Consider the following 72,089-nt stretch of genomic DNA (forward strand, 5'->3'; position numbering starts at 1 on the left):
CATTCATATAAGTCAACGGGGACAGATGAAAATTTGTGCCCCTACGGGGACTCGAACCCAGGATATCCTGCTTACATGGCAGACGCTCTATCCATCTGAGCCACCAAGGATACAGAGGACAATGCGATTGCAGGGACGCCTCCCGTGAGACCCACATTCCCAACTTATTGTCCCGTACTATATTCATAGCGCCCTTGCCCATTATACTCATTTCCTTAAGAGTTCGGACACTGTTTGTGCATGGTCAAATGGCCGGTGAGCCTTAACTATATATATATATATATATATATATATATATATATATATATATGAAGATGGTATCTGTTCTCCTAAAGAACAGATACCATCTTCATATATATATTACCGAATTTATGAAGGGATACATAGTATAAAACTTCTCTGTGCTGTTACCTTCAGAGACTTCGTACGAGGTGAGACATTTGGCTACTGTAAGAGAGTTCGAAAGTGAGGAGGCGTCCCGTGACAGTGGTAGATCGTAGCACTCCATCATGTGTAAGTGGGCTGCTTCTGCGTTGGCAACGCCGTGTAGCGCTTTGCATTGGATCTCTGACTGCGCTTTCTTTGTAAGAGACTCTGTGGCTGGTCGGACTCGTTGTTGGAAGTTAATCGCCATTACTGTTGGGCAGTTGGAAGTTAGTTGCCAGCAGTGATGGATGTACTGATGGGCAGCTGGAGGTGAACAGCAGTGATGGATGTTAGATGTGAGAAGTTAGCATTGATGGAGGGTAGAGGTCTGAATTGCTAGCGTAGGCTAACGATCTGTTCATGTTCGACTTGGAGATTGAATATTATTCATGATTAAATACCTTTGTACTAGATGTCAGTGACGATGTTATTCGTGTGTGAACTGGATGTCACATTATTAAGATAAAAAATACATTATTTGGTTTGCATCAAAATCTTTCCTTTGCTAACCACATGCCTATTAGTAGTTAGTGGCTTTAGTAGTTAGAATCTTTTATTTAGTTGGCAGTACTGACGCTCGCTGTATTGCAGTAGTTCCCGTAATGAGGATTTTTGTGAGGTAAGTGCTTAATGAAATTTATATGTTATTGTTAAGATTTCCTTTTAGTCAGGGCCATTCTTTTGAATTAATTTTATGAAGTCAGGTTGTAATTTTTTCGAGCAGTCAGATTGCGTTGCGCTAGAATATTGTGCGTCAGTGTTGATATCATAAGAAAAAGTAAAGAGAAAGTAGGCTCAGTTCTTTCAGTTTTACTCAGCTGTTTTAGAATCAGATAACGTAGAAATTTCATCTTCTCAGTCGTTCTGCAATTCAAGTACAGACACTCTCATTTAAATAAAGAAATTTCAGATGAACCAAAAATGCGTTTTATATTTTAGTCCTGTGATGCAGGACGTGACAGATAAGGAAATGTATTTTTCTACTTGATAAAAGAATACTTTGAGGGAATATAGCCTATGCCATAGTCCTGTACAGGGTTTTCACAATAAGTACACACTTTAGCGATGTGAAAGCGGATGTATTGTCTAATTTCTTCTACCTTCGAAAATAGCTCGTATAGGCGGGAGATCAGTCCGGAACCGCGCGACCGCTACGGTCGCAGGTTCGAATCCTGCCTCGGGCATGGATGTGTGAGGTGTCCTTAGGTTAGTTAGGTTTAATTAGTTCTAAGTTCTAGGGCACTGATAACCTCAGATGTTAAGTCCCATAGTGCTCAGAGCCATTTGAATATAGGCGGGAGGAATCTACATTTCGCGTGAGAAATTCGGTGTGTATGATCAACATCATTGCCTCGAATTGGGTAAAGTAGATTTTTCTATACTGATGGGGCTATGTCGGGATGGAATTGTTTAGAACTAGTGTATATGTCCAAGCTGCAACTGCTTGTCTCGCTGTGCACCGTGGCTGTCTGCAAGGGCGGTCACACGGAGTTGGCTATCGTAAGTAATGGATTAGCTCAGCCTTTGACGTGTACAAAGAATGCGCCTACCTGTCTGATGTTGCCTGTAGCAGCGAGGGCTGGCGAAGTGACCAGTGCGCTGGGTGAGCGCAGCAGAAGCGGACGTGTGTGTGTGTTACGTGAGAGAAGATACAAAATGATGGACATTTGCACTGGAGCTATTGATGACATCCGAGTGCCTACTACTCCAATCACCCCCAGATGCCCTCCGTCCACGACTGCGACTGCGTACGCGGCGGTAATTTTCACTGATCTCTTTACGCGGCGATGGCAGTGTTCATGGGAGAGGGCACGCTGCGTGTGGACCTCGGGGCAGAAGCCCGTGGGGTGTAGGAGTGTTCTCCGACATCTAGTCATGACAACTACTGCTGAGGACTGGATCGTGGTTTAAGTGTGTCGTATTTAGTGCTTCTCATTACATTGCAGTGGGCTGTGTCCTGCAGTGATACTTGATGTTTCCAGAACTAGATAAAACTTCCTGGCAGATTAAAACTGTGTGGCCGGAGGGAGACTCGAATTCGGGACCTTTGCCTTTCGCGGGAAAGTGCTCATTCTGGAAACATCCCCCCAGGCTGTGGCTAAGCCATGTCTCCGCACTATCCTTTCTTTCAGGAGTGCTAGTTCTGCTTGTTTCGCAGGCGAGCTTCTGTAAAGTTTGGAAGGTAGAAGGCGAGGAACTGGTAGAAGTAAATCTGTGAGGACGGGGCGTGAGTTGTGCTTGGGTAGCTCAGTTGGTAGAACACTTTCTCAAGGAAGACAAAGGGAACGAGTTCGAGTAGCGGTCCGGCACACAGTTTTAATCAGCCAGGAACTTTCATAGCTGATGTTGTTTCTATCCCATCATGCAGTAGGCCTTCCTCCTTCGAAACCTAGAGGAGAGAACCAGTTTACGAATTCCGCAGTACTTTTAAAAACCCAATCACGACGTCAAATTCACGACTTATCAAGTCATTGTTTCCGATAGTTGTATTGTGTGCACGCATCCGTTCGGATCTATCTCCCGGCCGCTGCGGACGGGGTATGCTGTATACCAGCGGTTCCCAACAAAATTTTCTCGAGGACCCCCTCATCGAGCATGATTGGTACCTTGTCATATCACAGGATCGAGTACCTAAATAAGCCAAATTAAGAGCCTTTTTATACGTTTTCTAATTTTGGTACTTAGAAAAAACATTGACATGTTGATTACTGAAAAAATATTGGGCTTAGAACTTTTTTCGATTTAGCTCTAGGAAGACGCTAGACGCAGAAGTTAGCGTTCGCTAAAGCTCTGCTCATGCAGGAAGCGGCCAAAACTGAAAATCTGTTATCATACGAAATATGTTTAATATATTTTTTATTCTAATAGCACCTCTGGCATAGCTCGCGGACCCCTGGGGGTCCGTGGACCACCTGTTGGGTACCACTGAGTGTAGACGGTGAATGGCGCATGCCTCGCAATCGCTAGCGTGTGTAATTGGTAGGATTTGTTTTTTTTTTTTTCAGCAGATATGTTTAGTGGAACCTTTTGGTGGAGGAGAGCACCTGTGCTTTCAAACACTGGTGCGTGCAAGACCTCGGATATTTTTAGTGCTACGATCTATTTGGGGTGGAAATTTCATTACTTGATTTGCATAATGATTGTGTCTAACACTCAGACGTTGAAAATGTCTCTCATTATGAAGAAGGATCATCGTAAGGTGGAGGTGCGTGTTTAAAGCGATCTATTTGACTGCTGTCGTTAAACAATTAATTTGAAAGGGTAGTGCAAATGGCTTATTTCACAATATTTTTTAAATCAAAATTGCATCAGCTTTCCCTTTGTCTCCACTGTTAGGCAACAGGAGTAGAGTATTCTGAGGAGAGATGCAAACCTCCGTCTGCATGTTTCTGGACGTTGGCCCACACAAACAATCAGGGAGAGGCCTCTAGAGAAAGACGGAGATATGAAGTGAGTCTGGAATTGCCCGAACAACAGAATGCCGAAACTTCAAGCTTTGTTTGGGGGCCACGAGATCAAAGGAGGCCGGTATGTGGTCCGTGGTCGGTGGTATTTAGTAACGTAATCTGTAATCAGAACATTGGGTGGTTTTGACCTTAGCTGCGGTGCCTGGCGATACACACACACATAGGAGACTCTAGACGACCGCTAGCATACCGCACTTCATTACATTCATGATATGTGGGCCCCTTTTGCAGGGTTTAACTGTCTGTGCAATACGTATGTATGTTTCTCGATCTGTACAAAATTGTTTGTCTATTAAATTCTAGTAATTTGTCAATCTGAAGAAAGTGACGATGGGTTTCGAAATATGTCATGAACTTTTACATATGTAATTGTTCTAACTTTCCAATCTGTTCATAGATGTCAGTGTGCTTCGAAAAGTGATGAAAATAAACACTAGAGCCTTAACATCCTTGACTCCAGCAGCAAATACAAACTAAGCCTACTCAGCGTTTCCAAACGCGATCGGAATAACAAAGCGCCACAGTTGTTTAAATATTCCATACTGCGATTGATTTACTGAATAATTCTTTAAATAAACTATATCCCATACATCATGTTGTATCCTGTAAATTGTTATTCCATACAGTGCAGTCAATTTCCTGGCAAACTCTTCAACTAAATAAATAAAATATATTCAATTGTATCACATAAACTGCTTAAATAAACAATATTCCACACATTGTCTACATTGTTTAAACAATATTCCATACACTGCAACCGATTTCCTGACAAATTCTTTAATTAAACAAATTAAACATATTCTATACACTGCCTTGAATCCCACAAATTATTCAAATAAACAATGTTCCACAATTTGTTTAAAGTGTTTAAACAATATTCCATACACTGCAATCGATTTCCCTCCAAATGATCCATCAACGGAGTCTTTTTCCCACCAATTGCTGGGAGGGGCAGGGCATGGGGAGGGCTGGAGGGTTTCCCAGAGGCTGGATTTAGTTAATTGATCGATTTAATTAATAATTCAATAAAATTGATATTAAAAGTGTGCTTGTATTGGTGAGGGGCGTTCCCTGAGGGATGGGGGTGGAAGAGGTGGAGGGGGAGGAGAAGATGGGGGAGGGGTGGGGGAACAAAAGTTTGGGAGAACAATAGGTTGGATGAATAATAGGGTAAGTACCTGTCAATCAAGAGGAAGGATTATCTCCAGGGGGTCATAAGCTGTCCAAAGAAAGGTCATAATCCATTTAGCAGAAAAATAGGTTAAAGACCTGTCAATCAAAAGAGAACAATACATTTGCCCCTGAATGTAGGCCTATACTTGTCCCTGAAGTAGGCAATCTGCACTAACAAAATGCACCAGAACATAGTTTGCCCTACTACAGGACAATAAACAATAAAAAGACGTAAACGATAATTGTTTACGACGAAATACAGTGTTGCAGAGACCGGTTGAACGAAAAATTTGACATCGTTTTGATCTGGTCTGTCAAGTTGGGAAACTGTCTCAAATTGACCTACAAAAACCACATAAGGTACAGCGCCCGCACGTCGCGCGAAATTTTCAGTGATCTCTCACTATCTTTGCGCAAGCTACTAGTCCTAGAAAAAAAAATGAATTGCACATTTTTCGTAGGAAATTTAATGCAGTTTAATTTTGTACTGCGATACGGTTTCGCTAGAGGCCATTGCTTTCAAGTTATTAAAGAAATTGCACCCACACCCAGCACTTACCTGTCAGTGGTTAGGATTTTCAGTATGTTGTTCGTGAAACTCCGTGCTACCACTGTACAAAAGTTTATACATTTGATTTTTTTTAATACACGGAGTGGGGTATATCGCCGTCGGCTTATGCAGCCATTTCGTTACCATTATTAAGTTAAGCTTTCCCTTAAAGGTATCGAAAGAGAAAAGAATTTCGTAAACGCTATGCAAAAGCTAATAGTTTTAAATTTAACCCTTACAAGCGGAGCAGTTTCAATGTAACAAGTCCAGACAAAACAAAACGATTACATTATTTATTTTATGCTTTTAAATTTCACAAGACTATGAGGTAAATTTTTCATAAACGTCAGTTTTACAATTTGTAAGTGCACAACCAAGCGATGGCGTAATACTGTGATAGCACAGAAAATGAAGACCAGAAAAGATTGACAAGGGAAATAGTTCATGTAGTTGCAGATCTTTCTTACAGTTGTAAGAAAGAATGCCTTGAACAACATACTAAAAACCCTGACCAGTTATAATGTATCACGGCTGTTGCGAAAAACTACGACTATTTTTTTTTTTTGTGGTAATGAGTCATTGCTCGCGAGGGTAATGAATCTAAGATACTAAAATTTGTTTGAACACAGCGCGCCGCAACCATATAGCGAGTGAGGAAATTACGATTACGACAGCATCAGACTACGTGGATCTGATGTTTACTCCATGCGTGAAGGAGGAGAAGAAAGGACAAATATGAATCTTCGGAGGTCGAAGATTGGACTTGGACGAAAGTAGACGCATTAGGGGAGAGATTAAATCTTGCAGAGAGCTTGTTGAGCTGCTACTGGCAAAATGTTGTCTCATTCGGAAAGTTACGAATTATTAACTCAGATTATATTGTCAGCGTTAGTGCTTTTATTTGTTTATAGTTTCGAAGTATAGAGCGACAATTATGAAAAATACGCCGTGTCAGTTTTCATTTAATGGAACCCATGCACTTTTTAGTGGTATAATTCGTAAGTTGTAAGGATGCATGTTGTCTGGATGCTAGTAAAGAACTTTCATCACACGACACAATGCGCTGTTTTACTGGATCCATCAAATCAACCCTATGCCACTGGTTACCTGTACTGATCACATCCCTCCACCTCACTTAAGGGGGAAACAAGCTCTACTGAGCGAGGCCAAGAAAAGTCTCTGCATCACCCTCTCTACCACTGCACCAGAAATTCTGTCGTCTGCCACAGCAACGATTGCGATCAAGAAGACCACCAAGTGTTACTGCAGGACAACTCATCGCGGATGGTTTTGATCTAAATGAAAGCTCGAAGCATGAATGGTCAGCAAAAACATTGGGAATAAGAGCCCATCGTCTTGATCCCACAAAGAAGCCAAAAGGTTTTGATCTACCGGGGAACCTTTGGTGCCGCCTCAACAGGTTAAGGACTGGACATGGTTGTTGTAGGTACTTCAGGTACAAATGGGGCTGGGTCAGTTCACCAGTGTGTAAATCTAATCAACAAGAGCAGACAATTGAACATTTAGTCCAACGCTGTCCACTTCATTCATACCCTGGAATTCCTGATGACTTGTTCACTCTCACACCCAGCTTAATTAACTGGTTGAAAAACTAGGGCTTTAAGGTTTAATCTTGTCTAATATCATATGTATATTGTATGAAATCATTTGCCTTATATCAACTATATATTGTATAAAATCACCACACGATTAAATAAATAAATCACACGGTCCTGTTCTAATTTGGAGAACAGTTGTTGTTGGTTGGTTGATCTGGAGGAAGGGGACCAAACACCGAGCTCATCGTTTCCATCGAATTAGGGTGGATTCGGGATGGAGCAGGAAGGAAGCCGGCCGCGCCATTTCAAAGGAACCATTCCAAAATTTGCCTGAAGCGATTTAGTGCAATCACGGAAAAACTAAATCAGAATGGCCAGACGGTGGTTTGAACCGTCGTCCTCCCGATTGCCAGTCCACTGTGCTAACCACTGCGCCACTCAGCTCAGTCGTTTTTTTTCCATTTTTCGTTTTTATATAAATCACTACTTTATCAGACGACTATAATTATCCATAGTCCATCGAAATATTCATCATTGCACAAGGATGATTCTATGCGGCGTGCGAACATAAGAAATACTCGTAATTTCAGAGATAATTCTAGATAAGCCGCTGCATCATCGTAACTAAGATGATATTAGACGCCGCCAAGGAGACCAACAATGAAAATATTCTGATTACCTTGAGTTAGTTAACTGTCACTTATGAGCAACATTTACACTATACACACTGGGGAAAACAGTTAATCACACAAATTCTTAGAAACAGTTGACTAGCTCTCAATTGCCGGATTGTGAGAGATCGTTATGTTTACGGTAGAGGGTATGTGTGGGGATGGGGGTATGTTTGAAAGTCACTTTTGTGCGTTTTTCTAGAATAACTTGAAAACTGTGCCCTCTAGTGAAAACGTCCCCCCGGTACAAAATCGAACTGCACTTATGCTCATAAATTAAGGATAATGCTGGTACATGGTGAAACAACGTTCTGGTGGGCGGTTGCAGGTTTAAATCACCTCGGGGTATGACCATGTGATGCATTTGACCTGACGCTGACAGCAGTCTACATACGCAGAAGAGTATTGGTGTATGTCAGAGTACGGTGCAGCGAGTAAGTGTGCAGACGTTTTCAGACGTGCTAATGGTGACTGTGCGTTGAAAATGGTTCACAGAACACATATTGATGACGTTATGAGGGGTAGAATACTAGGGCGACTGGAGGCTGGTTAAACACAGCAGGTTGTAGCACGGATCCTCCGTCTGCCACAAAGTGTGATCTCAAGATTATGGCAACGATTCCAGCAGACAGGAAACGTGCCCAGGCGCTACAGTACGGGACGTCCACAGTGTACAACACCACAAGACGACCGATATCTCACCATCGGTGCACGCAGACGGCCACGGAGTAGTGCAAGTAGCCTTGCTCGAGACCTTACCGCAGTCACTGGAACTTATCTCCAGACACACAGCCTACAGACGACTGAACAGACATGGTTTATTCGCCCGGAGACCTGCAAGGTGCGTTCCACTGACCCCTGGTCACAGGAGAGCCCGCCCCCTCCTTCACATGCCTTCCGCATTCCTCATGCCAGACCCTCTTGTCACCGCCAACCACGACCCGCAAACATCGGTCGGCAGCCTCCTCGGGCAATCAACACCCGAACGCACCAAGCTGCATATTGTACATGCAAATGTCCAGTCTCTGCCAGCTCACTTCGACGAGTTCAAATATATATTTCAAACTGCTGATGTACACGTAATACTTTTGTCAGAGACTTGGCTCAAACCAAGTATTCCTACAACTTCCGTAAACCTAGATGGCTATATCTTTCTCAGGCACGACAGATGCAACAGACGAGGGGGCGGAATAGGGGCGTACATACGCTCTGATTTGTCACCTACAGTACTACACACATCCGACAACAATGTAGATAAACAAGTGGAATATACACTCCTGGAAATGGAAAAAAGAACACATTGACACCGGTGTGTCAGACCCACCATACTTGCTCCGGACACTGCGAGAGGGCTGTACAAGCAATGATCACACGCACGGCACAGCGGACACACCAGGAACCGCGGTGTTGGCCGCCGAATGGCGCTAGCTGCGCACCATTTGTGCACCGCCGCCGTCAGTGTCAGCCAGTTTGCCGTGGCATACGGAGCTCCATCGCAGTCTTTAACACTGGTAGCATGCCGCGACAGCGTGGACGTGAACCGTATGTGCAGTTGACGGACTTTGAGCGAGGGCGTATAGTGGGCATGCGGGAGGCCGGGTGGACATACCGCCGAATTGCTCAACACGTGGGGCGTGAGGTCTCCACAGTACATCGATGTTGTCGCCAGTGGTCGGCGGAAGGTGCACGTGCCCGTCGACCTGGGACCGAACCGCAGCGACGCACGGATGCACGCCAAGACCGTCGGATCCTACGCAGTGCCGTAGGGGACCGCACCGCCACTTCCCAGCAAATTAGGGACACTGTTGCTCCTGGGGTATCGGCGAGAACCATTCGCAACCGTCTCCATGAAGCTGGGCTACGGTCCCGCACACCGTTAGGCCGTCTTCCGCTCACGCCCCAACATCGTGCAGCCCGCCTTCAGTGGTGTCGCGACAGGCGTGAATGGAGGGACGAATGGAGACGTGTCGTCTTCAGCGATGAGAGTCGCTTCTGCCTTGGTGCCAATGATGGTCGTATGCGTGTTTGGCGCCGTGCAGGTGAGCGCCACAATCAGGACTGCATACGACCGAGGCACACAGGGCCAACACCCGGCATCATGGTGTGGGGAGCGATCTCCTACATTGGCCGTACACCACTGGTGATCGTCGAGGGGACACTGAATAGTGCACGGTACATCCAAACCGTCATCGAACCCATCGTTCTACCATTCCTAGACCGGCAAGGGAACTTGCTGTTCCAACAGGACAATGCACGTCCGCATGTATCCCGTGCCACCCAACGTGCTCTAGAAGGTGTAAGTCAACTACCCTGGCCAGCAAGATCTCCGGATCTGTCCCCCATTGAGCATGTTTGGGACTGGATGAAGCGTCGTCTCACGCGGTCTGCACGTCCAGCACGAACGCTGGTCCAACTGAGGCGCCAGGTGGAAATGGCATGGCAAGCCGTTCCACAGGACTACATCCAGCATCTCTACGATCGTCTCCATGGGAGAATAGCAGCCTGCATTGCTGCGAAAGGTGGATATACACTGTACTAGTGCCGACATTGTGCATGCTCTGTTGCCTGTGTCTATGTGCCTGTGGTTCTGTCAGTGTGATCATGTGATGTATCTGACCCCAGGAATGTGTCAATAAAGTTTCCCCTTCCTGGGACAATGAATTCACGGTGTTCTTATTTCAATTTCCAGGAGTGTATGTTCATAGAGATCAAATCACTTAACAGAAAGTGCTTAATATGTGTCCTTTACAAACCTCCTAAAGTAGGTGGGTTCGCCTGCTTCGAAACTGCCCTCTCTAGTCTCGAACCGTCATATGAACATGTAATTATAGCTGGTGACACCAACATTAATTTTCTGTGCAATAGTCCTTCCACTGGGAAATTTAAGAGGATGCTTTCTTCCTCAAATATGACGCTACTTCAGCTGGCACCTACTCATCACACGACTACCAGTCACACTTTCATAGATATATTCGCAACGAAATCCCCGAACAGAATAATCCGCACCTCTCAAATATCTGCGCCTGGCATGTCTGCCCATGACATCATTTCCATGACGTATTCACTAGAATGCCCTAGAAAGAAACAAAAACTGTCCACATACCGAGACCTCAAACGCATAAATTTGCCTGAACTCGAAACTGAGGCACAAGAAATAGTTTGGGGGATGACCTCTACTCCCCTCATGGACATAAACGACAAACTCCACGATTTCACTAACAAAGTTACTCAACTATATGACAAATATGCTCCAATAAAGACCAGAAAAGCAAAAAGGCAACCTGCACCTTGGCTGACTGATGAACTAAAACAGCTAATGAATCGCAGAGATGCTGCACATCGAGCATACAAGATACACCCTACACCTGAAAATCACGCTGTATACAAGCAGAAACGAAACAAAGTCAGTCAAGCGGTGAGAAACGCTAAGCTCAGACATGCCCGTACATTAGCTGACAATAGATGTAGACCAGCTATCCTGTGGAAAAATCTCCGTAGTCTCGGTTTAGGCAAAATAAAAGTTGCAGAAAATCCCATGGTCCCAGCTGAAGAACTAAACCGATTCTTCACATTACCTGCAACCAAAATTGATCCGCAAAAAAAACAGAGAATCATTGATTACTTCATTGGGATGAATGACTGTAGCAAAGAAAAATTCTATCTACAGCACGTCACTTGCAGTACTGTCAAGAAAGCCATAATGCGGATTAGATCAGCATCTACTGGACATGATGGTATCACTATCCAGATGGTAAAACTTATTATTGACCAACTACTGCCCTCTATAACAGACATTTTCAACGATTCATTAATCACAAGTGTTTTCCCTGAGGCCTGGAAACTGGAACAAATTAAGCCACTGCCTAAAAAGGACATCGCCACAGCAGCCTCTGACTACCGCCCCATCTGCCTTCTTCCTGCACTATCAAAGGCCTTAGAATTTATAGTTCATGACCAGCTCACCAACTACCTAACTACTAACAACCTATTAGACGAATACCAATCAGGTTTCCGTAAACATCGAAGCACAACATCCGCTCTGATAAAGGTGACAGATGACCTGAAACTTGCCATGGACAGACAAGAAGCGATTATCATTTGCTTCTTAGATTTCAGCAAAGCATTTGATACTGTCGACTTCGACATCTTACTAGCCAAACTTAGCGGTCTAAATTTCTCACCAAGCGCAGTGCAATGGTTTCGCTCATACATGACGTCTCGTCAGCAACGCGTCCTGTCTGGGGATATAAAATCACAATGGCGGCAGGTAGTGTCAGGCGTTCCCCAAGGCTCAGTATTAGTTCCTATACTCTTCTCTCTTTATGTCAATGATGTGTCATCGGTCCTGACCTATTGCAAATACCATATGTATGCTGATGACCTTCAGTTGTATCTAAGTGCGAAACCAAGCAATCTCAAGAAAGCTATTGAAAATTTCAATACTGACCTCGACGCACTGTCAAAATGGGCACAGGACATAGGTCTAAAACTAAACCCATCTAAAACCCAAGCGGTACTTGTTGGTGACTCTAAGCTCATTAGCCCAAAACATCGGGAATCCGTACCACCTCTTATCCTAAATGGAACAATTATTAACTTCTCGCCCTCAGCAAAGAGTTTGGGAGTAATAATAGATGAAAATCTAAATTGGACAGAGCACGTAACTGCAGTGTGCAAAAAAGCATCAGCATCCCTTCATGTCCTACAAAAATATAAAAAGCTCTTCCCTTTCGATCTGAAAAAGAAATTAGTACAAACGCTTATACTCCCAATCATTGACTACAGCGATATTATCCTACAAGGCCTCTCTCAGGAAAATTCCCGACGTCTAGAACTGGTCACGAATGCCTGCGTCCGATATATCTGTGACGTTCGACTTTTTGATCACATTTCACCAGCATATGCAAAATTGTCCTGGCTGCGTGCAGACAAACGCAGAGATTTCCATACACTCTGTCTCATCTACTGCCTTATAAATGTACACTGTCCCTCATATCTCTCCTCGTCCCTAACACTCATGTCGGAACAACATGACAGAAACACACGTTCCCATCATAATAAAATCCTCTCCGTTCCACTGCATCGCTCAGTCACCTTCTCCAAGTCCTTTACAGTAGCGGGAACCCGACTCTGGAATAACCTCCCTCGTTATGTTAGAGAACTTAAAAACATGACCGGCTTCAAAAAACAGTTAATGACGTATCTGCTTAAGCAACAGTAATGCCTTCCTCTGTACATGAGTGCACTTCACCTCATTACTTCCCTCTCTCCCCCTCCTTAAACCTCCCTTACCCAAAACTCGCTATACTAGTAAACATCTACTTTACACACCAAAATATTAATGTACATCTGCACAAACCTTCATTACTATTGCCAATCTTTCTCATGTTTGTCATTATTATTTGATTTTTTTTACTGTTATTATTATTGCTTTCACCATAATCTGTATGTATAGCACCTGATGTAAAAATACTGCCAGCATTTACTTTATTAGGTCTTAGTCATGTTTATCATTATTATTTGATTTTTTGTTTTACTGTTATTATTATTGCTTTTATCATAATCTGTATGTATAGCAACTGTTGTAAAAATACTTCCGCATTTACTTTATTAGGTCTTAGTCACTAGTCTTTATTCATATTGTCACTAGAGTAAGCTAATTTTCTCATGTAAACTATGTTCATGATGTTACTCTGATGTGTGAAATGCTGCATGTGTGGAACACTAGTCCGACGTAAGAGAGGGCCTGATGGCCCTAATCTGATCAGGTTAAATAAATAAATAAATAAATAAATAAAAAATAAAGCCCGGTGTCAAGAACACAGTACATGGTCATTGGAACAGTGCTCCCAGGTTATGTTCACGGACGAGTCCAGGTATAGTCTCGCCGGGTTTTCATCTGGCGTGAACCAGGAACCAGATACCAACCCCTTAATGTCTTTGAAAGGGACCTGTATGGAGGTCGTGGTTTGATGGTGTGGGGTGGGATTATGACTGGTACGTAGATCCCTGCATGTCTTTGACAGAGGAACTGTAACAGGTCAGGTGTATCGGGACATCATTTTGCACTGATATGTCCGCCTTTTTACAGGTGCAGTGGGTCCCACCTTCCTCCTGATGGATGATAACGCACGGCCCCACCGAGCTGCCATCATGGAGGAGTGGCTTGAAACAGAAGATATCATGCCAATGGAGTGGCCTGCCTGTTCTCCAGGCATAAATCTCATCGAGCAAGTCTGGGATGCTCTCGATCGACGTATCGCTGCAAGTCTTCAAACCCCTACGACACTTCAGGAGCTTCGACAGGCACTAGTGCAAGAATGGGAGTCTATACTCCAGCAGCTGCTCGACCACCTGATCCAGAGTATGCCAACCCATTGTGCGGCCTGTGTACGTGTGCATCGTGATCATATCCCATATTGACGTCGGGGTACATGCGCAGTAAACAGTGGCGTTTTGTAGCACATGTGTTTCGGGACGGTTTTCTCAATTTATCACCAATAACGTAGACTTACAGTTCAGTGTCGCGGCCGCGCGGGATTAGCCGAGCGGTCTGGGGGGGGTTCAGTCATGGACTGTGCGGCTGATCCCGGCGGAGGTTCGAGTCCTCCCTCGGGCATGGGTGTGTGTGTTTGTCCTTAGGATAACTTAGGTTAAGTAGTGTGTAAGCTTAGGGACTGATGACCTTAGCAATTAAGTCCCATAAGATTTCACACAGATTTGAACTTTTTTTTTCTGTGTCGTGTGTGTTCCTATATGCCTATGCTACAAGCGCCAGTTTTGTGTAGTGCCACGTTGTGTGGAACCACATTCTGCAATTATCCTTAATTTATATGAGTGTACATTAAATATCAAACAAAATGTCCTATTCTTCTCTGGGGTTAATAGTTTGGGCGATGAGAGCGAGAGAATATTGAAAATCTCGCGCTACGCACATGCGCTGTAGCTAAACTGGTTTTAGGAGATAGTTTGAGGTAGTTCCTCGACTTGATAGACAACAAGTGTCGTACATCAAATTGTTCGTCCCGAGCTCCACTGTGATACGTTATAAACAGTTGACGTTTACACCGTGTAACTTCATGCTGGCGGGTTGTGGTACAAAAGTCTGACTACGGTGGAGAGCGGATTAGCGCGTCAGTCACGGAGCGGTGGTCTGCGGTGTGGCGAGCATGTGCACTTTCTCTGGCGCCAGCCCACGCCGCTCCGCGAGACGTATGAGTGTGCGCGGCCGTGACGTCACGCCGGCCTGTCCAGCCAGCCCTGGGCCGCCCCCGAGTCAATGCGCCCACTTGCGCCGCTCCCACGCCCCATTAGTGCAGCCCAAGCGTCCAATTACTGGCGCTCCGGCAGTCACAGCTGCGTCCGGCCCACGCCACTTCAGGCCGCATAACAACACCGCCGATTGCGGGACAGCTCGACAGTAAAAGCTCTCGTATGCTGCTAACGACCACGAGACCGAGAGTTGCACAGCTGCCTCAGCTGCAAGTATTCTGGCCGTTGTAGTTTGTCTGGCACGTTTCCTAATGACCCAGTCTTCAAAGCCAATAGCTAGTGGCACCCCTCGAATTGGAAAGGGAAACAAGTTCGTCTAAGTTTGGGTAGCTAGAGACGGAATACTGGCCCAAGGAGAGCGAAGGGGCGTTGTAATACAACACCTTTGACTACGGAGGTTATCAACCAAAGCACACACATAATTATTATTGGCTAAAATAGTTTCCACTCTTAAGTCAGTCCGAATAAAACGTGTAGCCTCTCAGCCGATAGCAGTGTCAGAAAACTACAGGAGATACATCTTCCTAAGCGTAAATCAAAATAACAAGGTGGTTGAGTATGGAAGGGAGCGATGTTGTCGGTTCACTATTATCCGCCTGCGCAATATGGCTGCGGTAGCAACTGATTGCACTGAAGGGAGTATGCTAGGAGCGGAAGCTTGCGGCCGGCGTATAGCACGTTCATCTACATCTATATACATAGTCCGCAATCCGCCATACGGTGCGTGGCGGAGGGTACCTCGTACCACAACTAGCATCTTCTCTCCCTGTTCCGCATCCAAACTGAACGAGGGAAAAATGACTACCTACATGCCTCTCTACGATCCCTAATCTCTCTTATCTTTGTGGTCTTTCTGCGAAATATAAGTTGGCGGCAGTAAACTTGTACTGCAGTCAGCCTCAAATGCTGGTTCTCTAAATTTCCTCAACAGTGATTCACGAAAAGAAAGCCTCCTTTCCTCCAGAGACTCCCTCCCGAGTTCCTGAAGCATTCCCGTAACACTCGCATGATGATCAAACCTACAAGTAACAAATCTAGCAGCCCGCCTCTGAATTGCTTCCATGTCCTCCCTCAATCCGACCTGATAGGGATCCCAAACGCTCGAGCGGTACTCAAGTAGAATAGGTCGTATAAGTGTTTTACAAGCGGTCTCCGTTACAGATGAACCACATTGAAACGTCCCCTTAGAAAACTTAACTAAATTATGTATTACTGTGCTGATAAACCCCTTACGTCATTTGATTTTCAAACAGCTGAGCAAAACTGAACGTGTACAGACATTTCTCTCTTTTCTTATTCAGATCATCACTAAACTGACATACAATATTTTTAGCGCAACGCAATCTGGCTTGCAATAATCCCTACAAAAGAATGGCCCTGACTAGAATAACCTATACCTTTCATGAATCACTTACCTCACAAAAATCTTCGTTACTCGAACTACTGCAATACAGCGAGCGCCAATACTGCCTGCTAAATAAAAGATCCTAATACTGAAGGCACTAACTACTGATAGGCAAATGAAAGATTTTGATAGAGAACAAACAATGTATTGACCTTAATAGTGTTCAAAAGTCATTTTATATATATATATATATATATATATATATATATATATATATATATATATATATATATATCAGTTAATGACATCCAGTCGTTAATGACATCCAGTTTTACAAATTTACTGTCTCTGATGGACACACGTCCAGATCACCCGCTCTCAAAATTCCGCCATCTCTCTCCCCACATCCACCACTGCTGGCGGCTCACCTCCAACTGCGCAACGCTACGCGCTGTTCACATCCAACTGCCCAACACTACAGTAGAGAATATTTCAACAATGCCAACCAGCCACAGACTGCACACAGCACAGCCAGTGATTTTCATACAGAGCGCTACGTGGCGTTACCAATATAAAAACCTAAACAGCCTACTTACGACATCTTCCCAAAATTCTACGAATGAACCGAATCCGCTTTCCCCACAACTGCCATTACATGCTTGTCCCACTTCATATCGCTTTACAATGTTACGCCGAAATATTTAATCGACGTGACTGTGTCAAGCGCTGCACTACTAATGGAGTATTCAAACTTTACGGGATTCTTTTTCCTAGTCACCTGCATTAATTTACGTTTATCTATATTTAGAGTTAGCTGCCATTCTTTACACCAATCACAAATCCTGTCCAAGTCATCTTGTATCCTCCTACAGTCACTCAACGACGACACCTTCCCGTACACCACACCATCATCAGCAAACAGTCGCACATTGCTATCCACCCTATCCGAAAGATCATTTATGTAGATAGAAAACAACAGCGGTCCTACCACACTTCCCTAGGGCACTCAACATGATACCCTCACCTCCGATGACCACTCACCATCGAGGACAACATACAGTGTTCTATTACTTAAGAACTCTTCGAGTCACTCACATATTTCGGAACCAATCCCATATGCTCGTCCCTTAGGAGTCTGCAGTGGCGCATCGAGTCAAACACTTTCCGGAAGTCAAGGAATATGGCATCCTTCTGATACCCTCCATCCATGGTTCGCAAGATATCATGTGAAAAAAGGACGAGTTGCGTTTCGCAGGAGCGATGCTTTCTAAAGTCGTGCTGATGCATGGACAGCAACTTCTCTGTCTCAAGGAAATTCATTATATTCGAACTGAGAAAATGTTCGAGAATCCTGCAACAAACCGATGTTAAGGATATTGGTCTGTAATTAGGAGAATCCGTCCTTCTACCCTTCTTGTATACAGGCGTCACCTGTGCTTTTTTCCAGTCGCTCGGGGCTTTACGTTGGGCAAGAGATTCGCGATAAATGCAAGCTAAGTAAGGAGCCAATGCAGTAGAGTACTCTCTGTAAAACCGAATTGGAATCCTATCAGGACCTGGCGATTTATTTATTTTCAACCCATCAAAATAACAAAGTGGTTGGACATGGAAGGGAGCGATGTTGTCGGTTCACTATTACCCGCCTGTGCAATATGGCTGCGGTAGCAACTGTTCGCACTGAGCGGAGTATGCTAGGCGCGGAAGCTTGCGGCCGGCATGTAGCAGGTTGGCTGCCTTGACAAGCCCAGCCACCTTCATCCAGAGCACGCACTTTACAGCTTATACAAGAAACAAACGTATAATGGATTAATGCGTCACAGAAGTGTCATAAAAGTTTACAGCGAGTCGCTAGAAGCACCTCGTTGCTTATTTCTGATGCCTATCACTGCACACACACCGCACACTGATCCACACGATATTCACAACGGTCGTTTACCAGGTGTAGAAGTACGACAACGGAATTTGGTTGCAATAATTACACGTCTGTTGTTTGAAAATGATAAACAATATTTTATTCATAATAATCTCCATTGCTATTTATACATTTCTCCCACCTCTCCAGCAGGCTATTAAGGGGAGGTTTACTATCTTTGGCCCGAAAAAAGCATGTTCTTTGAGAATTTTTTTCTCGGGATGTGTTATAGATATCAATGTCAAATTTAGTTAAAATTGTTTATTGATATTTCCTCTACGAACTGGAATTTTTTCGACCGTAAATGTAGAAGAGCAAAGGCGGAAGTGCCGTCGGAACGAAACAAAATTTCGATGTAGACTTCCACGCGCAGTATGTCACAGGTCAGCCGGCTCGTCTGAAATCAAAATTGAGTTGACTTTAGCGAAGTATATAAGATTCCTTAGGAGTTACACCTCGTTTAAGTTATTTGGACCGTAGGAAACAAAATGGCGGCCATTTGAAAAAAGATAGGGCTTTTTCCATCGATTTTTCGACTTCGTCGGCCAAGTGAAAATATTTATAGTTGACGGATAAGAATAAAAGTGGTACAACTCCTAGACAATTTAGTTAGATTCGTCGGAAACGAAGAATCATGCCAATCAGTTCAGTAGATTTGAAGTTACCATACCGCACGATAAAAAAAAGTCATTTCGAGAAAAACGCGTTTGAAGTTTTGACTACATATAAATGCAATATTATGCAACTTACGTTCAATCTGCTATTTCGGGTCCATAAACTAGTCCTTCCTCTTTCTCATTGAGGGCGTTCTGCTCGATCTGGGCCATCCTGCGTTGCTCCAGAGACGCTCTTACGGTCAGCGGTTTTCGGCCGCTTGAATCCGGTGGTCGTCCGAGTGCTTGGCGAACCGCGTCGAATAGAGTCCCAGGGTAACGTCCATCGTAATCAAGTTCTTCAGAATTGCTGAATACCCTTCGTTGAAGCTGCTGACTGCCAGAAAAGTCGCAATCTCCACTGTCTTCGCACCAGAATGCAAATGCTTGGGGGCTAACTTCCAAACACACGCGTTCAAACTTTCATTTGAATTTTGTGTGTTTCCTCCCAAGCACCGGTACAATAACTCGCCCTCCGAAAGAAAAAAACTGGTGCGTGAAAAAGGCAGATTTCAGGCAGGTGCATTTTTTTGTTCAACTGCGAATAACAAACATTTCTGTTCCGTATCCGGAAAAACCGTTTCAGGGGTGGATTCTAAACACTTTTATGGATCCAAAAATGCAATTTTAAAAAAATCGTTTTTTTGAACCGAAAGATAGCAAACCTCATCTTTTGGAGTGAACCAGTCAGCGAGCCATTTTCGTACATTTTCATGCGAATTGAAGCGTTGTTCAGCGACAGCCTGTCTCAGTGATGCAAATAGATGATAATCGGACGGAGCCAAGTCTGGAGAAAAGCCTCATGCCCCAACTGAACGCCTCGATCGTTTCCCTGACCCATTTTGCTGTGTGTGATGGGCATTATGATGGAGCAATGAGACTTTGTGTTGTCTTTTTCCATATTCCGGTCGTTTTTCTCGTAATGCTCGATTTAAATCGATCATTTGCTGTTGGTAGCGATCAGTGTCAACGGTTTCACCAGGTTTTAGCAGCTCATAATAGATGACAACCTTCTAAAGCCACCAAACACACAGCACTGTCTTCTTTCCAAAGCGATTTGGTCTTGAAGAGAATGTCGATGGTTTGCCTGGATTCACTGTGATTTACGACGCTTAGAATTCTCAAAATATATCCATTTTCATCACCTGTCACTGCTCGATGGAGAAACAACTTTCTTCTGTATCTGGCGTGCAGCATTTCACAACTTACTTACTTACTGTCTTTCATTCAGTTCATGTAGAAACAATTTTCCCACTTTCTGCATCTTTCCCACAGCTTTCAACCGAAGGGAAACGGCTTTCTGCGTCACATTCAATTGTTCCGTGAGTTCCTATTGAATCTGAGTACCATCTTCATCCAATAAGGTCTGCAATTCGTTGTTTTCGAACGTTTTCCGTGGTTTACCGCGCTCGTCGTTTCTCACTTCAAAATCACACTTATGAATTTTTTGAACAACCCGAAACACAGTGTTTTCCCAAGAGCATGTTCGCCGAAAGCTTCGACAAGTTTTCGATATGATTCTGCAGCAGTTTTCTTCAAATGATAACAGAAAACCAATGCTGCCGCAAATCATAGTTCGAAGGTATAAAATTCGACTTGTTTACGGGTTTGAAACAGATACCGATGTATGGAACTTGGGTGCTGTGTGTTGACATTCGTTGTCAGCCGTTACACGAAGCAGATGGCGCTGCAGACGCGGTCTCACGGGCTCTGCACTGAGAGCTAGCAGCATCTATAGGTAAATTCCGGTTTCATACTTCTACACCTGTATTGTCACGCCACGCAGTATTGTTACGTAGCTGAGTTGGCGGCGAGCATGAGCATCCCCTAGCGCACCAAGTCAGCCAGCAGATTCTACCGATCACAGAGGGCCCAAGTGTGCGATCAGTACCGTTGTAAGTTTGCACGTTACTCTTTGAAAAATCATAATAATCTCATTAGTTTTCTGTACTCTATCGAATATAGTTTCGAACATTTTGTTGCGTAAATTAGAAATGCTGCACGGAGAAACAACGTAAGCGAATTACAACAATTAAAGAATATGGGCGGCAAGCATCGAGTGCAACTACCTGTGGTATCGACGCCGATGCAGAGCATTAAGGCAGCAGTGAACAGAACAAGCGGCGTGGCCAAACTCGTTCGCAAGCTGGTTTTTTCTCTGGCAGCTGTCCTGTAAATAAGCATCTGTAAAGAACTTTGTTACTCTGATACACATATAATGCATCTGAATATGCAGCAAGTAATATGGCCTATTCAGAACGAGCTAAGTGCCGAACCGGTTTAGCCAAAATATACCCTGGCGAGCAAAGCTTAAAGAAACATTCACATGATACGCCACTGTTAAATAACATAGGTCGTTGAAGCTTGGACCATACGTAGAAAGATCTGCTACAATTAAGTACAGAAGGTAACTGAAAGAAATACGCAGTGAAAAGAATGGAAATGACAGTCTGTAATGTGCTGTCCTGTTGCCCACAAGATTGGTAAGGACTTCTTATGGTAGGGCGTTCCACTCCTTCAACACAGTTGACAACAGATGGATGGTTTGGGGCAAGTGAATGTGCTGCAACATGGCTACCCAAAGCATCCCTAACGTGATCGATGGGTCTCTTACTTGCCTCTGATATGTAGGATGCCGTGCAGAGCAGATTGGTTTTGAGGCTGATGTTGTTCCCACAAAGCATGCCTGTCTTGCAAGGCAGCCTTACACCAGGGGCAAGGAAAACGTTTTTGCCCCTATCTCCGCTCCTATTGGCGCTAGGAGGTTATAAACCCTACAACGCTGATACTCATGAAGCCTTCTGCTTTTGTGCCAGATTTGGCTGAAATCGATCAACGGGTTTAGGAGGAAATCCATAACATACATTCACTCTGCTTTACATATATGAAGCATGTATTATTATACAGCAATAATGACTATTTTAGTTGCTATTGGCACAGACTCGTGACTGGGATATTCGCCAGATTGTTAGTATACCAATGCGCTGTGTCCAAAAGAGCAAATGTAAAGTAACGTCCTACAGCACTGCCATCTGTCGGCTCCGCAGTGAGTCCGCTTGCGACCTTGCTGCCGATGAAAGGTCGCCGATGCCACATTCTTCGTTTCGTGGGTCTCCTCCTCCTTTTATGGCATCCATATATCGCGACTGGCGTGGAAAATACCGGACTGGTTTCTCCTGGTCTGCTGCTTAAACTGTCCTTCAGCCAACACCGATTCGAACTCAGCTTCGATTTTCGTTTCCGGTAGGACATCACCATACCTGAGTATTTGCAAGGCAGCTGTTTTAACAAACAAAAAAGTAGTTGTTCCAGTTTCATGGCGATAGCGTTGTTGGTTGTAGCCATTAACACGACTGTTTGGCGACAAAATCTTTATTGTCTGTCTGTATGTGAAGACTACTCTCTGGAACTGCTTACGGTTTTCACTGACAGATAGACTGACTAACGAGGTAGGTTTGCGAATACAATTTATAAATATTTCGTCCAGATTGACTGAACTATGACGAATTAAAGTCCCCATAGCGTTTCTCTTCCGTGTGTGGAGGTTAACCTCTTGAATTACAGTAAAGATTTTGATACGGTTTTCGCTAACTGATAGACTGATACACGACGAAAGCGTGTGTTTATAATTTATTACCGCAACGCCAGACATTTCATCCAACTGTAGATACTTAGAACTACTAATGTGAAGCCGGGCTGGGTCAATAGCTAAAAATAAAATGTCGCAGAAACTTCGTTCTGCAATGTGATTGGCACCCCATCAAATCAGCCATAATTAATTGAAGTGCATCAGTTTTATATGCAGTATGAAAATCTGACGACTGATTATGAGCACTTTCTTTATATCTGTATCATTCATTTATGAATTTACTTCATCCAACAAGATTAGAACCTCGAGGCCAGTCTCTTACATTCGACCATTCTTCGTAAGTTAACGTTTCACTATGCATGGTATATGAGCAGTATATAATAATAACAGTAACAAATATACTAATCTTTACATTACGCATATCATATGTTAATAATAGTAAGAAATTAGGTGATCATTACATTCGTTGATTTTAAGAAAGTATATGACCCTGTGGACTGAGACTTACTTACAAAAGCGTCAAAATTTTGGGCTGGTTGACAAGACACATTTATGCAATTATTAATGAACATATCTTCAAATTCTTAGGAGAGCTATCAGAACCATTTGAAATCAAAACTGGAGTGAGACAAGGATATGATCTCTCACAAGTTTTGTTTATATAAAAGGAAAATTGTCCAAGGATGGCGTGAATGAAATTGGGTTATCAAATGGCTGGCTTAAAATTGGAATGCTTTGCTTTCGCAGATGATCTAGTGTTTCTCACACAAAGTTTGGACATTAAACCCAAACAAATGGAAGTCGTAGAAGAATCCGCAGATAAGATATGATTAAAAATTTCTTTCGAAAATACAGAGTGCACGAAGACAGATGCAAAAGGCGAACATGGACAATAGAGAAAATGTGTGCTGACATCAAAAGAATGGAGAAGATCAAGTACCTGGGTGTCATTCTCACTCAAACATTAATGAGAAGCTAACAATCAAAGAAGGAACGTGGAAGATGGAGAGAGCATTCAGGCTATGTCAGAACACTTACAAATCCTAAACCAAATTCCTTTTTTTATACCACCTCAAATTCAGATAATACACTTCTTTAGTTCAACCAGAATGTTTATATACAGGAGAGACAGTTACCAGAAACGGCTCTCAGAAATAGAGGAGAGAAAAGTAATTTCTAAGAAGTGTTGAAAATGTAAGGACGTGACACATTTTCTGATAAGCTATCTGAGGAGCGAATGATGGTACGATGTTGTGCCAGGGATGGGACAAATTGACCGGTTAAAACAGATACCGGTGTTGTAGTTCAGAATGACCGGTATTTTTCGGAATTTGTTAGAGTCGGTTATAGCACGTGTTTTCTTTTATTTTTTGCTAATAAACGAGTGAAAAAATAGAAATATTATTTATTCATAGCAACAGTGCTAAAATTTTTGTTTTTAAATAAATATTTTTTTTAAAACATGGGTATTATTTAATCGTAAAATTTGCATTGCTTTGAAATATTGCATTACTATAGAAAATGGGAATTTTAATAAAACTGCCGTCAGAGACAAGCAACCAACAGCATAAGAATTGGTGCAGCATTGCTGACACAATAATGTCCTGTTGGCGTGTGACGTGGTTTAAGGTGAGCACTTGGTAAAGAGCAGGTGCTGTTAAGGCATACATGTATGTCCAGTCTGCAGGTCTTGCCCCTCTTTGCCTATACGATAGTTTCTCGCTGGCGTCGCCGGACATCTGTTGTATTGCAGTAGGGCGACAACTCCTAGCGTGGAAACATTTTTGCGAAGTGGCGTAGCCATGAAGTAAAATTCTTCGTTTGCTTGAAAACAGGGTCATCTAAGAATTGTGCCAGGTGACTGTGTCGCTAGTGTCGGCCTAGGAGCGAGTTGAGACCGCACAGCACTGCTCGTCGCAGGACTGCCCCGTGGTCAGATCCAACGTAAACAAAATAACAGAGGAAGCGCAGATCTGTGGAAATTTGGAAATTCGTGGTAGGGTCTTATGGCACCAAACTATTTAGGTCATCGGTCCCTAAGCCTACACACTACTTAACGTAACTTAAACTAACTTATGATATGGACAACACACACACACACACACCCATGCCCGAGGGAGAACTCAAACCTCCGACGGGGGGAGCCGCATGGACCGTGACAAGACACCTAAGACCAGGCGGCTACTCCGTGCGGCGCAGCTGTGTGAAAGTGATCGATGAGCGACAAAACAAGCACACCATTTACTGTTTAGATGACAACTAGTGTTCGTGTGGCAGAATTATTACGCAAAGCTTTAGAAAAAAATATCGAGAACAACTTAGTAGTTAATGTAGGTTGATTCTTACAAAGAATTCTTTGTAAGAATCAACCTACATTAACTGTACACAGACACGGTCTCACCATGTCAGTTTCAGACAAAATTGCAACTTAGTAGTTTTCTGACATGCACACTCGTCATATGTACAGTAGGCCTCTTCTGAAAGATATATCAATTTCTTAAATGAACTAGTCTAGGGTGTCCATTCGTCCCGTTTTTCCCGGGACAGTCCCGTTTTCTACCAAAATGTCCCGCTGTCCCGAAAGTTTTTTTGGGGACGCTCAAACGTCCCGTTTTTTTTACGATTCCGCTTGGCTAGAGTATTTTACGCTACTGGTTGTTTCACTGCGCAATTATTTACGCTAGGAACCGTTCAAATGGCTCTGAGCACTATGGGACTCAACTGCTGAGGTCATTAGTCCCCTAGAACTTAGAACTAGTTAAACCTAACTAACCTAAGGACATCACAAACATCCATGCCCGAGGCAGGATTCGAACCTGCGACCGTAGCGGTCTTGCGGTTCCAGACTGCAGCGCCTTTAACCGCACGGCCACTTCGGCCGGCTGCTAGGAACCGTGTAATGACTTTCAGCGTACCCCAAACACGTACCGAACTGTCAAAAATCGCAAGTAATTTTAAACGCACTATAGGTTACGAATAACAACGAAGATTATTCTCTTCTAAATCGATCCATCCACTGAATCCGTCCTTTCGGTCCAGAGATACTTAACACCACTGATACTTGCTCTCTGGCTTTCGTCATCACACTGTGAATGTTTTGCACTGTGCAATCACTATTTCACTATGCCAAAACGAAAGTGTAGTTTTAACAGCAATATAAACAGCGAGTTTCCTTTTATCACTGGTAGTGGAGAAACTGTAGAATTTACGGTGCGCAGATCAAAATTTGCTATTGGTCATGGTGGAAGGTCTGACATTGTGAATCACATTAAGACGAAGAAACATCGCATGAGTGATCAGAAGAAAAGAGCAAATAAATGCGTTACTGACTAATATGTAAACTTAAAATCAGTAACAGAAATGGACAGGCAGTTGGCAGCACAAGAAGCTACGTTTGCATACCACAGTGCAATGCATAACCATAGCTTTAAGTCAATGGACTGTACTACAGCAGTTGTTAAAAACTTTTCAATCCTAAATTCACATGTGGACACACAAACTGTAATACAATCATTTCAAATATTATTGCACCGTATGCAGCTCAGCAGGTTTTAAATGAACTGAAAAGTGCTCGATTCATTTCTGTAATGATTGATACATCGAATCATCTGGATTTGAGGTTGGTTCCTCTCCTTATCAGGTATTTTCACCCTGAAAATGGCATCACGGTGAAAGTGCTCGATTTGGTTAATTTAGCTGGAGAAACTTCAGATTTACTTCAGAATTATGTGCTGGAGGTTTTAAAGAAATATAAACAAAATCTACCAGCATTTCCACATATACACAGTAAGGGTTGAATCTCTGAAGTCATTCTGTAAGTTTACTGAAACTGAATACAAAACTGTACTTGGGCACAGCAAGACAAGGTGGCTATCTCTGCTACCAGCATTGGAAAGAATTGTAGAGATATTTCCTGCTTTGAAGTCATATTTCATTTCCCTTGATAAGTGTTCTGTTATCCTTACACAATTCTTCGATAACCCTGTGTCTATTGTTCTTCTACATTTTCTTGTTAGCCAGCAAATTACAATGTAGAAAATCTGAAAGATTTCTCACATCCTTTGTACATGGGACTCTAAGGAAGCTGGAAGAAGAGGGTGAAATTACTATAGAACAATTTCATATTTATGCTGACATCTTCTATGACTCTTGCATTGAGTATATTAAACAATGGTATTTACCATTTCTCACACCTTTTAAAGCATTTGACTGCGTTAATACTGAAAAGGAGCAGCTACAGTGGAAGGATATTCAGGACTGTTGTGTTTTTGTTAAAAGTATTGTACCAAATTTTCCTGTTGATGAAGACGAACTGTTCGATGAATTTTCATGTTCACAGAACTTCATAAAAAGTGGAGACCAAGAAAGTGTTAGTGCAACGTGGTGTAAACTATTTGCTTATTTCAAAAGTAAAAACATTAACGTGAAAAACATGATTCATTTGGTGGAGTTTTGTCCGGCAATTCCTGGGTCAAATGCTGCTGTGGAACGTGTGTTTTCGTTAGTGAACTTTTTGTGGTCAGATGAAAAAAACAGAATGAAAGTTAAAACAGTGAGGGCGTTGCTCATTGTCAAAACACACTTTAATGGTGTATCGTGTACTGACTTTTATGATACAATTTCAAACGAAAATGCACTTCTTGATAAAAAACATAAAAGTGAAAAGTACGGTGATAGTGTGGCAGAATAATTGTAAAAAGTGATATGGGATCACCTGAGTGCACGTTGTAAAGGTAAACTTGTATATGTATTAAATTTAGTCAATACAATATTTAGGTCCCGTTTTTTTCTTCATTGTCCCAGGTTTTTCTCTAATTTATTTTAAATGTCCCCTTTTTCAATGAAAATGAAATGGACACCCTGAACTATTCTCATAAATATTCTAACTTAGAAATAATTTTACGTAAGAGATATAGACTCACATTCTTACTGTTAGTAGTTAAAAGAATTAGTTTTGGTTGTACTTCGTGCTACAGCTTTTTGTATCCCTTTTCAGAGTTTAGATATCGGATCCTTAGTTTGCTGTTTTGTACGCAATAATTTTAATTGACCAAGTTGGAAACGTTATTGAAAAAAATGGAATTACGGTTATAAAGATCTTTAATCATTACAGTCAACATTGTTAAAGAAGACAATATTTTACACGTTTTACTTTTTCGAGGAAATGAGTTTGTCTAGGTTTGGTACAATATTCCGGGAGACTGCTAACCTCAAAGAACTAGTCAAATTTTTATCGCTAAGCAGTGAACGGTTCTTAGTTAAAAGGTTAAAGATCTGTCTGCCATTTTTATGAGATAATAACAGAGGAAGGAAATTGTGGTAACAGTAATAAATCAAAAACTTAACTATTCATTCATAGTATACAGAAAAACAGAAAACAGCTGATCTGATGCCTTCGTCCACATAATATCTGTCTGCTTGTATCCCTTGAAAACCGACGAATTAACACGAAAAACAGAGCCCCACAACCTCAGCTTTGCAGGCTTTAGCTCATACGATTCATAATGCCCAAATAGTGATATGATTCTCGATTATAACTCGATTTTTCAGCAGATTTTCAAAAAATTAGAATCAGTACCTGATTTCAGGTGATTTTTTTGTGGTAGTCAGTCACTTCTCACTTTTCGAAAAAAGCTGCGAAGGGTGGGCGAAATATGTTTTCTTCTCTTTGGCTGTTTCATTTAATATTTTGATTTTATGTATCTTGGGAAGTGAGAGTCAAAATTTTTCAGTCTTTGTTCCATTTCTGCGTTCGTTACAGGAAACAGTAGGAACAGGAAACTGAAAATCGGTTAGTTCAGAAACCGATTATTTTGATCGGATTTAACAGTCTGGTTAAACTGGCATGGGAAAAGACCGATGTAACCGAAAACCTGTTTCTCAGCGATAACCGCCATGCCTATTGGAGACACGGAGTTTCGAACAGCATTTCTCTGTCCGGTGTTAGGTGCTTTGACGCAAGGAGAGGCGAGTTGCACAATAGTGTCTGTACGTTTTCCTCATCGAGCGGCGTCCTTCGCATTCTGTGCGTTACGCACAGCACTGTTTGTTCCGACCGCGTTTCTACGCCTTTAAAAGCGCCGCCGCCCACGTAGTAAACATTATGTATGGAAGGGAGGGGGGGCTCGACCACGTGCCACGAGTACTGCGACGCAGATTACGGCAGCGACAGTCTCCTGTCTCCTTGCTCAAATCACGTCTTGTGGCTTTGTTGACTAGGGGACAGCCTCAGACGTCTACATGTGCGTACATATGCGTTCAGAACGTATATAGCGATTACAAACGTAATGTGTGCAGACACCATAGCCTGACAAACACTGAGGTGACAAAAGTCATGGTTTAGCGACACGCACATCTACAGATAACTGTAGTGTCGTATGCAAAAGGTGTAAAAGGTCAATGCATAGGCAGAGCCGCCATTTGTACTCAGGTAATTCATGTGAATAGGTTTCCGACGTGATTATGGTCGCACGACGGGAGTTAACAGACTTTGAATGGGGAGTGGTAGTTGGAGCTATATGCATGGGACGTTCCATTTCGGAAATCGTTAGGGAATTCAATATATGGAGACACACAGTGACAAGAGTGTGTCGAGAATACCAAACTTCAGGCATTAACTCTCAGCACGGACAACGAAGTGACCGACGGCCTTCACTTAACGACCGAGAGCAGCAGAGTTTGCATAGAGCTGTAAGTGCTAACAGACAAGCAATACTGCGTGAAATAACCGCAGAAATTAATGTCGGACGCACGACGAACGAAACCGTTAGGACAATACGGCGATATTTGGCGTTAATGGGCTATGGTAGCAGATTACCGATGCGAGTGCCTTTGCTAACAGTACGGAATCGTGGAAAACCGTGGCCTGGCCAGATGAGTCCCGATTACAGTTGATGAGAGGTAATGGATAGCTTTTGTGTGTGGCGCAGACACCTTGAAGCCATGGACCTAGCTTGTCTACGAGGCACTGAGCAAGCTGGTGGTGGCTCCATAATGGTACGGGCTGTGTTTACGTGGAATTGAACCGATTATGTTCGTCTATTAGGAGATCATTTGCAGCTATTAATGGACTTCATGTTCCCAAACAATGATGGAATTTTTATGAATGACAATGTGCCTTGTCACTGAGCTAAAATTATACGCGACTGGTTTAACGAACATTCTGGACATTTCAAGCGAATGATTTGGATACACAGATTCCCCCCCATCTCGTCGAAAATTTACGGGACATAACCCGAAGGTCAGTTCGTGCACAAACTTGTGCTTCGGCAACATTTTGTCTGTTATGGACGGCTATAGAGGCAGCATGCCTCAGTATTTCTACAAGGGACTTCCAACGGCTTGTTGAGTCTATGCCACGTCGAATTACCGGAAAAAGGCATAAAGAAGTCCGATATGCGTTTATGACATATCCCGCGACTTATATCAGCTCAGTGACCAGAGTTGCTACGCTCATCGCTGTGAAAATTACGCAGGTCAACAAATTTACACCTTTGTTCTGCATCTGGATTCTAAGTGGCTGGATTTATCTGTTTGGGTGGCTCAATTCGCAGAAACAACCAGATTTTCTTTATCACATTTCTGAGCCACACAACAATTGATTTCTAACATGTGATGAACATTAATGAAAACAAAGTACGATAAACCTAACCTGAAAATTATTCAGCTATTTACATAAAACAGCAAAACAGTCACGACAATTTACATAGTCACTTATACCATAAGATAATAATGATGTATTAGAAGAAATGTCAGTGTACTACAATGTTTATTTGGAGATATCAGATGAGGCTGCTTTTTTTTGTAAGGCGTCTCATCAGCGTTTCTAGACAAAACCCAGCAGTAATCGATCATCATTGAAGGGTTCCAGCATTTTTGATAACTGTTTTATGGAAGACTGTCTTGCAAGCGTTCATTCTGTTCATAGCGAATAAGACTCATATTCTGCTGAAAAAACATCAAGGTGCGGATGTCTGAAGTGTATTTTTAGAGAAATGTTCCACTCAGTTTTTGTAGTTGTCCAACAGTTCCGTCATTGTAAAACCACCATCTTCCTCCCTTCTGTTGTCCACATAGCAGTGACCGATGGCTTTGAAAGAGGTCCAAACAACTAACTAGGCATTCGTGCAAGCGTCAAAGGACTCACACAATTTCCTGATTAACATTCGTTCTTTATGACTGATCGTGCTTCTTTCAATGATTGAAAGCCTCACCCTGCATGTCAATCTATCTAGTATGATTTTACTTGACACAGCTAATGGTTTGCTCTTAATATCTACCTTTCCTGCAGTATACATTTGCCTCATTGGCTATTCCTTGACACTGTAGTGGTTTTAAGGTCTCAGATAGCTCGCAAAAAAATAAAACAAAATAAAATCAAAAATAAAAAAATAAACAGAAAATACTGAAAAATGATACGTAGTTTTGTATAGCCCGACAATTTTACCACATTTCCGAGGGAACATTTTGATTCTACAATCGAAAATATATTAAAACTGATATGTCACATACCACAGGCAATATAGCTTTTGTCCAGTGTTACTGTTTGGCAGTTGAAGACACATAGCGCGCCCATCGGCAAGACACCAAAAAATACCGCCGCTTAAAGTCATATGTGCCGCAAGTTTCATGGTTCTTTTTAATGCTTTTTCTGTTTAGTTATGTGTTTGCATCCCAAGTGTTAGTAAAATGTCAAAGACCTGAATTCATAAATGTAAACAGAGCCAAAGTTGATGAATGAAAAATCTTCAGGAGGAAATGCTCTCGAAATTGAGCATTATTGTAAGTTACATCACTGAAAACAAGATAATGTAAACAGAATACGTTGCGGCGTAAAGTCGAGTGCCGGCACACCAGTCGGGGAACGATAGAGCGGAGAGGGCTATGACAAGACGTCAGCCAACTGTACGCTGGCCGACACTTCTCCAGGACGACAACGCGACAACAGCGGCCTCTATGTGAAGAGGACATAGGCGCTGCTCCAGACTGGTCGCGCCCCAGTCGATGAGAAGCTTCAAGACAAGGTACCTGAATAGAAGCGTCAAAGCTCCTTGCTTGTACACTCTATGTAGCTCACTCTTGGAATTGTTATACTGAAGAACATTGATTATTTTACATGTCGCCCTTCACTTGCGACACATATATGTAGTTGTCAAAGTTAATTATTGTCATTTGCTTTTCGTAATAAAACGCATTAATACGATTTCCTTGAATTGTTGTCGAGCGATCCTAGACAGCAGGTTTCCTATACGCCCTATCATCGACGACAGAGTATTTCATTCATATACAGCATACCTTCCTGTTGTTGCTGGGACTTCCTTTGACATGCAACAATTTTGCACGAAATCTAGAGATTTGTTCATTATCGCACTTCACCAGACTTTCCAGTTTAGGAATATTTGCTTCACATAGTTACTACCTCCAAAGGTGACTGCGTAGAAAAATTTAATTGTTTTTGGCTCCAATGAAGCACTTGCAGAACTGGTATATCTCGAGCTGGGAAACAGTTTTGTTGTTTTCATCGGTTTGTTGGTCCGCAGCTCGTGGTCTTGCGGTAGAGTTCTCGCTTCCGAGGTTCGATTCCCGGCAGGGTCAGGGATTTTCCCTGCCTCGAGATGACTGGGTGTTGTTGTGCTGTCTTCATCATCATCATTCATCCCCATTACGGTCGGAGGAAGACAATGGCAAACCACCTCCGCTACGACCTTGCCTAGTCGGCGGTGCGGGTATCCCGTATCGTTCCCTACACTCCTCGGAGTATGGGACCTCCTCCTCACCATCGCTTTATTATCATGTTTTTATGGTTGCTTTCGCTTAAGCTACATTTACGATTCCGCCTCTGTATCTGAGTGGTCAGCATCGAAGGCTACCACCCGGAGTACCCGAGTTCGATCCCCAGTACTACCAAAGGATTTCCTTGGTGGGAGAACTGTTGTCGGGTACACTCAGCCTAGAGAAGCCAACTGAGGAGATCACTGAATGAGAAATATCGATTCGATATTGGGAAGTTGGCGAAACGGTCGGGAGAGCGGTGTGCTGACCACATGCGCCTACATAATTTATCCGCATAGCGCCATACGCCAGAGGATGACACGGCGGCCTGTCGACATCTCTTGGGGCTTCAGCGTGTGGAGGAGGAGCTCGTTACAGCTATGATGGCTTACATATTGAAACTGTATTCTGTGGTGTCATCGCCCGACACCACACTTGCTAGGTGGTAGCCTTTAAATCGGCCGCGGTCCGCTAGTATACGTCGGACCTGCGTGTCGCCACTATCAGTGATTGCAGACCGAGCGCCGCCACACGGCAGGTCTAGAGAGACGTCCTAGCACTCGCCCCAGTTGTATAGGCGACTTTGCTAGCGATGGTTCACTGACAAATTACGCTCTCATTTGCCGAGACGATAGTTAGCATAGCCTTCAGCTACGTCATTTGCTACGACCTAGCAAGGCGCCATTATCATTTGCTATTTATCTTGTGATACATGTACCGTCAGATCGATGTTCGCCAATTATGTATTAAAGTTAAGTATTCCAGTAGTTGCTTACGTTCTTTGCTACTATAAATTCCCTTACCTGTTCCAGACCTCACGCCAGCCTGCGTGAGCTTAAACGCGTGCCTTTCGGCTTCCTCTCCTAGTGGCTTGGCTGTCTTGCCAAGTCACAACATATTCCATATCAGTTTTCTAAATTACGCCCCCATATACTGGTCTGTTACGCCCGCCAGAGTAGCTGGGAGCGCTAACGCGCTGCTTCCTGGACTCGGGTAGGCGCGCCGGCCCCAGATCGAATCCGCCCGGCGGATTAAGGACGAGGGCCGATGTGCCGCCCAGCCTGGATGTGGTTTTTAGGCGGTTTCGGACATCCCGCTAGGTGAATACCGGGCTGATCCCCACGTTCCGCCTCAGTTACACGTGTCGCAGACATTTGAAACACGTTCGCACTATTTCACGATTTACACTAGACACAGACAGCTGAGGTACACTGATTCCATCCCGGGGGGTACGGAGTGGCGGCAGGAAGGGCATCCGCCCACCCCTAAAACTGACCTGCCAATTCCGTTCTAACCGCGCCGACCCTGCGATCGCTGCAGGACTATGGCATAAGCGAAAGAAAGAAAGATGATAGATACTGGTCTGTTTAGAAGTCTAGTGAACAAAAAGTCACTACCAGCGTGACTTGAACCCAACCCGATGGCTCCCCACAACATGAATAACACCGTTGTGCCTCACCAAAACATTGGAAGAATGGGACCTCTCCCCTGTCGCCGCCTTAGTCGCCGACGATGGTCATCCGTGTTGGTGTAGAACCGCGTTTTATCGCTAAACACAGTTCAGCTTGCAGCCGTTTGTGCTCTCGTGTCAACGACGGTCGATGCATGGGACGGTAATCTCCTACACCGGTTTGACCAGGTGTATGCCTGTATTCTCTTCCCCATGCAGTCCTATATGCGATTGCCACATTCGAATGCCCCAACGTTTTTGGATACTGCACGCCTCGATCAGCCGACCAAATTTAGGCCCACTATGAGGCTCGTTTCAAACTTTTTCAGGTGCTGATAACAGTGTCTCACACGTCTACGCAGTATCTCCGTATCCCTCATAGTAATCCTCAACGTCTGACGCTGTTCATAAGCCTTACACAACATACCAGTTCTGGAAATTACACTAAACACGAACAACACTAATTCTCTCTGATGGGCAATCCACGTGTAAGAAGTTACACTGACATACGATCATGTCCGATACTTCGCTTTTTTTGTCAGGCCGTCTGCACTGAAGCCTTGGAGGTCCTATGACGGTTGCACAGGGTTTGCCCGACATACTGTAAATTTCGTTTCTGGTGAAAGTTCACCGTACTGGATTCTATTAGACAAAAATTCATGGAGCCAGCCGCATATTTGTGAGGGTACTTTTCAAGGAAAGCATTTTCTTTTTCCTTTTTTTCAGTGCTAAATATCTTTTACATTACAATAACTATCACGCTTCCTTCAATTTTTTTCGACAAACATGTAGCATCTACACTACTGGGCATTACAGTTGCTACACCAAGAAGAAATGCAGATGATAAACGGGTATTCACTGGACAAATATATTATACTAGAACTCACATGAGATTACATTTTCACGCAATTTGGGTGTATAGATCCTGAGAAATCAGTACCCAGAACAACCACCTCTGACCGTAATAACGGCCTTGATACGCTTGGGCATTGAGTCAAACAGAGCTTGGATGGCGTCTACAGGTACAGCTGCTCATGCAGCTTCAACGCGATACCACAGTTCATTAAGAATAGTGACTGGCGTATTGTGACGAGCCAGTTGCTCGGCCACCATTGACCAGACATTTCAATTGGTAAGAGATCTGGAGAATGTGCTGGCCAGGGCAGCAGTCGAACATATTCTGTATCCAGAAAGGCCCGTACAGGACCTGCAACATGCGGTCGTGTATTATCCTGCTGAAATGTAGGGCTTCGCAGGAATAGAATAAAGGGTAGAGCCACGGGTCGTAACACATCTGAAATGTAACGGCCACTGTTCAAAGTGCCGTCAATGCGAACAAGAGGTGACCGAGACGCGTAACCAATGGCACACGATACCATCACGTCAGGTTATACGCCATATGGCGATGACGAATACACGCTTCCAATGTGCGTTCACAGCGATGTCGCCAAACACGGATGCGACCATCATGATGCTGTAAACAGAACGTGGATTCATCCGAAAAAATGACGTTTTGCCATTCGTGCACCCAGGTTCGTCGTTGAGTACACCATCGCAGGCGCTCCTGTCTGTGATGCAGCGTCAAGGGTAACTGCAGCCATGGTGTCCGAGCTGATAGTCCATGCTGCTGCAAACGTCCTCGAACTGTTCGTGCAGATGGTTGTTGTCTTGTAAACGTCCCCATATGTTGACTCAGGGATCGAGACGTGGCTGCTCGATCCGTTACAGCCATGCGGATAAGATGCCTGTCATCTCGACTGCTAGTGATACGAGGACGTTGGGATCCAGCAGGGCGTTCCGTATTACCCTCCTGAACCCACCGATTCCATATTCTGCTAACAGTCATTGGATCTCGATCAATGCGAGCAGAAATATCGCGATACGATAAACCGCAATCGCGATAGGGTACGATCCGACCTTTATCAAAGTCGGAAACGTGATGGTACGCATTTCTCCTCCTTACACGAGGCCTCACGACAACGTTTCACCAGGCAACGCCCTTCAACTGCTGTTTGTGTATGAGAAATCGGTTGGAAACTTTCCTCATGTCAGCAAGTTGTAGGTGTCGCCACCGCCGTCAACCTTGTGTGAATGCTCTGAAAAGCTAATCATTTGCATATCACAGCATCTTCTTCCTGTCGGTTAAATTTCGCTTCTGTAGCATGTCATGTTCGTGGTGTAGCAATTTTAATGGTCAGTAGTGTAGATATCTTAGGTATCTTCATTGTACTACAGAGTAAATGAGTGCCTTAAAAATTATTTGCGCAACTATGAATATATTATTTTGCATCGTCTGGCTTTAGAATTGTAGAATTTCATAAAAGCAATTTTTCCGTCCAAGACACACTTTTTTTCCGTGCGGTGTGAATGCAACAGTGGGGAAAGCGGGATTCTTCAGAGCGTAATATAACAACTGGTGGTAGAAGTTACACAGCAGGTCTATCCTCATTATATGTATGATCCTGAAATGGATTCACATCTATGTTCGTCCGTGGACACGACTGCATTTAGGTACTCCGACATGGCGCTTTGAAACTTTCGGCGCAATCTCTCTACACCGTGATAATCCACCCCTCGTAACTGCAAAAAATACTTGTCATAGTGCTTCTACTAGAAATGGTTAGTGACGTGCATCTGCTGAAGAAATAAGAAAAGAACCTAAGACGGGCGTCCCATGCAAAGTAATTTAGTAGAGAATTTGAAGGAAGAATTTTAAGTGAATAGAATTACAAGTCATCGGAAATAGTTGACGTTTTTTGCTATGCAAGTGACTAACTTTAAACCGTATTGTATGTTAATATGTGCATAAATGCTGGGTCTATGCTTGTGCTATCACCACGTCATACAACGAGCGATCAAAAAGTTTCCGTCTGAGGGCGTTGCTGCAGCAAATATGCAACGTAATGTATTCCGATGAGAGTACATAAGCACCGACACGTAGGCAACGGCAGTCTTTCCGGCGTGGGTAACTATGGCGACGTAATTATCAAATTCGTACCCCGGTAGACATCCATCGGAGAGTGAAGAATTTGTGTGGAGAAGCACGTCTAGAGAAAACCGCCGCTGTGGAATGGTGTGCGACAAGGGATGTTGCTGCTTCATGATAACACACGCCCCCACATCGCAAATGTAATGCAAAAGTTATGCCAGCTCAAGCGTGAGTCACTTGAGCACGTCCTGCAGTACTGACCTCTTCCCTTGCCATTATCGCGCCTTCGGTCTCTTAGATAAGGCCTTAAAAGGTCGGCAGTTCCTGTCGGACGAAGAAGTGCAGCAGGCAGTTTCGGACTTCTGCACGCTTGATTGGCATTCCGATTCTGGACCGTACGGACTTCGAACGGAAACTTTTTGGTCGCCCATTATGTTTGATTTTATCATCTCTTACAGTTTTCTGACACGACTTAAAAAAAAAAAAAAAAAAAAAATCTGCATAAGGCAACTATTCATCATCTACAGGCGACAGCGTCTGCTGCTGAAACACACACTGAGCGTGGTGACACAATGCTAAGACATTATTGGACTAGCATTCGACAAGCCAACGCTTCAAACCCCTGTCCGGACATCCAGATAATAGGTGTTCTGGGGTTTCCCTAAATCGTGTAACTGAAGTGCCAGCAAAGTTCCTTTCTAAAGAATATGGCCAATTTACTGCCGCATCCTTCCCCAGTTATAGCGTCTGCTCCATCTTGGATGGCCTCACCGTCAACGAGACGTTAATTCCTTAGCTCTCTTCCTTCTACAGAAACACTAGTGCGCATGCGCGATGCAACGGTCTTTAGCTTCGGCTGCTCGATCGTAGCCTACTCCGAATAAAGACTGCACAAATCGCCCAAGGAACATTAGACACCTTTTAACCCTTTGAATACCAACGGTTTCTCCCTGTAACCACCATTTTAACAATTATTTAGAGTACCATTGACTTTCGCATGAAACCAGAGATGCTATTGCAAGGCAGAGACATCTAGTGATACACTGCGGTACTCTCACGAATGTAATAAATTGTAGTAACAGTCGGCACTGAGATTGTGCTACCTATTTGTAGGAGTGACATACGATTTTGTTTATCGTGATCTTGTTGAGGAGATCACTGACAGTGAAATTGAGTATATTCAAAGTTATTGTAACGTAAATTTGATTTTGTACTACCACTGCAGCAGCCAACTTTTGCTTGTTATTTAGCAGCACGGGATTAGCAGAGCGGTCTATGGCGCTGCAGTCATGGACTGTACGGCTGGTCTCGGCGGAGGTTCAAGGCCTCCCTCGGGCATGGGTGCGTGTGTTTGTCCTTAGGATAATTTAGGTTAAGTAGTGTGTAAGCTTAGCGACTGATGACCTTAGCTTAGCAGTTAAGTCCCATAAGACTTCACACACATTTTTTTGCTTGTTATTTAGGACTATAATTTGTTTTAGGCATTACGAATTCATGAAATTTTGTAAGATATAGGATTGAGCCTAACAAAATGCGGAATTTCTTTTAAATGTATCTTACGAAATGATGGGCGGTTGAAAACTGTATGCCCCTATGGTTTTAAAGTGAAATCACGACTTTAAAACAATTGATTATTTGCTTCTTGCCAGTTCATTCTTCTATTCGTTGTTTACCATGGTAATAAAGGTTAATTTTGTGAAAAATTTTAAAATTACATTCCTAAGTGAAACCACTTCCTTAAAATAATTGATTCTTTACATTTTGCGATTTTTTTCTTTTTTTTTTTTTTGTTGCTTACGATGACAACAAGAGCCAATTATGCGAAAAATTTTAAAATTAACTTTTTACGTGTAAATTCTCAAAGAGTTAAATGCCCTGTACAAAGAATAGAAGAGAAATACTGGGATATATGGCATGGTTATCATTTTGGCTTTAGGAAGGATAAAGGCTCCAGAGAGACATTTCTTACGTAGTGCTTGACAATGGAAGCAACAACCGTAGAAAATGGTCAGAAGAGTAGTAAAAATAATAACAATCCAATGCGGTACGAATAGACTGCCTACAGATCGATAGCCACCGCATTCGTGTTTATTAACGACCTCACCTTCGCAGGTGGCTGGAAAAATAACACAGGCAGAAATAAAAGAATGCCCGACATTAAACAGCAAACCCTGTCAAGCGCCTACGCTGCGGGTACTGTCGCTTTTTATAGTCCGACGGAAAGATAATTTTGAAGTTGACGTAGCTGGCCGTCTGCAGAGGCCCACGCTGGCAGGAATAGGGCGTGTTTTGAAGGGAAGTCGTGCAGCTGCGAAAGCTCCCACGAGACAGCCAGCCTGTTCTGTCTTTGCGCGGCCGCCGGCGTAGGTGCCGCTCTGTAGCGGGGGCGGCACTAGGCGTCTGGGCGTGGTCCGGTTGCCTGGCGACCACTCCAGGACACACACACACACACACACACACACACACACACACACACGGCGGCCCACGCTGCAGTTTGTCGCGGCTTCCGTGTACCCCACACATCTCGCATGACACTACAGCTCTCGAGACTTACTTGGTCCGCCGGTTTTTCATATTCGGGCCAAAAGGAACAGCAAACTTTTGGCTGGTGGTTGCCTTTTATTGCTCAACAAGTGCAACGCAGGTTCAGCTGAATGCGTCAGGTGCTGCTGAGGTTCCCGTCGGCCGTTTTCTTTATGAGTTGTTCGTCCTCTGGCGGATTTGATACAGTCCGACATGACTTTGTATCTAATACCGAATTCTTCACGCCAGGGTAGGACTTCCACCCTATGTCTAAATTATCTGATGGATATATTCCAGTATCTGACTTCCTCTACAATTTTTCCCATCATAGAAGTTAATCACCGATGTTCAATATGCGATCAAAAGTATCCGGACAACCCAAGAAAACATACTCTTTCATATTAGGTGCATTACGCTGCCACCTGCTGCCAGTTACTTCATTCCAGCGACCTCAGTAGTCACTAGATATCGCGAGAGAGCAGAGGGCGCTCTGCGGAACTCACAGACTTCGAAGGTGGTCAGGTGATTGGGTGTCACTTGGGTTAGACCTCTGTACGCGAGATTTCCACACTCCTAAACATCCCTGGGTACACTGTTTCCGATGTGATAGTCAAGTGGAAACGTGAAGAAACACGTACAGCACATAACCATGCGGCCCGACCTCGTCTGTTGATAGACAAAAATGGTTCAAATGGCTCTGAGCACTATGGGACTTACCATCGGAGGTCATCAGTCCCATAAACTTAGAACTACTTGAACCTAACTAACATATGGACATCACACACATCCATGCCCGAGACAGGATTCGAACCTGCGACCGTAGCGGTCGCGCTGTTCCAGACTGAAACTCATAGAACCGCTCGGCCAACACGGCTGGCTGTTGATAGACAGAGACCGCCGGCAGTTGAAGAGGGTGGTAAAGTGTAATAGCCAGACATCTATCCAGACCATCACACAGGAATTCCAAACTGCATCAGGATCCACTGCAAGTGCTATTACAGTTAGGCAGGAGGTGAGAAAACTTAGATTTCATGGTCGAGCGGCTGCTCGTAAGCCACACATCACGCTGGTAAATACCAAACGACGCCTCGCTTGGTGTAAGGAGCGTAAACATTGGACGACTGAACAGTGGAAAAATGTTGTATGGAATGACGAATCACGGTACACAATGTGGCAATCCGATGGCAGGGTGTGAGTACGGCGAAAGACCAGTGAACGTCATCTGCCAGCGTGTGTTGTACCACAGTAAAATTCGGAGGCGGTGGTGTTATGGTGTGGTCGTGTTTTTTGTGGTGGGGGCTTGCACCCCTTGTTGTTTTGCGTGGCACTATCACAGCACAGGCCCACATTGTTGTTTTAAGAATCTTCTTGCTTCCCACTGTTGAAGAGCACTTCGGGGATAGTGACTGCATCTTTCAACACGATCGAGCCCCTGTTCATAATGCACTGCCTGTGGCGGAGTGATTACACGACAGTAACATCTCTGTAATGGACTAGCCTGCAAAGAGTCCTGACCTGAATCCTATAGAATACCTTTGGGATGTTTTGGAACGCCGACCTCGTGCCAGGCCTCACCGACTGACATCGATATCGATATCTCTCCTCAGTGCAGCACTCCGTGAAGAATGAGCTGCCATTCCCCAAGGAACCTTCCAACACCTGATTGAACGTATTCCTGCGAGAGTGGAAACTGTCATCAAGGCTGAGGGTGGGCCAACACCATACTGAATTCCAGTATTGCAGATGGAAGGCTGCCGGCCGGTGTGGCCGTGCGGTTCTAGGCACTTCAGTCTGGAACCGCGTGACCGCTACGGTCGCAGGTTCGAATCCTGCTCGGGAATGGATGTGTGTCATGTCCTTAGGTTAGTTAGGTTTAAGTAGTTCTAAGTTCTAGGGGACTGATGACCTCAGATGTTAAGTCCCGTAGTGCTCAGAGCCATTTGAACCATTTTTTGATGGAAGGCGCCACGAATTTGTAAGTCATTTTCAGCCAGGTATCCGGATTCTTTTGATCACATTGTGTATTAACACATTTTCTATCATCCTGTGCCTTCTTCTTGTCAGCTTAATCCACATATCCCTTTCTCCGCCCATTCTGCTGAGAACCTTCGCGTATGTTATGAAATTAATCCATCTATTTTTCAACATCGTTCTATAGAACCACGTCTCAAAAACTGTCGATTATCTTCTACATCTACATACATACTGCGCAAACCAACGAAATAAGTGGGGGGGGGGGGTTAATCTGAGACCCACTGTCAGTTTCCCTTTTCCTCTTCCAGTCGCGGATTGTTCGCGGGAATAACGTTTGTCAGTAAGCATCCATGTGAACTCGAATCTCTCCAATTTGACCCTCATGCTCTTTTTACGACACACACATAGGAGGAATCCATTTACAATTACTCGATAAAAGTCATAGGATTCCTCCTACTAGCGTGTCCGACTTCAAATGATTCGAATGGCTCTGAGCACTATGGGACATAATATCTGAGGTCATCAGTCCCCTAGAACTTAGAACAGCTTAAACCTACTAACCTAAGGACATCACACAAATCCATGCCCGAGGCAGGATTCGAATCTGCGACCGTAGCGGTCACGCGGTTCCAGACTGGAGCGCCTAGAACAGCTCGGCCACAACGGCCGGCTGTCCGAGCTCCTTCTGCCCGGTGTAGTGTAGCGACTCGACGTGACGTACACTCAACAAGTCGCCAGAAGTCCCCTGTAAAAATATTGAACCATGTTGCCTCTATAGCAGTCCACAATACCTAAAGTGTTGCCGATCCAGTATGTTGTCCACGAACTGACTTCTCGGTTCTGTCCCATAAATGTTCGACGGAATTCATGTCGGCTGATCTTGGTGGCCAAATCATTCGCTCGAACTGTCTTCAAAACAGTCACTAACAATTGTGGCCTACAGACATTGTGCATTTCGTCCATAAAAATTTCACTGCCGTCCGGGAACAGGAAGTTCAAGAATGGCTGCAATTGGTCTCCAAGTAGCCGAACAACCGAGGAGCCAGTTCATTTCATGTAAACACTGCCCACACGGCTATGGAGCCACCACCAGCTTGCAAATTGCGTTGTTGACAACCTGGCTCCATGGGATCGTGGTGTCTGCACCACACTCGGACTCTACCAGCAACTACACTACTGGCCATTAAAATTGCTGCACCACGAAGATGACGTGCTACAGATGGGAAATTTAACCGACAGGAAGAAGATGCTGTGATATGCAAATGATAAGCTTTTCAGAGCATTCACACGGGTTTGACGCCGGTGGCGACACCTACAACGGGCTGACATGACGAAAGTTTCCAACCGATTTCTCTTACACAAACAGCAGTTGACCGGCGTTGCCTGGTGAAGCGTTGTTGTGATGCCTCGTGTAAGGAGGAGAAATGCGTACCATCACGTTTCCGACTTTGATAAAGGTCGGATTGTAACCTATCGCGATTGCAGTTTATCGCAACGCGACATTGCTGCTCGCGTTGGTCGAGATCCAATGACTGTCAGCAGAATATGGAATCGGTGAGTTCAGGAGGGTAATACGGAATGCCGTGCTGGATCCCAACGGCCTCGTATCACTAGCAGTCGAGATGACAGGCATCTTATCCGCATGGCTGTAACGGATCGTGCAGCCACGTCTCGATCCCTGAGTCAACAGATGGACGACGTTTGCAGCAGCATGGACTATCAGCTCGGAGACCATGGCTGCGGTTGCCCTAGACGCTGCATCACTGACAGCAGCGCCTGCGATGGTGTACTCGACGACGAACCTGGGTGCACGAATGGCAAAACGTCATTTTTTCGGATGAATCCAGGTTCTGTTTACAGCATCATGATGGTCACATCCGTGTTTGGCGACATCGCGGTGAACGCACGTTGGAAGCGAGTATCACCCGGCGTGATGGTGTGGGGTGCCATTGGTATATACGTCTCGGTCATCTCTTGTTCGCATTGACGGCACTTTGAACAGTGGACGTTACATTTCAGATGTGTTACGACCCGTGGCTCTACCGTAATTCGATCCCTGCGAAACCCTAAATTTCAGCAGGATAATATACGACCGCATGTTGCAGGTCCTGTATGGGCCTTTCTGGATAGAGAAACTGTTCGACTGCTGCCCTGGCCAGCACATTCTCCAGATCTCTCACCAACTGAAAACGTCTGGTCAATGGTGGCCGAGCAACTGGCTCGTCACAATACGCCAGTAACTACTCTTGATGAACTGTGGTATCGTGTTGAAGCTGCATGGACGGCTGTACCTGTACACGCCATCGAAGCTCTGTTTGACTCAATGCCCAGGCGTATCAAGGCCGTTATTACGGTCGGAGGTGGTTGTTCTGGGTACTGATTTCTCAGGATCTAAGCACCCAAATTGCGTGGAAATGTGATCACATGTCAGTTCTAGTATAATACATTTGTCCAATGAATATGCGTTTATCATCTGCATTTCTTCTTAGTGTAGCAATTTTAATGGCCAGTAGTGTATTACTAGCTGATATCGTGACTCTTATCACCAGGCCACGGTTTTCCAGTCGTCCAGGGTCCAACCGATATGTTCACGATCCCAGAAGGGGAGTTGTAGCCGATGACGTGCTTTTAGCAAGGCACTTGCATCAGTCGTTTACTGTCATAGCCCATTAAAGCCGTCAAATTTCGCAGCACTGTCCTAACGGATGCGTTCGTCCACGCGGTTATTTCATGCAATGTATCTTGTCTATTAGCACTGACAACTCTACGCAAACGCCGCTGCTCTTGGTAATTAAGTGAAGACGAACGGCCACTGCGTTGTCCGTGGTGAGGCGTAAAGCCTGAAATTTGGTATTCTCGCCACACTCTTGACGCTGTGGATCTCGGAATATCGAATTCCCTAACGATTTCCGAAATGGAATGTCCCATGCTTGTAGCTCCGACTAACATTTCACGTTCAAAGTCTGTCAGTTCCAGTCGTACGACCATAATCACGCTGGAAATCTTTTCACGTGAATCACTTGAGTACGAGTGAGAGCTCCGTCAATCCACTAGCCTTTTAAACCTTGTGTACGCGATACTGCCACCATCTGTATATGTGCATATCGCTCTCCCATGACTTTCGTCACCTCAGTATGTTGCCTGACTCTTCTTGGACGCTCTCATAACTGTAACAATACATTACACCACGATGCAGGACGTCACCCTTACAACATCTGCCGTTGCATTTCGTTAAGTATCTCCCTGACGTGAGACATTAACTTTTCCCGGCGAATCAAATGTTCAAATAACTTACGGGTTTGCAGCCGGGTGATGTCGTCGAACACCGCCGATATTTCGACAGGAGCACACCCTGCCATTCTCAAGGCACAAACCTTTTTTTGAAACAAAGAGTTTCTACAGATCCTGTACGGCTAGTACAGGGAACAGACTGAGATTATATCCGATTGCCAACTATAAAAGAAGCTCTGACCACGTCCAATTGCCGACAGCCGAGATTGGCGTGCAACCGAAATCTCTTCCGTACTTCGTAAAACTTCGTAGCTGCTCGCACTTCATCGGTAGCTTAACAGTATTCATTTCTTTACTGATTTAACTGGTTTATTACATAGTACTATTGGTGTATTGGAGCTCTGATGGCACATAGGCTTCTACTAGTATTTGTTGCGCCAAAAGTTGACTTCCGTAATTGATACATGCATAGAATAAAAATTTATGTATGTATGTTACACATCTTCTCCTAAGCTACTTGACCGTTTTGTACCAGCCTGGGTACACATATCCCTTACTGTCAGACAACAATCTGTGTCGGGGTAATCAGCGCCTACGTATCATAATTCAGGAGATATGACGTCATATACAATGAGATGCGTGAAAAGCTGCCATGACTTAAATTCATATGTTACTAACAGTACTGGCAACAAATTTCACTAACAGTATCCGCACGTGTCGTTAAATGCACCTGCAAAATTATGTCATTGTTTCACACATAGTTCGGATGATATGACTTAGTAGTAATTGAGAAGCGTGAAAAACTGCCGCATCGTGCGTGACTTTTAAATTTGTTACTTCTTGGCATTAACTCTGTTCGCAATATACAGGGTGAGGCACTATTGCCACCAAGAATAGCTCCGAAAGTATGACAGTAGCTGAAAACTTCGTGGGACAAATGTTGCATGGGACAACAGGGCCGAACACTCCTAGGCGCTTCAGTCCGAAACCGCGCTGCTGCTACGGTCGCAGGTTCGAATCCTACCTCGGGCATGGATGTGTGTGATGTCCTCAGGTTAGTTAAGTTTAAGTAGTTGTAAGTCTAGGGGACTGATGACCTCAGATGTTAAGTCCCATAGTGCTTAAAGCCATTTTTTTTTACAACGGCAGTCATAATATGACGTTGGTTTTTTGTTGCTACGTGGTGCCGCATCAGAGATATGAAGGTCTTCTTTGTTTGTTTTTTTTTTAATGGAATGCTTTAGTTTGGTACTTTTTTCTGTTAGCGGCTATCGAGATGAATCCAATGATGTGTAACAGCAAGATCTTTGATGGTCAACGAAGTTCAAAAGGTGGCATGAACGTCCATTAACAGAACGTGTTCGAAATGATGACCGTTGGTATCATTGCAGTGCTGCAGTCTTCTTATCATGGTTTGAGTGGTGTTCCTTATCACATCGGCTCTTATCGAAGCACATGCTCTGACAATCCTCTCTCGCATATCTTCAGGTGTAGTTGGAACGTCTTTATAAACAATGTCTTTTACGAATCTCCACAAAAAAAATCTAGAGGCCTCAAGTCTGGCGAACGAGCCGGCCACGACACATCTCCTCCGCGACCAATCCAACGATTTTGGAATTGTCCCTCCAACTCTTTTCTAGCCATCAGCGAAAAATTTGCCGGACACCCATAGTGTTGATATCACATTCTGCTCCTTGTTCCTAAGGGTATTTCTTCCAATAACAGACCTAATTTTTTTTTGTAGCAATGTGGTGTACTTCCTAACATTAAGATTGTGTACTCCAGAATCTCACACCATACACTCATCGACCACGGTTTTTGGTGTGCAACTTGCCGCAGCCAACATGGAATTTCAGTTGCCCAATAACTCATGTTATGCAAATTAACATTCTATGTTCGTGAATGTAGCCCCGTCAGTAAATAAAATCAAATAATAAATGTGCCATCCCTCTGGATCTGAGGTTGAACCCATCGGCAGAATTCAATGCGACGCATACAAACCGTACCAGTTAATTCTTGGTGAAGAGTGATATGGTAACGATGATATTTATGGCGATGCAAAACACGAACAACACTTCTCTGCCTCATGCCAGATTCCTTAGCGATTTGTCACGAACTGTCACGAGGTTCTCGAGCCACAGTGGCAAGAGTACCAATTTCCGTTTCTTCGTTAGTAAATTTCCTTTGCCAGATATGTTTCCGACGCGTTAAAGATCCAGTTGTTCTCAATTTGTCATACACATATTTAAATGCACGACGTGTGAGATGAGTGCGTTGAGGACATCTTTCAGAGTATAAGTCTCTATCTCTCCCTGGATTTTGTAGGCACTCCCCGTAAATGAGAAGCATATTGACTTGTTCTTCGAATGAATACATCATTCACATTCGCTTGATTCGACGATACTAGTCTCACCGTTCATATTAGTGTCGTATTGCGAAAGCGTCGAATGGTGTTTACAAGTCAATGGCCCGTTAGATGGATACGCCGTATTCGGCGAATATTTACTATTTGCACGATATACGAGAGAGAATTGTCAGAGCATGTACTTCGATAAGTGTCGAAGTGAAAAGGAATACCACTCAATCCCCGGTAAGAAGATTGCAGCACTGCACTGATATCAATGGTCTTCACTTCGAACACCTTCTGCGAATGGACGTTCATGCCACCCTCTTGACCTTCGTTGACCTTCAAAGACCTTACTTTACACATCATTGGATTTGTCTCGATAGCCGCTATCAGAAAATAAGTACCAAACTAGTAGACCTTCATATCTCTGAGGCGACCCCACGTACCAACATAAAACCAACGTCATACTATGGCTCCCGTTGTCCCATGCAACATTTGTCCCACAAACTTTTCAGCTACTATCATACTTTCTGAGTTATTCTAAGAGGCAATAGTTAGTGACTCACCTTGTATTTCGCAGATAGTATCCACATACGCCGTTCAATGGACCTACACAAATGTATCACTATACGACACATAGTTCGTTACATGTCATAAGCGCCGAGATGCGTGAAAAAATGCAGCCTTGTGCATATAATTTTAATACATATATTCTTTACTACTAAGGCATTCCTACAGTGTAGTCACCTTAAGGACATCACTGACGACTGCCAGCGCCTTTGACGGCTTTCAACTACGAAGCGCAAACGGCTGTAGGCGAAAGCAATAGCCGCCTATAGAGCTACGAAGCGGCGCTGCCGTAGAACGTTCACAAAATCGCGTTGTAGACACGTGAAGCACGTGTACATATACATGTGTACCACTGTTTCATAATCCGAAGAGTGTTTTCGCGAATACATGGAAGCAAAAATTTTTTCGATGTTACACTACGAATACATTTCATATTTTTGTTTCTGTTTCTAACAGAAAGAATGGTTCAAATGGCTCTGAGCACTGTGGGACTTAACTTCTGAGGTCATCAGTCCCCTAGAACTTAGAACTACTTAAACCTAACTAACCTAAGGACATCACACACATCCATGCCCGAGGCAGGATTCTAACCTGCGACCGTAGCGATCGCGCGGTTCCAGACTGTAGCGCCTAGAACCGCTCGTCCACTCCGGCTGGCTTCTAAGAGAAAATTTACAAAATGAATACCCAGGCAATGTAGGGTCTTTCAGCAAGTATTTAAGAAAGAAAACTCTGTGTTTCGCACTTGAACGTAAGTGGTTCCCTTGTTTATCGTTCGCCAAGAAAGATCCTTTTTCACGGCTGGCATACATCTCTTTGCTCCAACGAATCACCACTGTGCCATATGGTCCTATTGTTACCGATACTAGCTAGAGAACTAGCTTCTGGCGCAATGCTGTCGTATTCTGCACTGCTACTGAAGATAGCGAATTACTTTTGATATCTGCAGCGTCGCAATGAAACATAAAATCTAGAGACGGTCCAAAATGAGAGGAGGAGGAGGACGAGGAGGTAAGTGTTTAACGTCTCGTCAACAACGAGGTCATTAGAGCCGGAGCACAAGCTGGAATTAGGGAAGGATGGGAATGGAAATCGACCGTGGCGTTTGAAAGGAACCGTCCCGGCATTTTCCTGAAGCGGTTTAGAGAAATAACGGAAAACCCTAATCAGGATGGCAGGACGCGTATTTGAACCGTCGTCCTTCCGAATGCAAGTCCAATGTGGCTACCTCTGCGCCACCTCTCTTGGTCCCAAAATAAGAGGAACCTCACTATCTCCATCACAGTTTCCTTCTCTGCTGAGCGGTGGCTGGCTCATGCGTTGGATTAAACCTTGGTTGCTATTCTGTGTTAGTCTCCCGCGGTTATCGCGATTATGCAGTTGTCCTCTGTCTTCGCGAGTGGCAGCAGCGATGTGTATCGATATTCGCACCTTGTACTATCTTTGGCCTGGCGCTTATAGTTTCCGGCTGTGGTGTGTGTGACCAGATGGTCGGTTGACGTGGAGCGGCGAGGAAGTCTCCGCGGCGCGTAGTTTGGCCGGGCCGCTGGCGGCGTCTACAGGCGGTCGGAGAGTGTGGTGCTGTTCCCATTGCTACGAGGTCCGTGGCTCACTGATCCTGGACACGAAAGTTGAGTTTTGACTTCATCTACCAACAAGTCACGACTTTTCACATTGTGTCGTTTGGATTTCGTTCTCGGCTGTTGGGACATCCCTGCGAGCAACAACGTGTGTTTTCAACTTGGCAAATTTCAGCCACCCTCCGGTGGATTAACTGTATTTGGTTATTTTGAATTAAAGTCCACCAGCGGAATCTTCTGCCTTGTGGCCGTTGACGTTCCGGTTACCTGCGCTGGCCATTGACGTAAATTCAGGCAGTGTATTTTCCTCATCGTGTTGCCGCTGTCCAGCACGGTGTGTACTTTGACAGCTCAATGTATAATTGGTTGTGGGCGCCAACACTTTCTACGTTGTTCCATTGAACTCCCTGTTGTGTGCTGGTCGGGTGGAGTGGAAGTTATCTTGACGGTGGGTCCGTTGACTCTCTGTCGGTTGGGTTGTCGTCGGATCGAGAGTGATTGGGCCGACTGCCTGTCACACCTAAGCGAGCGTTTGTGTTTGAATTCCAGGCCGACCCTCAGAAACTTCTGAGCGCTGTTGGGTGTACAGTCTTTTCTTATTTGTTCTTGTTGTTTGTATTTGTATGGCTTCTAGCTGATTTTTAAATTAATGTTGTTTTGCCCTTAAGTCGTAAGATTGTTTGGGCCTTCAGCCTAATTTAAAGAACTGTTTTAAGTAACGCCTTTGGCCTTTTTTAAAACATTTATTCTGGTTTTTAGTCTTAAGTGATGGGCCTTCAGCCGATTTTTAAATTAAAGATGTTTTGCTCTTAATGTGTCAGATTGTTTGGGCCTTCAGCCTAATTAAAGAACTGTTTAAGGCCTTTTGCCTTTTAAAGATTCTGATTTTGGTTTGAGTCTTAAGTTATTGGCTTTCAGCCGATTTTAAATTAAAGTGGTCTTGCCCTTAAGGCATGAGATTGCATGGCGTATTCAGCCGGTTATTAAGTTCCAAAAATTAATGCTGTGTGTGTTTTTTTTAAATTTCTTGGCTCTTGTTATGTTTGGTCAAATAAATAAATTTGTATGTTCGAGTCTAACTGACAGCTGCTTATTTTGGCCCGTTTCCACAATTTAAACTACCTCTCCTGTCCTGCGGGTTTAGCAAGGCGTCTCATCTGCCACTTTAAAAATTAGCGCGAATGAGTATATCTAGGCCCAGGTGGTAATCATCAAAGGTCGTGGAACGGAAACGATTTCTATCGAGTAGGTGGCAGAAGATCACTTGGAGGAGATTGGCCCTTTCCTTTAGCATTCGTAAGACATGATCATCTAGTCGAAAATACATGAACAGTACCAAGACAAGCTCACAAACATGAATGATTACAAAAGCGTTACACAACAAGGCACATTTCTCCTGACACAATAACGCTGTAAAGACACTGGGATTACACTAACTCCGTCCGCAGAGGCTTTGAAGGCCCAACGGTACCGTCGGACCTGAGTACCATAGTCACTGTATGCTGATATGGAGGGGCTCTCCCGGCCGTCTTTTCAGTCAAGCCGCCTTTCCAATCAAGTAGCTTCTCAATTGGTCTCACAAGAGGTGAGTTCATCCCCTTGACAACAGCGGTTGGCAGACCCGGACAATCACTCACCCAAGTGCTAGCCAAGCTCGACAGAGATCTGATGAGAACCAGAGTTACCACTGTGGCAAGGCCATTGGCAATGTACTCATATAGACAGGGAAACAAGAAATTCGTTACATATAAGAAGGGAAATTTATTATTTCTCGCATACTTTGCAGGCACACCTGAGAAACATGCTTCCCTGCTAATTGCCGGTCACTATTTCATTCACTGGTGGCAGAATGAGGGAAAATTACGGTCTAGCACGGAATGAACTGCCGTTGACACTTTGGTTGCATACAATGTCATTATGAAACGTAAGAACGATCCCAAACGTCTCCCTGATTTGACTTAATCAAGTAAGCATAAACGGAAGCGACGGGAACGATCTATCCTGGCCTAGATTTGGTCCTCCGAAGAACAGCAGGACATGTCGCACACGTGTGTAATTGTGGCCATTCCGCAAAATAGGTTAAATTTGAAAGTGACCAGTCATACTCTCTCTCATGTGTCATAACGTTGCTGTCCCGACTGAATCTATTCTTCACTCTGTTATCTGCCGTCCCCACTCTATCGAGAGTGCTGCCTCCCAAAGACTCGTTAGATTTTAAAATGTCCAATCATCCCATGTCTTCTGATTCTGCGTCACTCAGCCCTGGCTGTCCCAACCTCAGGCAGTGATCCATAAGGTGAGCTGCAGAAGAGGCAGAATAACTTCGTGAACCATCCTGGAGTTGCCAGCCGCTGGGGCCGAGCGGTTCTAGGCGCTTCAGTCCAGAACCGCGCTGCTGCTACGGTCGCAGGCTCGAAACCTATCTCGGGCATGGATGTGTGTGATGTCCTTAGGGTGGTTAGGTTTAAGTAGTTCTACGTCTAGGAACTGATGACCTCAGATGTCCCATAGTGCTCAGGGCCCTTTGAACCATCCTGTCGTTGCTTCTTGTGACATCCAGAGATAGGTAGAGTGGGGATTCACCTGTTCACTTTTCAGTTTTCTGACCTATGAAGAAGGAAAATTGACCTTTTCCAACGGAAGTTAATGTAGCGGGGCACTGTGATGTGAAAAAACAACTACTTCTTCCGCTACTCTAAGATTCCACACCACTGGTATATCCAAATCTATCAGACATCTTTATTTCCAACAGCACTTGTCTTCAATCAACGGCATTCTTTCTCGGTGGTAGTGTGAACTCAGAATTATTCTTGCCCTTTTAATTTCCTCCACTGTGCCGGCCGGGGTGGCCGAGCGGTTCTAGGCGCTACAGTCTAAAACCACGCGACCGTTACGGTCGCAGGTTCGAATCCTGCCTCGGGCATGGGTGTGTGTGATGTCCTTAGGTTAGTTAGGTTTAAGTAGTTCTATGTTCTAGGGGACTGATGACCTCAGAAGTTAAGTCCCATTGTGTTCAGAGCCATTTGAACCATTTTTTCCTCCACTGTTGTCTACGGTCTGAATTCATTCGATGTGCAGCGAATTTAGTTTAATGCTGTATCACATGTTTTCCTGTTGTGACAATCTTTACATCTGATGTTAAAATGCACGTGTTCTTTCCAGCAGGTTGCCACATTTTGCTTCCTTTCTTCTCGGAAGTCCTTTGTTGTCGCGCTGCGGAAGCTGTGAAGTACACAGCTGCAGACATCTTCCCCGTTTGGAAGCACACGTGCGAGTAAACGCATCGGATTTTGTTGGCAGTATTTGTGTATAATTGTATGCGTTTTCACGCACGGATATAGACTAGCCTTCGGTTCCGTGCCACAACCAATAGCAGGATAGTGTAACGGGACATTCTCCTTTAGCATTACTTTTCCTGAACAGTAGTTGTCGATACTAGTATTATTTTTCGAATTTTGGGCAGGTCAGTATTATCTCAGTTGTTTTTCTGAAAAAAAACCGGCTCTGACCACAATGGGACTCAACTTCTGAAGTCATCAGTCCCCTAGAACTTAGAACTGCTTAAACCTAACTAACCTAAGGACATCACACACATCCATGCCCGAGGCAGGATTCGAACCTGCGACCGTAGCGGTCACGCGGGTTTTTCTGAAAACTTTCATATAATTTTGTACTCAGTATGCTATATTTCAAGCTAAAAATTTATCGAAAGGAATTACTTTATAAAATATTTTATTTTCGATGGTATACTCGATAATTACTAGTTCTGAATATACTTTTAAAATTGTTTGTTTAGAAACATTTGAAATTACGAATTATTGACACACTTAAAACTTCTATTATTAATTATTCAATCGTGTACTGATTACTGTATTTATTTCTGGATTCATTTATGAAATAATAATTGAAATTAATAATGTAACAGAAACAAGTAGAAATTCATTCGTTAAGAAAAACTGTTAACACTTTGGAATATGGTATTGCGCAGAATGGAGAGTCGTAAGAGTGCCTCTGATCTGATCGGACGTATTTTTGTATTCTGTGTGAACAATGTAATTCCGGCAGATTAAAACTGTGTGCCCGACCGAGACTCGAACTCGGGACCTTTGCCTTTCGCGGGCAAGTGCTCTACCAACTGAGCTACCGAAGCACGACTCACGCCCGGTACTCACAGCTTTACTTCTGCCAGTACCTCGTCTCCTACCTTCCAAACTTTACAGAAGCTCTCCTGCGAGCTTCTGTAAAGTTTGGAAGGTAGGAGACGAGGTACTGGCAGAAGTAAAGCTGTGAGTACCGGCCGTGAGTCGTGCTTCGGTAGCTCAGTTGGTAGAGCACTTGCCCGCGAAAGGCAAAGGTCCCGAGTTCGAGTCTCGGTCGGGCACACAGTTTTAATCTGCCAGGAAGTTTCATATCAGTGCACACTCCGCTGCAGAGTGAAAATCTCATTCTGGAAACATCCCCCAGGCTGTGGCTAAGCCATGTCTCCGCAATATCCTTTCTTTCAGGAGTGCTAGTTCTGCAAGGTTCGCAGGAGAGCTTCTGTAAAGTTTGGAAGGTAGGAGACGAGGTACTGGCAGAAGTAAAGCTGTGAGTACCGGGCGTGAGTCGTGCTTCGGTAGCTCAGTTGGTAGAGCACTTGCCCGCGAAGGGCAAAGGTCCCGAGTTCGAGTCTCGGTCGGGCACACAGTTTTAATCTGCCAGGAAGTTTCATATCAGCGCACACTCCGCTGCAGAGTGAAAATCTCATTCTGGAATGTAATTCCGGTTCTATTAGTGTGAAAAGTAAAAGTACTGTATGATATATTAAAATGTGAGTCAATACATGTAAGTAAAAAAAAATATGCTGCTACGACAACCTTTAGATTTATTTAGTTCAAACCAACCGTGAGAACCGGATGTGACATTAAAATCTTCATGACTCGGTCCCATAGACAAGAATAACTGGAGCCATCTGAACATGACAAGCTAAGTAAATTTGAAAGTTTATTGTAATATCAAATCTTTTGATGTTGGCAATAGATAGAATCAGAAAGGATAACAGTGGGGATAGCGAGTTTTTACACCGTGCCCAACTCCATGAACTCTCGTGCAGTAAAAGGAACGTGTTAATGTGAAATTTGCGAACAAGTCTGGAGGCTGAGGCGTGAGGCTGTACCTCCAGTGTGGGGTGGCACATGACAGAAGCGCAGTAGAGTTGCAGAGGGAGCCGGCAGATACCTAGGCACAGTATGGGTTCCCGGCACACTAACCGCGGCAGCACGCTCTACTTGAAAGACCCGCAAACCGACAAAGACGCAGGGGAGAGTAGAGAGCGCCCGACCCGCCCGTTTTTATCTGCCAACCGCAGTAGCGGCGACAAAGTAACGGCCGCTCCTGGGAGCTAACGATCACCCGCTCGCTATCTGGGTCGAGGTGATGGCTGCTGGCTGATTTGGTGCGCTCTACCACACCGGCCTTCTCGATTGCCTTGTGCCATCTATAAAATTTTGAACTAGTCTGTGATCTACGTTATCTTTCAGCAAAGAATAAATATACGTTTCCATCCCCTCCAACTATCTGTGCGTTCTAGGTACATGCCGCCGCTGCACGAAGAGACAATATTGCGCATACAACAGTGCAAAGTCACGCATGCATCGGCCTGTGCGAAGGGAGACCCGTGTAACAGTCGTGGACTATTGTCTGTAAACGTTAAGCATTAAATTAATGTTTCGTCGCCAGAGAAAGAAACGTTAAATGGTTGTGGTGTGCGTCCTGTAAGACCTTCATTACACACACCATCAGATTATTTGACTTGTCGCTCTAATGAAGTAGGTGAGTGTCAGCAATATGTATCGTCGTCTTATTGTGGTGTGCTTACCTTCTGCCGTTAGGTCAGACGATAGAAATGCCACTTGCACGCTTAGAATAGCAGATTGACGGTGACCAACTTTAAACAGAACTTGATTAATTTTCACACACATTTATTAAAATAATAACAAGCATAAAAATTACTTAACTTGGTTCTGGATGCTATTTACAATTGACAGTCTGAAGTTCCTTTCGTATTGGTACGTTAATCTCATTCTCACATATATCTCTGGTACTTGACAAAAGTGTCTATACATTTATCTTCATGGCTATGTACAGGAATATGGTAATCTTATTAGGCGCAGACTGAAACTTGACTATAGACTGGTACAGACAAATGTAGACTGGTACAGACTGGTGCAGACAAATGCAGACTGACTAATCGGAGGTCTGTACACTCCTTATAATACCTCGCGCGCTCATGTATCACTGCGCGAGTGTGATCCGCGAGGAGAAAAGGTTCTACATTAGCAGCAATCTCATTGGCTGCGTTACATATTAATACGCGGATCGGTGGAAGCAGAATTTGGTCTGTCTCTAATGCAGCGCTATCTCGTAGTGCGGAGACGGACGAGCGCTGCGCCTGCGCTGTTGTGCTTAGCGGGGCGCGCTCTAGTGGGAAAGTTGTGTACGTGCTGACTACGCGGAACTATGTACACAACAATGGTCATCAAGTTAGCTTAGCGCATTTCACAGGGCTTCCGCAAGAGTTTGGAAAACTTTGGCATGATTTTAGATTTCGATGTAATAGATACAGCAGATCGACAAAAACATGAGAACACCAAAAACCCAACAGCTTATCATGTCTAATACAGTGTAGGAAAACCTTTAGCGTTCAAGACAGTTTCCAGTTATCTCAGGATGGATACATACAAGTTCTGTACGGTTCTGAAGGGCGTATATTGTTCCACTCTTCCTGTAAAATAGTGGCATGTTGAAGTAACAACGATGGAGATGGATAGCGGTCACACATCCTTCTATCCAAAGTAGACCATAAATTCTCGATAGGCTGAGATCTGTTGACTGTGGTGACCAGGGAGCTGCGACAGATTATCCTCGTGCTGACAAAACCAGTCCTGGATAATGCAAGCTGTGAGACCAGGAGCCCTGTTGTCTTGGAACACAGAATAATCATTGACGAACAAACATTGTACTAAGGGGTGGACCTGATCAGCCAAAATGGTCACATAATCCTTTGCAGTAATGTGACCATGGAATACTACAATTTGGCTGCCCATATCATCACCGAACGCCCGCCATGTTTCACTCCTGGGACGTAAACATGGCCAGACGTTGCCAACACTGTGAAAAAAGTCTCATCCGACCAAATGACTTTCTCCCGTTGGTCCGAGGTCCAGATTTTACAATCTCGCCACCACGTTACGGGCATCTACACCACTCACTCTGCATTTCCGTGCTTGTGGAGCTCCCCTCTTCTTGTTTCGGTGCCGGCAGGGTTCACGAATCCGACATTGAGCAGTTAGCTGCTGTCGTCCTTTTATTTTTTGTCACATACCTCTCCAATGAGCGTTCGTCACGGCCAATAAACACACTTTCCTCCACGTTCTGACTTACAGGTTGATGTTTCTCCAGGTTTCCTGTATGCGATGTAAATCTTCAACGCTGTGCCTCTTGAAACACCAAACACTTCGGCTATCATGGTTACGAAAGCACCCACCATACTAATAATTTTCCCACGTTCGAATGCACTGAGCTCCGACATAATGCACCCACAGCTACACAGAACACTGTTCTGGCCCGACCGACACTTGCAACGTACTGAGGACACTGCGCATCTGCCGTTCTTGATCAGATACAACAATGCAGCCTGTAGGTTTGGCTAGCATCTGCATTTCTGCCCTTGTATGCATTTCTCGTGGTGTTTCCATATTTTTCAAAAAATGGCTCCAAGCACTATGGGACCTGAGGTCATCAGTCCCCTAGAACTTAGAACTACTTAAACCTAACTAACCTAAGGACGTCACACACATCCATGCCCGAGGTAGGATTCGAACCTGCGACCGTAGCAGCAGCGCGGTTCCAGACTGAAGCGCCTAGAACCGCTCGGCCACAGCGGCTGGCCTCCATATTTTTGTCGACCTCCTGTACAATGCAGGGTGGTCCATTGATCATGACCAGGCCAAATATCTCACGAAACAAGCGTCAAACGAAAAAACTACAAAAAACGAAACTTGTCTGGCTTGAAGGGGGGAACCAGATGGCGCTATGGTTGGCCCTCTAGATGGCGCTGTCATAGGTCAAACGGATGTCAACAGAGTTTTTTTAAATAGGAACCTCAATTTTTTATAACATATTCGTGTAGTATGTAAAGAAATATGAATGTTTTAGTTGAACCACTTTTTTCGCTTTTTGATTGATGGCACTGTAATAGTCACAAACATATGGCTCACAATTTTAGACGAACAGTTGGTAACAGGTAGGTTGTTTAAATTAAGATACAGAACGTAGGTACGTTTGAAACATTTTATTTCGGTTGTTCCAATGTGATACATGTACCTATGTGAACTTATCATTTCTGACAACGCATGCTGTTACAGCGTGATTATCTGTAAGCACCACATTAATGCAATAAATGCTCAAAATTATGTCCGTCAATCTCAATGCATTTGGCAATACGTGTAACGACATTCTTCTCAACAGCGAGTAGTTAGCCTTCCATATGTTCGCACATGCATTGACAATGTGCTGACGAATGCTGTCAGGCGTTGTCGGTGGATCACGATAGCATATATCCTTCGACTTTCCCCACAGAATGAAATCCGGGGACGTCAGATCCGGTGAACGTGCGGGGCATGGTATGGTGCTTCTACAACCAATCCACCTGTCATGAAATATGCTATTCAATACCGCTTACACCGCACCCGAGCTATGTGCCGGACATCCATCATGTTGGAAGTACGAGGGCAGTTCAATAAGTAATGCAAAACATTTTTTTTCTCGGCCAATTTTGGTTGAAAAAACCGGAAATTTCTTGTGGAATATTTTCAAACATTCCCGCTTCGTCTCGTATAGTTTCATTGACTTCCGACAGGTGGCAGCGCTGTACGGAGCTGTTAAAATGGCGTCTGTAACGGATGTGCGTTGCAAACAACGGGCAGTGATCGAGTTTCTTTTGGCCGAAAACCAGGGCACCTCAGATATTCTTAGGCGCTTGCAGAATGTCTACGGTGATCTGGCAGTGGACAAAACCACGGTGAGTCGTTGGGCAAAGCGTGTGTCATCATCGCCGCAAGGTCAAGCAAGACTGATCTCCAGCGTGCGGGCCGGCCGTGCACAGCTGTGACTCCTGCAATGGCGGAGCGTGCGAACACACTCGTTCGAGATGATCGACGGATCACCATCAAACAACTCAGTGCTCAACTTGACATCTCTGTTGTTAGTGCTGTCACAATTGTTCACCAGTTGGGATATTCAAAGGTTTGTTCCCGCTGGGTCCCTCGTTGTCTAACCGAACACCATAAAGAGCAAAGGAGAACCATCTGTGCGGAATTGCTTGCTCGTCATGTGGCTGAGGGTGACAATTTCTTGTCAAAGATTGTTACAGGCGATGAAACATGGGTTCATCACTTCGAACCTGAAACAAACCGGCATTCAATGGAGTGGCGCCACACCCACTCCCCTACCAAGAAAAAGTTTAAAGCCATACCCTCAGCCGGTAAAGTCATGGTTACAGTCTTCTGGGACGCTGAAGGGGTTATTCTGTTCGATGTCCTTCCCCATGGTCAAACGATCAACTCTGAAGTGTATTGTGCTACTCTTCAGAAATTGAAGAAACGATTTCAGCGTGTTCGTAGGCACAAAAATCTGAACGAACTTCTCCTTCTTCATGACAATACAAGACCTCACACAAGTCTTCGCACCCGAGAGGAGCTCACAAAACTTCAGTGAACTGTTCTTCCTCATGCACCCTACAGCCCCGATCTCGCACCGTCGGATTTCCATATGTTTGGCCCAATGAAGGACGCAATCCGTGGGAGGCACTACGCGGATGATGAAGAAGTTATTGATGCAGTACGACGTTGGCTCCGACATCGACCAGTGGATTGGTACCGTGCAGGCATACAGGCCCTCATTTCAAGGTGGCGTAAGGCCGTAGCATTGAATGGAGATTACGTTGAAAAATAGTGTTGCGTAGCTAAAAGATTGGGGAATAACCTGATGTATTTCAATGCTGAATAAAACAACCCCTGTTTCAGAAAAAAATGTGTTGCATTACTTATTGAACTGCCCTCGTACATCGCCATCCATTCCGTCATGCAGTGAAACATCTTGTAGTAACATCGGTAGAACATTACGTAGGAAATCAGCGTACATTGCACCATTTAGATTGCCATCGATAAAATGGGGGCCAATTATCATTCCTCCCATAATGCCGCACCATACATTAACCCGCCAAGGTCGCTGATGTTCCACTTGTCGCAGCCATCGTGGATTTTCCGTTGCCCAATAGTGCATATTATGCCGGTTTACGTTACCGCTGTTGGTGAATGACGCTTCGTCGCTAAATAGGAAGCGTGCAAGAAATCTGTCATCGACCCGTAATTTCTCTTGTGGCCAGTGGCAGAACTGTACACGACGTTCAAAGTCGTCGCCATGCAATTCCTGGTGCATAGAAATATGGTACGGGTGTAATCGATGTTGATGTAGCATTCTCAACACCGACGTTTTTGAGATTCCCGATTCTCGCGCAATTTGTCTGCTACTGATGTGAGGATTACCCGTGACAGCAGCTGAAACACCTACTTGGGCATCATCATTTGTTGCAGGTCGTGGTTGACGTCGCACATGTGGCTGAACACTTCCTTTTTCCTTAAATAACGTAAACATCCGGCGAACGGTCCGGACACTTGGATGATGTCGTCCAGGATACCGAGCAGCATACATAGCACACGCCGTTGGGCATTTTGATCACAATAGCCATACATCAACACGATATCGACCTTTTCCGCAATTGGGAAACAGTCCATTTTAACACAGGTAATGTATCACGAATGTTACGTGATACCTCGTACTTGTACGTTTGTGACTCTCACAGCGCCATCTATCACAGAGCGAAAAAAGTGTTCCAACTAAAACATTCATATTTCTTTACGTACTACACGAATATGTAATAAAAATGGGGGTTCCTATTTAAAAAAAAACGCAGTTGATATCCGTTTGACCTATGGCAGCGCCATCTAGCGGGCCAACCGTAGCGCCATCTGGTTTCCCCTTCAAGCTAGACGAGTTTAGTTCTTTGTAGTTTTTTCGTTTGATGCGTATTTCGTGAGATATTTGGCCCGGTCACTATCAATGGACCACCCTGTATACTGGAACAGAGATATTTGTCTTCGAAAGCAAGAATTCGCGGTGTCATAGCTAACCTTGTCACCATTCCTATAGCGTTCCCGTATTTTCTGTTTTTCTTCGCAGTCTGTGGCCCAACAAAATGGACTATTACTTCGAAATTACGAGTGCCATCTTCGTCTGTTCCGGTACGCTCCCAATGCATCCTGCAATAGATATTATTATCCTAGTGCTTGGGAATCCTTCGACTATTTCGTCTTCGTCTCAAAATATATCGGCTGCGCTGAGAGCTGCTGCTAGAATATAGCGTGCACTCATGTCGAGAAAGAGGCGTACGCGCATGCCTCTTTTTGTGTGTGATGCAGTTACAGGTGCGCGGCGACTAGGCGCAAGCCGCAAGCGTTTAAACCCACCTCTAAGCCGACAGCAGTCTTATTATATGAAGTGCTACGTTTTTTTTATACAACTGACTACGACTGCTTTCTTATTATGCACATGGAATACGTAAACACGACGGACACGAAGAAGCGTCCATTTAAAAGGAACGATGCGTTGACGAAGTTCCTAGTGAGCTCTCACTTGAGAATACCATATGAGATCGATATCGCGATCGTGGTGAATAAATACATCTAATGAATTCTTTCTACAAAAAAAAATTCGTTGACAATAAAAGTGGTGCAAGTCCGGAGAAAGTGTTTTTGAGGTATCAGATGATAAAGACATACGGGAATAAAAAAATCGGTATAAACTTCACAAAGTACTTTATTCAAAACAGACAATTGTGCTCCACTTGTTCCATGCAAAATGGAGTACATAGAAGAAACAATGTAGACTGCAACAATGTTTGAAACATAAAATATGAACTTGCTCTAGTAGTCTCGTGGAAATAATTACAAAGTAGCACAAAATATAACAGTTTCACGTCTTGTATTGACTACATTTACCTACGTATACACACACCGAACAATTCATCGTTGTCTTCAGACTCGGCGTCATTTTCAGCAAACAGTTTTTTTACGTGTCTTTGCAATGCAAGGTATATGTCTGAAGGAACGGTGTTGAATGAGAGGAATAGAAGACAGCAAATGCAACATGTCCTTCTTCTTTGCGTCAGTAACCGCACGTCACTGCTCGTAGAGACCGTCTTGTTCTGGTATCTGACGTGTTGGATTTCCTTTACCTTTCTTTGCCAAATTAATTTCATGGACGTGTGTGTCAGAATCGAGGATTTTATGGTATTTTAGTGAATAAGCACATCCCTTTTCGTATCTCAATCACTAAATGTTTAGTTAATTTACTTTGTGACAATCAACGACTTTCTTCCGGTTTACAATGACATCTTTCGATTCCTTTGTAGATAAAAAGTCAGTATGCACCAAGTGAACTATTTCAAACGGATTTTTCTTCTTGGTTTGTTTCACAGTGGTTATTCATTCATATGTTGAATAAATATAGGTTTCTTTTCTATCCACTGCTATTATCAAGACGACTTCTGCATCATTTGTTAGGTGCGATTGCCCTGACAAAAGAAGTGTCTTATGATTTCAGTTTGCTTACCAGTTTCTTGCAACAGTTCCTGTAAAGCAAGTGTCATTTTTATGTTACGTCTTTGTCATGTGCAGCTGTCGCAATATAAAATCACATGCTTGCAATGTTTTCCATACTTGTTGAGATGCTTCACTACGCACGTTGAAAGGTCTTGTGGTCCTCTTCCCCTTCCGATCCGTCCCAAATTTGCATAAAACTATTCTTTTCACTAATTGAATGTATTCCATAGTTGTCCAGGTTTCTCTTGTAGTATGCTAATAATGTGAACAGTTTTGCAATCGGAAGTGTCTTCTGTAGATCAAAGGTCAGTATGTACAAGTCATCTGAAGTATTTGCTGCATCTGATTTCAAATTCTCCCTAGCTTGAGAAGCTTTTCTTAAGGACACGATTCTTTCCTGCGTCACGGACAGTAATGTAGCTGTTCCACTGAGATCTTCATGTTAATTTCGTTACAGAAACTGCACGACTCTTTTGACGGTTACTTGAAATGGAGATTTAATATTGTTGAAAAGACGTGGGAATAGAATTGCTTTTTCAAAGGTATATTTTGTTCTTCATCAAATTTTTGGACGTACATGCTGTACGTTTTGGAAATATACGAATCTGGGATTAAGTATTTTCTCTCGGAATTTTTGTTTCGTGTGTGGTGGCTTGGGTAGGCTTGAAATGATTTTACGTGTTCCATATCATCCGTGTCAAAGTCTTACTGCCCGGGGGTCTTCTTGTCACGAGAGGCAACTACAGCACGAACACCCGGCTTTGATACGCAACGATACAGTCGTCCATCGGATATCTAAAATGTGTTCAGAAAGAATGCTTTAGAAACATGGAGACTTTGGTTTGATTCTGATGTTGATTTCTGATTTCCAGAGCCGTCTCCTTTGCACGCTGAATGATTGCACTGTTCTCCAAAGGTAAATATTTTGTTTTCAGTAATCACCTAGATTCCAGAAAGAATCAAACCATTTCCTAGATGCTTTTCCGTTATTCTTGCAGAGCATTTTATTCGATATGTGGGGATTCTGCAGGTAAGATTTTCCTTTAATCAATTGTTCTTTACTGGTTATATACTCTTTTACAATATTTCAGAGAGTCTTCCTTTTGTTGGTCTGCCGGGTCTCCACACTTCGTGTACGTTTTCTTCCTCTCTGCTTTACTGGTGACTGACTATTCTCTACGCTTCCCTCTCTCAGCCTTGTAACAAATAATATAATAAAACTAGCTATTACAAACACCAAATGTATAATTCGAAACAAAGCGGTGTATTATATTGCATTAGTGGTTTCAAAATAGGTCATGTTGTCGTTAAACCATCTTTAAGAATGGTGCAAGTGATAAAAAAGTGACATATGTTTCGCAGTATGTTTTGAATGACTTTATTTTACCATTGTTTTCCTCTGAACAGTCATCTCTGTCCACAGTAATGACTATGTAGTGTAATGGAACAACAAAACTTTGTAACACAGTATGCACTGTGGACTCGCTTCACTTGTCTGAAATAATAAACAGCTGTTTCAGTTGCCATGTATAGTGCTGCCGTTTGCCACCACACAGCTCAACTACGGACTGCATTCAATAGTCTGCGAAAAAGATCCCGTAATATAGTGTGTACTATGCCTCTGTTCTCAAAAGTCTTTTCTATGGACTTACACCGCTTGTACTGTGATGGCCTCCTATACATCGTACATACTCTTAGTAAAAGGACAGGAAAATTACGCGAAGTTGCAGACATCTCAAGCATTTAGATAGTTTTTGCCGGCAAAACAGATGATGACCGCTGACTACTTTCCTAGTTTACTAGAGGACAAATTTTCATATACCAGCACGCAAAAAATGTGAATATTTATGTGACGGAAATGGATAAAATACGCAAGAAAAGATGTAATGTAACGAAAGTATTGTTTTCATCACATAATTAACATAAAATAATTATTTCAACTGAAATGAACTTCTGAATTACGCCACGGCCTATTGAGGCTGTTTTTATTCCTGTCTTTCCTTGCCTCCTCCCCCACCTCCTCATTCTCTCCCCATCTCTCATACTCTCCCCCTCTTCTTTTGTGATGCTTTTAACGGTGACTGAAAATTAGTATCTCGTGCCTTTTTTCGTAAATGAACTGAACTTTTCTACTCGTTGATTAATTTTTTTTATTACTGCCTTGGGGAGGGGGGGGGGGGGGAGAGTGTTCTTTTAAAATATGGAACAATAACCTCTGCACCGTGATTGTTGAAAGAACTGGACACACTGTACGGTACTCTGCATATTACTCGCAACTGTCAGAATAAACATACCATTATGAACAGAGCCGCTCATAATAAAGCAACGTAATGGGCTCACCAGCTTCCAAGTCGAGAACTAGTTTAGCTCTTTGGGCTGTTGTACGCGTCTGTCCCACTAAACCAGAATATGTGGGAGGATAGCCGGCCGCGGTGATCTCGCGGTTCTAGGCGCGCAGTCCGGAACCGTGTGACTGCTACGGTCGCAGGTTCGAATCCTGCCTCGGGCATGGATGTGTGTGATGGCCTTAGGTTAGTTAGGTTTAAGTAGTTCTAAGTTCTAGGGGACTGATGACCACAGCAGTTGAGTCCCATAGTGCTCAGAGCCATTTGAACCATTTTATGTGGGAGGATAATAACGAAAATTGCGAGCAAGGTTGCATTAGATGAATGTAACTGATACATACGGGTCAGACGGTCTTATTTCACTGTAACGGTAATGTGTTGCAGCAAGTAGTGCGTGGTCGTCTTGTACGCTCTTTCTGCACAGCAGACGCCGCCCAACGCTCCAGAGTGGAGTCATTTCTGCGTCAAAATCCGTGACGTTCCCGCTTGTGCTCGACATAAGAGGTGCCATCTTTACGCACTGAATGGCAGCATTCGTAGTTGGCGACATTTTTAGATCGGTGTCATCGGGGAGAAAGTTGACGGGTGCTCACGGAACCGGAACGGGGGACGAATGCGTGCCATGTCTCTTCACATGACCCGCTGAGTATAGGGCGTTCAGGAGTGGTACACACTACTGTAGGCCACGTTCGATATGTAACCAACAGTCTTTGCGCCTTCCAAAGCGCCAGAGCCTAATTTGATACTAACATTGCATTTACTCGGCAGGAAATAGCCAGGCAGGTACAACACTTCAGTTCACTGCCCAGTCTTACCATCAGAAATGTGGTAGTGAGTGTCGCTCAGTAACCCTAGTTACGCTGTTGTCGTTCTTTTTAAAGCGAAGACGAGTTTGATGCAGCCGTCAAAGGTAGTCTATCCTGTGCAAGCCTCTTCATCTCTGCATAATTGCTGCAACCTACACCCATTTGAACCTGGTTACTGCACTGAAGCCTAGGTCTCCCCCTACAGTTTTTACTGTCCAACACTTCCCTCTGCTGAAAAACTATTTCTTGATGCCTCCGGATGATTCCTAACAAGCGATTCCTTCTTTTGGTCAAGTTGCACCAAAAATTTCTTTTTACCCCAATCCCATTCAGTACCTCTTATTAGTTACTCGACTACCCATCTGACCTTCAGCATATTACAAACATATCTGTTCTCTTTCTGTGTTAACGGTTTATCACCCACGTTTCACTTCCCTACAAGGCTACAAATGCTTCCAGAAAAAGACTTCCTAGAATTTCATTTTATATTAGATGTTAAAATATTTATCTATTTCAGTAATACGATGTAGAATAATAACCGCTACCATTCACAATAAAAAGCGATTTTACTTAACGCACGACATCTTCAGGTGGTTCAGAATCAGGTACATGTTTCCATATTCAGTAGTGAAGATCATTGTTCAAATCAAAAACAGGTATTATGTTGATGACTACATTGACGCAAATGAAACGTTTGGAAGTGGCTAAGCGATATGGTTTAAAAATATTATAGTACTTACATAAAGCTGCTGTATCCATATTGTTTTCACGTTACATTCGTCATGACCTTTTTCACAAAAATTTTTCGTTTTTTTACACGTTAAGTACACATTAGTCACCATGCTAATTAATGGTACGTCCATATCATGTCGTCGATAGAGTAGTGGGACTTTATATCTTAGTAACTTCAGACACACATGCAACGTGTTTATATTTGAAAAGCAGAAGTTATAATCAAAGAACGTAAGTCAAAGATGTACGGAGATGTTAAACATACAGATATGTAGTCGATATTACGAACTACGAAAATAGAATTATTACATGGTGGTCACCTTCTACTGTGTCTCGTAGTGGTTATCATTCTACACCCTATAAAAGAACAGCCACGGAATTCATTTGCAGCATCTACGGATAAAAAACTTATTTTCAGTTTTCTTGGTTGCTGTCAGTCTGCATATTCGATTTTCGTACTTCGCCCTTCGTCACTTATTTTTCTGCCTAAATACCAAAACTCGTCTAGTGCTTTTAGCGCCTTGTTATCGTTTCTAATTCCCTCAACATCGCCAGATTTAGTTCGAGTAGATTTCGTTATCCTTGGTTTACTTTTAATGGCGTTTATTTTAAATACCCATTCTGAAGTTCCAAGTGCTCTGCCGTCTCTGTCAGAATTACAACGTCATCAGAAAACCTTCAAGTTTCTATTTCTTCTCTCTGAACTTTAATTCCGTTTCCAAATTTCTCTTTGGATTCGATCACAATCCGCTCAATGAACAGATTGGATAACACTAAGGCTAGGCTACAATCCTGCCTCACTCCCTTCTCAACCTCTGCTCCCCTTTCATATCCTTCGGCTTGTATAACTGCATTATGGTTTCTGTACAAATTAAGGATAACATTTCGCTCCCTGTTCTTCTATCTCCGCTACCTTAAAAAGTTGAGAGAATATGCCAGTCAATATTGTCTGAAACTTTTTCTAAATCTACAAACGCTTTAAATGTGGATATTCATTTCTTCATTTTGTTTTTCAAAGAAAAGACTTAGGGTCCAGTATAGCCTTGCGTCTTTGTTTCTTAGAAACACAAACTGATTTTCCCCGATGTCAGCTTCTACCTATCTTTCCAGTGTTCTGTAAATGTGAATAGTCTACAGGTAGGGGGTTATGTAGAGTTATAACACAACCCACTATGGCTCTGGGACTGCTTTATCGACAACACTACGTTTAGTAAGAATGGAAGCTTTTACTTCTCTGAAGATAGACAGATGACTCAAGTGTGAATGTACGAAGCTTCAGACTCCAAGGTTACTGAATCAGGCAGCAGATGGATGAAGAAGGATGCTGCAAATGGTCTAGCGTGGCAACAGAGGCGCTGCGCACAGAGGAACATATTGTAACAATGCGTTAAAGTTGCATTTAGTTCCCTTGTTGATCTCTTGCTTAAATGAGCAACTACTGACAGGAAGGCTAGATGGAAAAGCTCCTCCACGTTAAACAACCATTTCGAATGTTTACATTACGTATCTTCCAAAATATAAAACAATACACTATCGATGACTTCCCGAACATCGTCGGCCTTTGCGGTCGTATACGAATAGTCGCATCTTGGTGTGACCAAACTTACGGAGCATATCGGCAGTAGACAGACATTAGCGAGATAGACCACCGCACAATGATATCAAAAAATGAGTACATCTCATTTCTGAAACAATTAATTATAGCTACATTAAGTTACGTTCTAGACGCAAAATTACACGAGTTTTTAGCAGATTAGTTCGTAAAGTTTTAAGTGCTTGGAGATATGCAACATCGCATAGAGGACAGCGACGACCTTTGTGAACCGTTCAGTTGAGTAGTGGGTATTAGAATAAGTGAAAATAAGTAACTAAGTACCGTATTTTTTGTTTATTTTTTTAAAGTAATAAAACCACATCGTATCCCAGAATCTGTATAATTTGGTAGAATAGCCATTTATCAATTCTCAGGTACTAAAAAGAATCGCAGCCTTTGGAAGGTGTAGGGACAACAACTTTGGAAAATGCCGAAGTGTGGACTCTTAACAAAATCACGAAGACTCAGTTTGATTTTTTGATAGCACGTCATTCTGCAAAACGTAACTTTTTTATTTTTTCATTTTTTACCCAAAGGTATTTCGGCAACGCAGTGTCATTTTCTTTCAGCCTCGTTATTTACTTCTGCTATAAATGCAAATAAACATAAAAATATTTGTTAATGTTCTCTTGAGGTATAAACTATTCGCAGATACACTCACTAGTGTTTTGTTGTGTTTGCTCAGCTCAGGCTGAATTAATTTAATGTTGCGTTGTACAGGGAGTCTGGCCGTTATGTATTTTATGGTTTAACCTGTATATTATTTCTGATATGCAGCGTAACATGACAACAAAATATGTGCATATGTAAGTTTTTCAGGCTTATTTCTGAAAAACATAAAAAGTTTGTGTAATAGTGAATGCTACGGACGATGACATACAGTTTTCAGAAGACATCTGTGCAAATAATGAGAAAAAAGAAAACAATTGTTCTAACTTACGAGAATGCAGCCGGGTGACATCATCGACAACCGGTGTATTTTGACAGATGGCCCAGTAAGCGCTGTGCAAGTGAATTTGAAACCTCTGATTGTCATATCGCGCAGCAAAACACATCCCTACTCTGACGAGCTTTATAGTAAGTCGGTGTGAGCAACACCTTAAGAACTCGGCGGACTTCTTACGTCGACTAGAGAGTGCATTTGAATGACTCTGGTATTCTAGTAAGTTTTGATGTGGTCTCTCTCTTCACCCGTGTTCCTCTGTCTGATTCGTTAGGTTGATTGAGATTAGGTTTGGTGCTGAATTAAAGAACTTATTTCGATACGTGTTGATTTCTACTTACTTTTTAGTCAATGGTAGACAGCAGCGGTGAGTAGCAACCTATCTCATTATGGAAGACTTCAAGGAACGTAACTTGGAGACAGCGGCTTTGAAACCTTCCTGTTTTTCAGATATGTAGAAGATATTTCTGTTGTTTGGCCTGACAGCAGTGAGAATTTGGACGACTTTTTAGAAGACTTGAATTCAGTCCACCCGAATTCATGGAAGTGGAAAAGGATGGCTGCCTTCCTTTCCTTGATGTGTTCGTCAGGAGGAAGGTTGATACATACTGTTTATAGGAAGCCAACTCACACTGACTTGTATCTACAGGCTGATAGTTGTCACCACCCCGCTCAGAATGAAGGGGTATTTCGTACCTTGGCCATACAGCTCAGTGTGACACAGTACTTCGTACCTTGGATCACAGCCCCTACGCCACGTCAGGCCCGGAGAGATTGTCAGCCGAGTTACTCCGTCTTGAGGACATCTTCCGTCAGAACGGATACAGTGAAAGACAGATCAGATGTGCATTGCGGTATCGACGAATCGTGAGCAATGATAATACCAGTTGGCACCAAGGTGAAAGCGCTTCCGCCTTACGCAGGGTGCATCGCCAAGAAAGATCGGTAATATTTTACGGAGATATGATGTGAAATATGTTTTCCGACCAAAGTCTAAGATTAGAGTCCTTTCAGTTTACATTAGGGATGATCATGGTTTGCGTAAGACGGGTGTCTGCCGCATTCCTTGCAGTTGTGGCATGTCATATATTGGCGAGACTATCAGGACCGTGGAAGACTAGTGTACCGAGCGTAAGCGTTGCACACGCTTGCAACAGCCAAGCAAATCGGCTACTGCAGAACATTGTCTTGGCGCCGGTCTTCCTATGCAATATAACAAGACGACACTGGCACGCACTTTTAGCTATTTGGATAGTGCCATCAAGGCAGCAATGGAGTTTAAATTAACAAGTAAGCCTGTAAATAGAGGTTTTGCTTGAATTCTGCATGGAAACCTTCTCCCTCCCTTGTCAGAAAACAGAGGGACAGAGTTAACGGCACCTCAACCGTTATTTAGTAATTTTCGCCATCGAAAACTTCTGGCGTTACTCATCTTTCGTTGTGTTGTGGCGCTAGTGCTTACAGTATGTATGAGTTTTATCTTTCCGGAATTGCTATGCAAACCGAGGATTTAAACTGTTTTGCACAGCGCTTACTTGATGCAGTTTTGCTTGAACATGACAGGGTGGTCACACGTCGAAATATCTGAACATCGTATACGCCGAGAGAAACTCAGGTCTCACAAGAAAAAGATTAGTTTCCAGAAGATGGACTTTTCTAAAACCAAAGTTGTTGCGCAGTCACGAAATTAAAAGGGAACAAGAGCTTCAGACTCCAGCAAAATGATTATCACTAGGTCGTCATAACTCCACTGTACGGTACATTGCACACAGCCTCGTGACGCACGCAGTTCCAGTCGTAAATGACATATAGGCTTACCATTAGGTTCTAAGATCGCGAAGACAGAGTTTTCTTCCTTTTCTCTTGAAGAATGACAGGTACTCATCACCAAAATTTGAGCTCAAAACTTCTGGCCCGCAATGATTTCATTCACCCCACATACACTACTTGCCATTAAAATTGCTACACCACGAAGATGACGTGCTACAGACGCGGCATTTAACCGACAGGAAGAAGACGCTGTCATAGCAAATGATTAGCTTTTCAGAGCATTCACCCAAGGTTGGCGCTGGTGGCGACACTACATCATGCAGACATGAGGAACGTTTCCAACCGATTTCTCATACACAAACAGCAGTTGACCTTCGTTGCCTGGTGAAACGTTGTTGTGATGTCTCGTGTAAGGAGGAGAAATGCGTAACATCACGTTTCCGATAGCAGCCTATCGCGATTGAGGTTTATCGTATCGCGACATTGCTGCTCGCGTTGGTCGAGATCCGATGACTGTTAGCAGAATATGGAATCGGTGGGTTCAAGAGGGTAATACGGAACGCCGTGCTGGATCCCAACGGCCTCGTATCACTAGCAGTCGAGATGATAGGCATCTTATCCGCATGGCTGTAACGGATCGTGCAGCCACGTCTCGATCCCTGAGTCAACGCCGGCCGCGATGACCGAGCGGTTCTAAGCGCTTCAGTCCGGAACCGCGCGACTGCCACGGTCGCAGGTACGAATCCAGCCTCGGGCATGGATGTGTGTGATGTCCTTAGGTTAGTTAGGTTTAAGTAGTTCTAAGTTCTAGGGGACTGATGACCTCAGATGTTAAGTCCCATAGTGCTCAGAGCCATTTGAATTTTGAACCTGAGTCAACAGATGGGGACATTTGCAAGACCACAACCATCTGCACGAACAGTTCGACGACGTTTGCAGCAGCATGGGCTATCAGCTGCGGTTACCCTTGACGATGCATCACAGACAGGAGCGCTGCGGTGGTGTACTCAACGACGAACCTGGGTGCACGAATGGCAAAACGTCATTTTTTCGGATGAATCCAGGTTCTGTTTACAGCATCATGATGGTCACATCCGTGTTTGGCGACATCGCGGTGAACGCACATTGGAAGCGTGTATTCGTCATCACCATACTGACGTATCACCCGGCGTGATGGTATTGTACCATTGGTTATACGCCTCGGTCATCTCTTGTTGCCATTGTCGGCACTTTGAACAGTGGACGTTACATTTGGTGATGTGTTACGACGCGTGGCTCTACCCTTCATTCGATCCCTGCGAAACCCTACATTTCAGCAGGATAATGCACGACCGGTTGTTGCAGGTCCCGTACAGTCCGTTCTGGATACAGAAAATTTACGACTCCTGTCCTGGCCACCACATTCTCCAGATCTCTCACCAACTGCAAACGTCTGGTCAATGGTGGCCGAGCAACTGGCTCGTCACAATACGCCAGTCACTACTCTTGATGAACTGTGGTATCGTGTTTAAGCTACATGGGCAGCTGTACCTGTACACGCCATCCAAGCTCTGTTTGACTCAATGCCCAGGCGTATCAAGGCCGTTATTACGGCTAGAGGTGGTTGTTCTTAGTACTGATTTATCAGGATCTATGCACCAAAACTGCGTGAAAATGTGATCACATGTCACTTCTAGTACAATATATTTATCCAATGAATACCCGTTTATCATCTGCATTTCTACTTGGTGTAGCAATTTTAATGGCCAGTAGTGTACTTTTTAATAGAATGGTGTTCAGACAGGGACCTGATTCCGGACAGTGTACACCATTCACTTATTTTCCTTCGAACGACGAGTAATAATCGTTGGTTTGTTGGCAAAAACTTTATCACGCTGATTCGTAATATGTCCGAACGCAAACTCTTTCCACACGCTGAGAAGCATGCTATTATTAAACATGTTTACGTAAGCATTGACGTTCGTTTTTACATTCAACTATAGTTGCTTTCCAAATCAGTGAGAACAGTCCCAGACCATCAGATCATCGCAGATGAACGTTACTGTTGTCACAAAATGCAGGTAAGTAATATTGAACGGTAGTCCACCGGATCCAAATATACTTGATGCCATACCCCACCTACCGCGACTTGTCCCTAGGAACAGGAAAAAGTCGTTTTATTTTACTGTCAGTTTCGGTGCTATTCTTTTGCAGATTTCACTTTGGG

The sequence above is a fragment of the Schistocerca serialis genome, chromosome 2 (assembly GCF_023864345.2).
Source record: "Schistocerca serialis cubense isolate TAMUIC-IGC-003099 chromosome 2, iqSchSeri2.2, whole genome shotgun sequence".
NCBI lineage: Eukaryota > Metazoa > Arthropoda > Insecta > Orthoptera > Acrididae > Schistocerca > Schistocerca serialis.